The sequence below is a fragment of the Carex rostrata genome, chromosome 15, assembly GCF_964058835.1.
Source record: "Carex rostrata chromosome 15, lpCarRost1.2, whole genome shotgun sequence".
NCBI lineage: Eukaryota > Viridiplantae > Streptophyta > Magnoliopsida > Poales > Cyperaceae > Carex > Carex rostrata.
Window position 1 is genome coordinate 9487273 of NC_135932.1, and position 72089 is coordinate 9559361.

The window sequence follows — 72089 nt, forward strand, 5'->3', positions numbered from 1 at the left end:
ACAGATAATTAAAATTTAAAACCATATTCGTATTTGTATCCGTATTCGTACGGATATTCAAATATCGGATATCCATATTTAATTTTCGAATACAAATTCAAATATAATCGGATATTATTGGATCTGTTTGCACTCCTAGCTGTGATTCCATAGAATTACAGATCCTGCAATTCTAAATTCACTCATTCATTTCAAAATTCATTCATCTGTTTTGAGATTCGTGCATAAAACTATATGTTTTTGAAATTTGTGAAGAAGAGAAATGAATGGGTGGATTTAAAATTGCAAGACTCAATGATTCTTTGAAATCACATCAGATTTATTTCTGAATTTGTCTGTTTTAAATTTTTTCGCAATATTCGATATAGAAATTTTTATTACATAAAATTATAAACCGTGCTTGATAATTTGAATGAAGATACTGATGAAGTTATTTTGATTTTATGCTGCTCACAAAAATAGAGTCAAAATACTCATCCATTACGTGAAGTATAATAATGTTATTTATATTTTTATCCGATGATTTTATAAATCTGTATTGATAAAAAAAATGACTGTATAAAGTAGGGGTGAAGTAAAGAAAATTATTATAGGAAGACTGAAATTTGACAAAAAAAGAAAACATAAATTCAATCGAAAACATAGAGAAGAATATACTGAAAACAATGCTAATTTAGCAAAATATTTATTGGTTAATAATAAGCAAATATTTATTTAATAAGAGGATAATTATAGATTTTTTTTAAAAAATTAAAATGTACATGAAAAATGTAACTTGTTTTTGCATGATAACGTGGTTGATATAGTCATCTTGTAACGATGCATGCGATCACAAGTTCAGACAGTTTGTACGAACACTATACGAAATATTTTTTTTAGCATTTTTTTTATATAAAAGCAGTGTAAATAGATACAAAATTTTAATGTATTAATTAGGTAATCTCTAACCCTTAAAAAGAAAAACGTTGTTTAGTGCCTCAAAAATTCAGTTTAAGTTTTCGTTCGACGGTAGGCATTAAAAAACAACGATTTTCAAACCATCTTAATAAATAGTAAAAAAATTTAAAAAAATAAAAAAATTGGTCTCCAAGCACATTTTAATATAGATTAAACATCTAACGATTTGGATCGACTGTTTGGACTTTGAAACTAAAGATATGAGCGCAAATTAAAACGCCCCGTTTAATTTACGAAGTAGCGTAACCTTACTCTACATGTATATATATGTATATTATATATATAATATATAATATATGTATATATTTATAATATATAAATATATACGTATATTATAAAAAAAATGAGTTTATAAAAAAAATTGTATATATGTATATGTGTATATGTATATGTGTATATGTGTATGTGTATGTGGAGTTAGGCTGGGGTGCTATGAATAGCATAGTGGCCTCTATGCTACGGCTCAATATTTGAGTTTTCAAAATCCAAACGGTCGATCCGAACCGTTCATCTTATTCTCCATATTAATATCTGCTTGGAGACCAAATTTTACATTTTTCTGAATTTTTTTACTATTTATTAAGTATTTTACAAAATTGTTGATCCAACGGTGGCTGCACAAAACAGTAAAACCGTTGGATTAGCGATTTTCAAAGTGGCTTAATAAATAGTAAAAAAATTCAGAAAATTATAAAATTTGGTCTCCAAGCAGATATTAATATGGAGAATAAGATGAACGGTTCGGATCGACCGTTTGGATTTTGAAAACTCAAATATTGAGCCGTAGCATAGAGGCCACTATGCTATCCATAGCACCCCAGCCTAACTCGTGTATGTGTATATGTGTATATGTATGTATATATGTATCTATGTATATATGTATGTATGTATATATATATATGTATGTATATATATATGTATATGTATATATGTATATATTATACATATATTATAAAAACTGGAAAAAGAGAAGAAGATCAACAAGCTGTCAGAGCTTGGAAATTTTTGAATAAAGGCCAAATTCTTAATTAGTGTTATATTTAGACTTGTGATATCCAACTGACAAATAAAATCAAAGTTCACAAAAAAAAAATCAAAGTTATAAAGAGTTACGACATCACTTCATAAATATATCAAATGTCTTATTTTTTGGCATACACTCTAAACAAGAAAACTTTTTCTTCACAAAATTATTTAAATCAAAATACTAAGATCTCTAAAAAAAAAAAAAAAAAAAAAAAGAGGACCGCCTGTCCCACGGGCGGTCCGCTAGTGCTGTGATCTACCCGTGGGCCAGGAGGCCCGCTTGTGTTTTAGGCCCCCGTGGGCCAGGCGGTCGGGGCATTTATAAAAAAAATTAAATTGGAGGGTATTTTTAAATGTTTTCTTTTATTTAAGGGTATTAAAAAAATGGCCGCTAGTTAGGGGTGAAAACGGAGCCGGATTATTCGGCGAATATCCGCTCCGTATCCGAGAATTATCGGAAATCCATAGAAGATCCGAATTCGGATACAGAGTCCTAAACGGAGCGGATATCCGGATTATTTGGCTGGACCCATATAAAAGTTGATTAAAATTTGCTATAGGTGGGATTTGAACCCATGCCTACCCATCTCAAGATCTTTGGACTACGCTACAAACCACTAGATCACAACATCTTTTGTTACTATTTATTTATTTGATATATATATTATATGAATAGATTATCTTCCATCTCTTATAAGTTCATTAATATTTCTATTTAATGTTTTAATTAATATTTGTATCTTAGAAGTTCATATATCTTAATTATCCGACCATTATTCGTTTTATATCCGTATTCGAATCCGTATCCGTGGACTATCCGTTCCGTATCCGTATCCGTTTAAGGCGGATTTGGTTTTGAATTTTGATATCCGTTTACTATCCGTATTCGTATCCGCTCATTATCCGACGGATGCGGATATGGTATCAGCATATCCGCTCCGTATCCGCTCCGTTTTCACCCCTACCGCTAGTTCTAAGAACAAATGATTTAGTTTATCGATTTTTAAAGTTTAAATAGTCGATTCAAACCGTTAGATGTTCAATTTTATATATTTTTGGAATTTTTGTAGATGATTCGAAAATAGTTATTTCGATTATAACACTGTTTGAAACATATGGTTCGGAAATTTCTTAGAGTTAATGCAGAGGATACGAATTCGTGTATTTCCCGTACGACGAGGTCGAAGTTTCGTGTTAAAAGCGACTCCACAATAAATAGCCAACAGCGTCTTCACTTTCCTCTCCCACCACGACACCACCACCTCTCAACACTCAACAGTCACAGTATTCTCTTTCTCAATTTCTCTAACCATGGCGCAAGAACCTAAACCCCAACATCAGGTACCGAAAGTGCATTCGGATTCGGATTCGGATTCGGGCGACATTGAATCGGGTTGCGGAGGCGACCTCCTCTACCCGAAGATGACAGAGGATCCGGCGTTGCGCTGGGCGTTCATCAGGAAGGTGTACGCAATCCTGTCCATCCAATTCCTCTTCACCGCTGCAGTCGCTGCCGTTGGATCATTCCTCAAAGTCATACCCGAGTTCCTCCTCTCTAAATCCCCCGCTGCTTGGGCAGTTTATCTTCTTCTCATTCTCTTGCCCTTTATTGGTACGTTCATTTAAGGATCGATGTACTTGTTTTTGTGCAATTGGTAGGGTTTATTAAGTAATATTCTGTAAAAAATTGTGGGTTATTTTTTTCTGAAGGCCAAATTGTGGAACTTAGAACTTAGCGTTTCATTTTTCATCTGTACTAACTCTGTAATTTCTGGCCATGAAATTAATTCAATTTTTATGATGGCAGTGATGTGGCCAATGCTGGTGTATCGGCAGAAGCACCCTGTGAATATCATTCTTCTGGCACTTTTCACAATTTGCATCAGCTTGAGTGTTGGCGTATCGTGTGCTGTCGTAGGCGGTATGAATATATTCCTTTTTTTTTATTTATAAGAGGATGCATCAATCTTTTTCATATTGATAAATTTAAATTTATATGGTCATTCCAGAAAACGTGCCCCATGAGCTAGGCTCACCATTATATTATACATACATGTTGGAAATTTATTCCTCAAAGCAATTTTAATTGAAATAATTTCATTAGATTGTAAAATTAAATTGAATAGAATATAAAAATACCTGGAGCCCATCTCTTGGTCGTTCTGACAACACGAATGGGCTCAACCTTCACCCACAAGAACTAGCCTTTGGTCTAGCGGCAAAGGCACATGATCTCTCACATAGATCATGGGTTTGAAATCTGGATGGAGGAAATCCTTTGTTGTAATAAACAGGGGTATTAAATAGTTGGATGGCTCGAGTCCAATCTTTACTAAAAAAAAAAAAAAAAAAAAAAGTTCCTTCAGCTACACCATTTTTTAAAAGAAAAATAATAAAAACAAACTATATTTTTCTCACTTCCTCTTGTTTTTCATTATCCATCAGAATGTCTCTTTTATAATATTTAGCTGGTCGCATTACTAAGCATACGACTTAATAGCCAATAAGTTACAAAAATGAGTGGTTATGAACTTATGATTGATTCTATATGCATTTCTCCCATATATGGTTAATTCTCAAATCAATGTCCAATTGAAACATTAGATCAAGCATGAATTTGAATTACATGCAAGCAAGATTAATTCCTTAACTTCCGCTAGTTCATTGACAAGTAAATAACTCTCATTAATTGTATTTATTCCCGTCTCATAGGTGATATGGTATCCTTATTTAGTAACATTTTTTTAATAGTTTTTAAAACTTATTATATACATATTAAAAAATTTAAACTAATAGGTCTCATGAAACAAAAAATGGGGGGCGGGGGGGGGGGGGGGGGGGGGGGGGGGGGGGGTCCTGGGAAGCCGAAATGAACAACATTCACTTTTCAAAGGTTCTTATTGCAAACATAGCTTCTATTAAGAATTTAAAGAAACACTTTGAATGAGGAACATTGAGATGCAAAAGAGATGAATCATAGTCCATTTATATTGTAAACATCAAATATGTTTCTATGCAGGGTTAGGAACAAAATTAATTTTACAATAACAATGATCACCCATGATGTCTTTAAAAAGAAACTGAAACCAATTCAGATTTTAACCTCAATATTTCTCCAATAAGTCTAGTATTTGGCAGGGTGCATCAAATATTATCGGTTTTTTGTCTTGATATTCACTACTCTGTTTGTTTCTTATGTATTGTCTTGTCTGTTTCTGTAACAGGTAAGGTAGTGCTTCAGGCGGCAATACTGACAGCAGTAGTCGTGGTGGGTCTGACACTCTACACATTTTTCGCTGTTCGCCGGGGACATGATTTCACGTTCCTCTTTCCTTTCTTGTATTGTTGCCTCCTCGTGCTGCTTGTTTACTGCCTCATGCAGGTACATCATATATATTAGTACCACACTATAATCCTTACATTTTTCTATTTTTGTTTCCATGCATTATTTTTACATGAATTTTTCGTTTTTTTAATATAATGTATTGTTCAGTTTGCATTAGTTGGGTCAGGTTAAATTTGTTATTCATTTTGTATGAAGTTTTTATTTATAACAGCGAACCTATATTCAATAGAGACCACATTTGCCTGATCTTGATTTTAGTTTCTATGTTTATGGGTTTTAAAACAGTCTACTACCCAGTCTGGGTTGGCATTCCTAAGACTAGATATCTACTTGATACCTTCCATAGGAGAAAATATTAATTTGATCCACCTAGCTAGTTCAGGTCAAAGGTTTTAGCCTACTTAGGACACTTGCCAATTTGGATTTTAGAAATTGTATTTTGGTGAGACACAGCTCCTCCACCTCCACCTCCTTTTGTTTTTGTTTTTGTGAAGTTGTGAAAAATACTTGTATCCCTTAAATTGGAAACAAACAAGTTCCTTCAAGATATAGTAATACCCCATTTTCTTAAGGTATTTTAGTCCAGCAGGCCTATATTGCAAATATCTTTAGCTACAACGCCTTGGCTTATTACCTTTAAAACCCGCAAAACAGAGACAATTATATCAATAATATTTTTCCATATGGCCCAACATAAAACATTTGATGTGTCTGCTTAGCAATACAGCTATATGAACAGTATAATCGGTTGACGAGATGGAAATCCTTTTCATATTGGTGCCAGAAAAAAAAAAAATAGTCTGAATGATTATGTTGTTTTTGTTATGTTTCAGATATTGTTTCCACTGGGAAAACTGGCACACACCATATATGGTTGCCTGGGCACACTTGTCTTTTCTGGATTTATCATTTACGACACCAACCAGTTGATTAGGCGACACACCTACAATGAATATGTAATTGCTGCAATTTCTCTCTACATGGATGTGATCAATCTTTTCATGTCCACACTCACCTTCTCTTCTTCTTGCAACTGATCATAACCTATCTGTTGGTTAACATAAATTTAGAATACTATAGTCATGTGCTAATTTGACCATGAAGTTGTTTTCATTACTCCGTTGGGAACAGTTTAGTATATATGGTATATATACTATATAGTTTGAATGCAAAAAGTTTATATAACAGAGAATGTTAATTAAGATGGCTTCGGTGTTTTGTGATTTGTCTTCCAACGTTTGGATTTGTCTTGTATTAATCTATTACGAGTCCATCTTTTTTTTTATCTAATTACTGAAAAGGTTTATCCTGATTAACCATAGGCTACTAGATGGTGATGGATTGTTTTTTTTTTTTTTTTCCTTTTTCCTCACATATATATCATATTTTTCATTAAAGATTTTTTTTGTGAGAGAAATATTTTTCATTAAAGAATTACAACAAAGAAATCTATAGCTCTAATCAGCTATAGAATAATTTAAATTTTAAAGCCCTCAATATAAATTCTATCAACATAAAAGAGTGCAATTCTGTTAAAAAAAAGTCAAATAATGCTGTCAAAGCAAACGATACAAGTTTACATGATTACATCAGATTGTAACTTTTATTTGGAAAATTCCGTATTTATTGATGACTATATATAGTATAAACTTTTTGTATAGAATACTTGTGTTATATTGTTTCTTAAATAAGGGTTATCAATTTCTTTTAAGATACTCGTTGCTGAAATTGAACTTCACGTTTACGTGACGTTTCTTAACAATGTCAAAAATTGAAAGAGATGCTTCATGCAACTTCTGTCAAGAAAAATGGAAAAAAGAAAAATCGAAACGAGAATTGAATGAAACTATATATGGTTAGAACAATATTATTGGATGATATGCAGGCAAACTTATCATGAGGTGAAGTTAATTAAAGAAGAAAACTTTTGTGAAATACTTGCAATTTGAGTGTATTTGGTAAATGTGACTTGGCAATACTTTCTAAACAAAAATTGCAATGAAATATTGACTTGGCACAATAATTATCCGAATTCTTTCTCGAGGTCGAGAATTATCTGAGCCGAAATTTTTATTAATAGCATAATAAAAAAAAAAAAACCAAAACATCATCGTTTTAGAGAATTCCATCAATACTCAGACTGTACAGACAATCTGTGACCTCATTAATGAGTACCGCACAATCGATTCACGAATCCAGACTGGAGTCTAATCTGCGACGATCCACGGATCCAGACTGGAGTCTAATCTGCTACCTTAGTTGTACTTTTTCTTTTTCTTTTTTTAGTTGGAATTCCGTGCCAGGATTCAAATTTGAGCCATTTCATGGTCAAAAAATTCAGCGGTCTGAGATATCTCAAAGTTTGAACTTTGTTTTTTTATAATAAATATTTGTGATGACGAAGATTGAGTCTGGGGTTGCGGATCGCTGTGCAGACTCTATTAATTGAGTTTGCGGATTGACTCTGCAGTCTCGGTAATTCTCGAGTTCTGATCAAACGAGAGTATTTTGGTTTTTTTTTTTATGCTATTAATAAAAATTTCGGTTATGTGAGGGCTAGGGGAATCGTCACAAGCAAATCTTTAATTATGGACGAAAATAATATTGATTTTAACTTGGCCAACACGCTCAACGTAGGGGTGTCAACGGGTACGATACGGATTGGGTGGAGATATTTTCATACCTGTACCCGTTATGATAACGAAAAAAATATTTACCCTTATCCGTTTTTGTGAATACGATATAAATTGGGTAAACTGATAAAAAAAGTGCTATTAACATTTGATTTGTGCTTTCGATAAAATATTTTTCAAAATAAGAAAAAAATAATGAATACAACTAATTATTTGTATTATGAAAATTTAATAAAATACAAATTTTATTGTATCATGTATCTCATCTTCATACAAATATATATCTATATATATAATTTTATTTTTAAAAATTATCTTATACAAAAACGGATAAGATAACAGAAAAAAATCATTACCCTTACCCGTACCCGGTTAACTAACGGAAAAAAATCTTACCCTTACCCTTGTTTTCGGATACGATACGGATCAGGTAAACGGGTAAAAGGGTATCATTGACACCCCTAGCTCAACGCAAGGAGATAAGGGAAAGGGTCTTGAGCAGGCGGATTTTGAGACTAAATTTTGTTTAGAATACATTCGATATTTGGAATGACGATATAAATACTCATATTTTTTTTCAAGAGTTCTGGGATTTCCTTTTCACTAGTAGCTGTTGTTAATTATTATATGAAATTTTTTTTTATTTTTTTTAGCCTTACGTTTTGTGCAAACATGTTGCAAATTTTGTTACTTTTTATTACGCAAAATAGTGGTCCACTTGATAATTGTACTAAATTGTTGGAAGTAATTTGTTTTGAAGGCCAAATTGTGAAACTTTTTTTTTTTTGCAAAGTTTCATGCAGATTATGACGTTACACCAATAGTGGCTTTCCATTTCACATAATCAAGCCGTTACACCAATTACATATATATATATAGCTTAGTTTAGTTTTTCATACAGATTATGAACTGTTCAAAAATTAAAAGTTGGATATATAAGTATATCCAGTGAACCCTTTTTCTAATAATTAAGTAGTCAGCCATAACAAGTTGGCTTCGACTAATATATACGAACAAACATATATAGTCATTCTCTTGTAGTAAACCCCAGATATCATTTATCTCTTTGTATGCTCTCCAATCTGCATCTCTCTCTCTATATATATAGGTGGTTGCGGCGATCGATATGCATGCTTGTGCTAATGTTTGGCTATCAGTGAAAAATGTACATGATCGTAAACCCTTCTCTTTTACGAACAAAATAGCTTCTCTCTTAAAGCCAACGCTAGCTTCCGCATGTAGTGGACAGCACACTCGCTCGGCTAGATGCAGCTTAATTTATAACATACCAAATTATTATCTTCCTCCAGCACAAAACCGATGCCTCCCCTCCAAGGTGGTTTCCATGCATGAGCCATATATCAACCTTGCAGCTATAAAGAGTAGATGCGCGCGCAAGTCAATTGTGCACCAACATTTTCTGCCCGATCGCCCCATTCACCTTTCGCAGCAATTCTAGTCTCCATTCTTACTGAAGAGAGAATTTGAAGAAACCTATCAAAAGTCGGTACTTGGCCTTCGTAAACCTTCTCATTTCGACATCTCCAAATAGACCATGCATTATTTGCCATATCCTTCCAAGCCTCGTCAGATAAATGTTCACTACAGCAGAAGGGTATGGCGCCGGTCGCAGAAGGTGGGCGCCGGTCCCAGATGACCAAAATGGGTTGCAGATGATCCGGTCGCAGTTGCTCCGTCACTGATGACTGCCTTGCTGACGTCACCGGTCTCTGAAGGGTATGGAGCCGGTCGCAGATGACCCCTTCAGCGACCCACTAGATCCGTCACGGATGCGACACGCTGACGTGGCTAGAGACCTATCAGAGACCGACTAGACGGTCACAGAAGGGTTCCAAATCGGTCACAGAAGGGTTCCAAATCGGTCGCAGAAGATTATTTTTTTTGTTATTTTTTCTTTTTCCCAATTGATACGAAATGTACCAGACAAATATAATATTAAACTCATTATATTCATATATTTTTCTCCAGCCCTAATTGATACGAAACGTAATATTCACAAGCATTTAATATCAAATATCATACGATTCACAAGCAATTTAATTAATACGTACCAAACATTTAACATCAAATATCAAACAATTCACAAGCAATGTAATTGATATGTACCAAGAATTTAACATCAACTATCAAATAATTTACAAGCAATTTAATTGATACGTACCAAACAATTCACAAATAAAAATACAAGACTACAAGTACACAGTGCACAAACCAAAATCGATCAACAAAATGTTCAAAAATGTCAACAGATGGTATCGTTTTATTGAGATGCAACAAAAAAAAATTCTAAAGGAATGCTCTAGATTTGGTCTAAGCATTTGACCCAAACTTAAAACTCTGAAGCCAAGTCCCACGATACCTTGATATTAAGCAAAAGTGCAAACTGTTACAGGTGCCTCTTCGGTACTCTTTTTCACCGAACTGTATTTCTTGGTTATGAACCTGTATTAAATGAGTAATTTAAAACACAAAATAAACAAAGCAACTTGAGTTGCACACATGCACTACAGTATAGGACTTGCAAAATATAGCCAATTTTTTGTATGAAATTCAACGATGCAACATTTGTAGCAATGACTAGACTTAAATTGGTTGCCTGATAGAACTTGCATGGATTACCTATTAATTTTAAATTCATAGTAAGAAAGAAAACAATTTGATTTATCAGAATGTTTGAATACCTCAACTTAATATATCAAGGCAAAGATATGACCTTAGGCTTAAGGAATAATAAATAAAATAACATATATAATATAATGAAAAGCATGAAAAATGACATACACATATGTCATCAGGATTTCATTTTCAGTTCTTATACTTTCCCACCTACTAGTTACAAGTATGAATTCTATATGGCTTAATGGTTCCTGATTTGAACCAGTATAGCAATGTTGGTCAATAGCAATTCTGGTTAGGTTGTGTAGTACTGAAAATGAAGCATAATTTAAAACTGAAAAATTTAAACCATACCTTTGCCTTCCTGAAATTATAAAGTGCAAGAAACAAAAATGAACAAAACAAAATATGCGTTTAGAATCAGCAAGCTAGGGCACGACAATATGAAATAACTCAAGTTAAAGTACCTCTTTACTATGGATAGTTCCAAGAGCTTTCAACTGTGCACGCCTAAAGAGTGAAGAGTCATTATGGCCAAGCGCCCAGCCTATTATTGCATTGAGAGTAAATGGCAAAACTACAACTAAAAATTCACATCACACACATCTATATACATTCTGACAATTTTAGAGACATTGAGAAATCAGTAAAAGTCTGAATGAACAAAGTGAAACAAGTAAGACATTGAACATTTAATTTTGTTTTAATTAGCAGCAAGTCATTGTTCAATACGTTAATAGAGCAAATCTGATTCTCTCCGTGGTCACATATTTGAAACTCAAATTGAAAATTCATTGTAGATATTAAAAAAGATAGGAAACTGATAACAATCTATAGTAGTATGGATCACCATAGCCTTATTTAAAAGAGTACACTGAGAGGAACAGTTACCGGTAAAAAAATATGAAGGGAAAATTACAAGTACATCCTCCATATTTCTATTATTTAAGAATGGAACAGTTGTGTCAACTTAAAAATCTGTCATAGGAAAAGACTACCAAAACAAAACAAAAACTACGAACCATAATTATATGATTTTTAATAGAAGACACCTAATTAAAAAAATTGCTATTGAACACCCACATGTACCACTACTGATTACCTAAAAAATATATTGGAAATGAGTGCAATCGGTGTGATGCTAATAACAACTACTACAATTTTTGAATTTACTACTACTCATTATTATTTTTTGCAAAATCAGTACCAGATCCATTTGAACGGTTCTGTAAAAACCGAGAAATTTGTAAATTTTACCAATTTTAACTTCTAAAAAAAATTGAGATGTTTGCAAAATCAATGTTTGATCATCATTAATATAAAGAAAAACTGGAACTCTTTGGAACAAATGTATACTAAATCAAGCACCACAGAAGCATGACAGTTCAACTTATTACAAATTTGTACTAACAGAATACGTCAATACATGTGCCGTGCAGTAATGTCCATGGGAATGTACCGATGCAGACCAGAAAATACTCAAATTTGCAATACTGGTATGCAGCACCAGTATACCACTGGAGGGTATCGTACAAGCATCAACAGATAAATAAAAACCTAGCATATTACATGACCAAAAAAAAAAAGAAAGGCAGCTGAAACTTACTGAGTCAAAAGACGGAGACGCTGAGAGACGAGCAGGAGAGACGCTGAGGGGAGGAAGGCCCCTTCTCGATCTCGATCTCCAGATCCCCTTCTCGATTCTCCTAATTTCTCGATCGCCGATCATCGCCAGCAGGAGAGACCCGATCGCTCGCGTCGATTTCACGGCGGCGTGCGCCGATTTCTTTCTTTCATTTTTTTTTTCTAACAAAACGCGCCAATTTCAGGGGATTTTTGTGGCGTGTATTTCAGGTGATCCCTTCTGGGACCGGGCCAAATGGGTCCCAGAAGGCTGGGGCGCCGGTCCCAGAAGGCTATGGACCAAATCCGTCCCCACTGCGTTTTGTTTTTTGTTTTTTTGAGATCTTCTGCGACCGGCGATCGAACCCGTCCCAAAATCCGGTCCCAGATAAATAATTTTGCTGTAGTGGTTAAAGGAACCATGTCATGATTAAGGAAAAATTGTGAAACTTAATTAGAGTTTATTTTTTCACAGTTTTCTGATCTTCACATGTCGATTTTCATCTGTACTAATTCCATAATATCTGGGCATTAAATTAAGGAGAAATTTTATTTATAGACCTAATTAATCTTCAAATTACATATTTCTAATTCTAAAATTCATAATATCATATTTACCCTTTTAAATTAGAAAAACTCACAAAATTATTCAATTTTTTTTATTAAAACTCATTTTAAAAACTCATAAAATTATCATTTTATCATTTATTATAAAAAAAAAATATATATAGTATGTGTAAAAGATCTAATTGGCCAGTTACAAATGATTAATTTTTGTACTTCTGCAATGAAATTTTAGAATACGCTTCTTCGTGCATCATAAGTAGAGAATTGAACTGAGTTATCAAAAGTGATGTTAATTATTACATGTACTAGCTATATATGGTGAACAGTCAATGATAAAGTTTCCGGTGGAAATTAATAAAACTTTTTTTATGCCAATATTTTCTCATCTTTTTGCATTTTCTGAAAGCGTGTAGTGTGAGTCAATTTTTAGATTGATTAATTGGAAATCTCGATATTTTAGATTGATTAATTCACATAGCTCTATTTGAGATGGAGCATATAAGAAAATATAATAATATTATGTTTCAAAGAATTTGTTCTCCAATTTTAGATTAATTTAAAGCCAATTTGATGTGTCTACTTAAGTATCACAAAATAGCTATATTACTCCGATACTTCAAACTAGGCCCCCGTATCTGTATCGGGTGCGTATCGGATACGGATACGGGTACGATACGTACTGGATACGCCAGCTGGCGTATCGGATGATGTGGCGTATCTCTAACCATCTGATACAGCACCGATACGGAACTGAAACGGGCTGATACGACTTTGATACGGACTGATACCGCCCAAACTCCATCCTGCACCACACATGGACACGGTCTTGTGCACCGCGCAAGGCAAAATATTTTTTTTTGGCAGCAATCAAGAATTGAACCCAAGATCTACAGAATAAGTGACATGTGACTTTCCCGCTGCACCATTTACTTTTGATTTATTAATCTACTAGATTTTATATTTATATTTACTTGAGTTTATTTTTGATATTTAATTATATATACAAGTGTTATATCAATAAAATAATTAAAATAAAATATATTTAGTGGCCGTATTGTATCCATGATTTTTGAAAATTCACGTATCGCCGTATCCGTATCGTATCCGATACGATACCCATATCCGTATCCATGCAACATAGCAAAATAGTGTCATGTGGTCCATATATATATTCTCCAAATGTAATGGACAAATTAATCAGCACGTACTCATGATATATTGGAAGGGAACTAAAATTATATTATTTATGGCCTTCAAATTCTATGCATATTTTTTTAGGGGAACATAAATATTTCATTTTCTGTAAGGCCGCGTGATATATTTTCTTATTCATATTGGACAAGATGAATTACTGCCTTCAAATAATATAATTTAGGATTTATACAACATATGCCAATATTTAGGACTTATACAGCAAAGCAAGAATGCAAAATAATAATAAAATCAAAGTTTTTGGTAACTACTAGCAAAGCCAGAACGAAAATTAATAAAACTTTTTTTTTATGCCAATATTTTCTCATCATTTTGCATTTGCTGGAAGCGTGTGTGAGTCAATTAATTCACTGAGCTCTATTTGAGATGGAGCGTATAAATATATATATATATATATGAGGTGGGCTACGGTGAGTTGCGAAGTAAAACGCGTTTCTACTTCACGCTGTATTTTTATTTTGAAAGTCCAAACGACCGATCCGAACCGTTAGATGTTTAATCCATATTGAAATGTGCTTGGAGACCAAATTTTATATTTTTTGGAATTTTTTTACTATTTATTAAGCATTTTTGAAAATTGCTGTTTTGCTGTGAACAGTAAAAAACAGTAAAATTTTCTGGACCATCAGATCAGCGACTTTCAAAATTGCTTAATAAATAGTAAAAAAATTCCAAAAAATGTAAAATTTGGTCTCCAAGCACATTTCAATATGGAGAACAAGATGGATCGACGTTTTGAACTTAAAAATCGCAAAATATAAGCGTGAAGTAAAATAGTCGCTTTACTTCGCAACTCACCGTAGCCCACCTCTATATATATATATATATATATATATAATAATAATAATAATAATAATAATAGGTACTTTGTTTCAAGAATTTGTTCTCCAATTTTATATTTAAACTCAATTTGATGTGTCCCCTAAAGTATCACAAAGTAGTGTTATATGGTTCATACAAATTCTTCAAATGTATTGGACAAATGTCACAAATCAGTACTCATAATATATCAGAAGGGCACTAAAAACTATACTATTTATAGTCTTCAAATTCTACGAATTTTTTTTTTGGGGAACATAAATATTTCATTTTCTATAAGGCCGCGTAATATATTTTCTTATTAATATTGGACAAGATAATTAAATTACTATCTTCAAATAATATAATTTAGAACTTATATAGCATTTGTAAAATTAAAAAATAAAATAATAAAAGCAATGTTTTTGATAACTACTAGAAAAACAAGAACGGAAATTGCACAGTTTATTAAAACTAAAACACTTAAACATTGAGTTGAAATATTAAATTTATTAAGTTATAATTAGTTATAACTCTCTTAAGAGAAATTTATTAAATTATAATTAATTATAAATCTCTTAACCTAACTAAACTTTTCTATTTATTAAGCTAATAATTAATTATAAATTTTTCAACCTAATACAAATCTTTCTCTTTTTCCGAGAAATTAAATTTTATTTTGCTTGCTAAAAATTAATTTGTATATGAACCAAATGCGCCATCCTGACATTAGTCAATGGCGGGAGAGATTGACGGTATTGTTGACAAACAATGTTTTTATTTTGTATAAGATCATGTCTAAAATTTGAATCTTGTTGTGCCTCAGTATTGAACATTATTCTACAAGGGAGACAACACTTGTATAAAAAAAAAAAAAATTATCGCGATCCAAAAAATATGACCTAGTACCCTCACAATCAAAGTTTTCACTGGCTACAAGATTATTAAATTCCATTTTGTTTATATCAACTAAAATTAAAATATTTAATTATAAGTTTAAAATTTAACTAGCAAAAATGTTATGAAATATGAGAGAGCCGGGATGTTAAATTAATGAGTTAAACATACTACTTATCCTAATTTGATACTAAGTGATTAATCTAGCTGCTCCACATCAAACTACACGACATTTTTTGGTTGTCTCCAATATTTTATGGACATTTTCAAAAGTTCTCATATTTTAATTAAAAAAATATGATTTTTTTACATGACATGAAAGATCTTATGTAATGAGTATTATATGCATGAATCAACAATATTTTTAATATATTCAATTTATATAATGAGCATGAAGAATCTTATGTGCATTTTATGTATGAGCCAACATAAATTGTAATGAACATTTTATGTATGAGCCAACAATATTTTATACATGACATGAAATGTCTTATGTGCTTCATTTTTTGTATTACGAGTATCGAATTAATATATAATTAGTACCCGTACATGCAATATTAATTGTAATCATATAATATTTTATGGGTCCGAACTTTTGGAAATCTGTCTCCTTCTATTAATTATGTTTCATATAATATTTTTTTAAATATATTTATTAAAAGAATATCTCTGCGCAAATATGTATGAATAAGCGTCGCCAGTAATATACAATAAATTGATCATCAGATTTTAAAAAATATATAAATATTGTTAAACAAATTTTCAACAATCTTGCTTAACCAGCTTCCAATTTTATAGGGAAATTATTATGTACAACATTTAATTAAAATATTTTTTCACAGCATTTAATTAGTACATTTAATCTATAATTAATTAGTACTCGTACATGAAAGATTTTTTCACAGCATTTAATTGAATCATCTTTCTTTATAGAGAGATGCTTTATGCAATTTCTTTCAAGAGTAAATGGAAAACATAAATCGAAATGAGAATTGAATGAAATAATATATGGTTATCACAGTATTATTGGATGATATGTAAACAACTTTTGTGAAATATTTGGAATGACTAGCTGTATTAACGAAATAGATTATAACAATATTAATAAAGAATAGCAGGCCGATTATAGTCTATATATGGTGCAACCATGCATAGAAATTCCTCGATATGATTTCGCAATACTCTCCGTACGTATGTTTGTGCGGTTTTAGTTGTGTCATTTTTCTTCAGATCATTGTTTGCTAAATTGCATTTCAACATGGAAAGCTGCTTATGTTTATGAACCATCAAACCTTCTATACAACTATTATTAGCTTCCCATAATATTTGAGATTAATAGTCTTTCAATGTTATCCACTTTCAAAAATAATATAAAGCATGATTCTGCTTTTTTAGTTCAGGTATATATGGATGTACTTGTGTTTTGCCTAGAGTCAATGATGTGTTTAATAAACCTTGATACTGCTTCTTGATCACTCTTGAAGTTCAGTAGCTAGTTAAGGATGTGATGTCGGATATGCTGCTGAGACCTATACGGGCTTTGGGCTTCTCTTGGATAGTTTTCGTTTTTGCTGTATATATGTTACATTTGTGAAATTATTCCCAATTACATAGCACTTGAAAATGCGAAATATTTCATGGGTGATCGAAATGAATTTGCGGTGGTTTTGGATATGATTAAATAGTTCTAATTGATGAAAAAAATGGTTGAAAGCGACTATATGCATGTGACTGAAAAGTAATTAACTTTACTTAATTTCTTCTAATTAAAGTTACACAATTTCTTATGAAGAAGGTTCAAATGTCTTTATTTTTCGCGTCTCTTTCTAATAACAAAAATTTAAAAACGTATATATAAAAATCGGTATATATATGTATACAGAAAAGGAAGAGAAGTAGAGATTAAATTTGAACTTTATATTTTCATTGTCCCTTGAATTATTACATCTGAGCTACTTATATAGCCTTTCCTGATTTACATTTTAACTCTGATCTAACCCCGATTACAACCATCTAACTCTAGTGACTAACGCTCTGGTTAGCTGTTGCGTCTCCAGAGTTTGTTACAAGGCAGTGATCTTCATCTGTGGTTTGACTGGAATTGGAATTCTCCAGTTGTGGTTTAATACCCCCCCCCCCCCCCCCCACAAGCGAATGTAGGGACTTCGACATGAAGCTTGGTGCGTAAGAAGTTGAACCGAGTTGCTGGTAAAGGTTTAGTAAGCAAATCTGCCAACTGATCTTGAGAGCACAGGAACCGAACCAAGAGTTCTTTAGCAGCAACTTTCTCACGAACAAAATCGAAATCAATTTCCACATGTTTCGTTCTTGCATGAAACATTGGGTTGGCGACAAGGAAGGTGGCACCAATGTTGTCGCACCACAGTGTAGGGGGAGAATTTAAAGAAATGTGCAATTCGGCCAAAAGAAATTGAAGCCACCGAATTTCAGAATAAGTGAGAGCAAGGCTACGATATTCTGCTTCGGTACTTGAGCGTGATACAGTAGGCAGTTTTTTTGCGCTCCAAGAGACAAGGTTGTTTCCAAGAAAAATGCAATACCCAGAAGTTGAGCGGCGATCATGAATAGAGCCCGCCCAATCAGCGTCACTGTAGGCATCAATGTGCAAATGAGGAGTGGAGTGAAAGGTCAGACCATGAGAGAGAGACCCTTTGAGATACCGAAGAATGCGCTTTACTGCCGACCAATGATCAAGAGTGGGCTGATGCATAAACTGTGATACTTTGTTGACAGCAAACGAGATGTCGGGCCTTGTAATAGTTGCATATTGTAAGGCACCAACCGCGCTTCGGTAAAGATGTGGATCACCAAAAAGGGGGCTGTCAAGATGAGAAATAGTGGTTCCAGTTGCCATGGGTGTATTGCACGGTTTGCAAGTGGCCATATTGAGACGGGTTAAAAGATCCATCACATATTTAGACTGAGAGAGATGAAGTCCAGTTGGAAGCTGTTGAACTTCAACCCCCAAAAAATAGTGAAGTGTCCCCAAGTTTTTAATGGCAAAGTGGTTTTGTAAGTTGGTAATGCAAGAATGCAAAAACTGAGGGTTGCTGCCAGTAAGAAGGATATCATCGACATAGACCAGTAGTATAGTGGTGTGCCCTTGATGATGGTGAATAAAGAGGGACGGATCATAATTGGAAGCTTGAAACCCGAACCCAATAAGAGTTGTGCTTAGTTTGTGAAACCAAGCACGCGGGGACTGTTTAAGGCCATAAATCGATTTTGAAAGTAGGCACACATGATCAGGTCTATTGGCATCAACAAACCCGGGAGGTTGAGACATGTAAACAGTTTCGGTTAGGTCACCGTGCAAGAAAGCATTTTGCACGTCTAACTGGTGGATAGGCCATGAGTATGTAACTGCAAGCGAGAGAACCACACGAATAGTAGTGGGTTTGACAATAGGACTGAAAGTGTCGAGATAATCTATACCTTCCTGTTGATGATATCCCTTGGCGACCAAGCGCGCCTTGTATCTCTCTATGGAACCATCAGCTCTGCGTTTTAGCTTGAAGACCCATTTACACCCCACCACGTGTTGATCAGAAGGTGGAGCAACCAAGGTCCATGTGCAATTCCGAGCAAGAGCATCTAATTCGTCTGCCATGGCAAGTCTCCAGTTAGGATCGGAATTGGCCTGTGTGAAGGAAGTGGGCTCAGAGTCTAAGGAAGCGAGATGAGCAACAAAATCAGGAAAATGGCGAACTGGTCGGGTCTGATCTCGAGTCCGAGTCACCATCGGATGCAGAGAAGAGACAGGTGGGGAATGAGATGGAGAATTAGCAGCAGGTGTAAAAGGAGAGGGAATATTGGGTGGGGAAGGAGATTGGGAAGAAAATAAAGAGGGGAAATGTTGTTGGGCTGGAGAGAAAGATTGTAATTGGGCTGAGGAGTTATGGGTTGCAGAGGGACATGGGGATTGGTGGGCTGAGGAGTGTGAAGAAGGTTCGGCCTGTGCTAATGAAATAGGTGCAGCAGGGGAAGGTTCAGCCTGGGCTGGAATAGGAGAGTCCATGACATTTCGCAACAGCAATACTGGAGATTGTACCTGCAAGTTAGACTGAGAAAAGACCCCATTATCACAATCTGATTGCTGTTCTTGAAAAGGAAAAAGTCCCTCATCAAAGGTGACGCTTCGCGAGATGTAAACCTTTTTCGAAGGGATGTGTAAGCACCGATACCCCTTTTGAGAAAGGGCATATCCTAAAAAGACGCAAGGAAGAGCTCGGGGTTGCAATTTGTGGTCATTGTATGGTCTTGTGAGTGGAAAAAAAGGCACCCGAGTACACGAAGAAAAGAGTAGCCGGGGTCAGTTTTAAAGAGGCATGTATAAGGTATAGAAGAGTTGTGAGAAGGAAGTCGGTTGATGAGATAGACAATACTCGAAAATATGTCATCCCAAAAAGGAGTAGGGATAGAGGCATGAGTCATGGTAGCAATGGCAAGCTCAATGATGTATCGATGCTTGCGTTCCGAGACGCCATTTTGTTGAGGCGTATAGGGGCAAGTAGTTTGATGCACGATATGAAGGAAGTGAGTGTGAATGGGTTTAAATTCTGTGCCACCATCGGTTCGTAAAACCTTGATTTTGGTAGATAAATGGTTCTCTACTTGTACTTTGAAGTGAGTAAAAATAGAGAGAACGTCACTTTTATGAGTCATGAAGTAAATCCAAGTGAATTTCGAATAATCATCAACAAAAATTATGTAATAACGAAATCCACTAGACGAAGTTATCGGGGATGGACCCCAAACATCCGAATGTACAAGTTCTAAAGGAGAATGAGAAGAAGACATATAGGATGTAAATGGTAATTGGTGTGCCTTAGCCATACAACAAGAACGACATAGAGGCAATTTATTTGAACTACAAGGTAACTTGAGAGAATTTAAAAGTTGCAAAGTGAGAGCTTTATTAGGATGCCCGAAACGAGCATGCCACACTTGAGCAGAAGCACGGATACCAACATAGGCTTGGGGATAAGAGTGCGACCTAGCAAGGTAGAAGAGGCCTCTAGTGCAAGGTACTTGTAGAATGGTTGTCATGGTGCGGAGGTCCTTGAGAACACAAGAAGAAGAGGAAAATTCGATTAGTAAATGAGGGTTGTCATGAAGAAGTCTAGAGAGACTTAAAAGGTTTTTGGAGAAACCAGACACATGAAGTATATCATGTAAATGAAGTAAATGAGAAGATAGGGAAAAAGAAGTTGAACCAATGTGTTGAATTGGAAGACCCGCACCGTTGCCGACGTGAAGCATGTCAGAACCCTCATAGTTGTAGAAAGAAGACAGATTATTAATGTCACTTGTGACATGATTAGTGGCCCCGGAGTCAAGAACCCAATCCAAGGCAGAGGGACCAGCCATGTGGATTGGTTGAGCACTGTAAGCTTGAGGTGTAGGTTGAGGGTAAGAAGGATCATCATCCCAGCGATACCAAAAAATCTTGGCTATATGACCCACACAGTTGCAGATTTGACAAGTCGGTTTAGGTTCAGTCGGGGCATCAGGACGAGGGTTATAAGCAGGGGGCCGGTTACCAGAAGGCCGTGAAGAGTTAGGCCTAGGCTGGTATGAGCCGGGTTGGTAACTAGGAGCATTTGAGGGTCGGTTTGGTGTGGGAAGTATGGCACCAGGTCTGTATTGGGGACGGGGTGCTCGATTGTACCCGGATCGATGGTTACCGAGTCTAGGGTTAGCAGGTCTGGTATTATTGGATGCAGGAGAATAAGTGTAAAGAGAAGATGGATTAGCTAGAGAGGGAAAAGAGACCTGATTTGGTTGACTCACTAAGTTGAGCCGATTCTCATGAGTGAGAAGATGAGCATGGAGATCAGCCAGAGTAACAGGTTCGGATTTGGTGGTGATAGCGAGCACAAAGTTGTGGTAATCGGATCCAAGCACGTTTAGCACTGCCATGACTAGATCGTCAGTAGGAACTGGAGATCTGATGAACGAGAGCTCATCTGCAATACGCCTCATCTTCTGAATATAGTCTGAGCAAGTCAAAGAACCTTTAGTTGTGGTTTGCAGCTGCCTCTTGAGATCGGTTAACCGAGCACGAGATGTGGCAGAATAGGTTTGCTGTAGAGACTGCCACAAATCATATGTGGTGAGGCATGAAACGATTTGACCCAAGGCAGTTTCGGATAGAGAAGTTCGAAGCCAGCCCAATAAGAGCTGGTCTTGACGATTCCACAGAGGGTAGACTGGGTTGTCAACCTCTTCACCGGTAAGGGTCAGGACCTTGGGTTGCAGAGGAGCAGATGAGATGTATTTGCCTAAATCGTATCCAATAATAAGTGGTAGCACTTGAGACTTCCATGTGAGATAGTTGGAATCATTGAGCTTGACAGAAATTGAGATATTGAGGTGTATAATAGAGTCATTAGAAGAGGAAGAAGATGATAGAGTGTCCTGAGCACTAGAAGGTGCTTCAGGTGATATCTCGGCCATAGGAGGCTCTGATACCATATACAGAAAAGGAAGAGAAGTAGAGATTAAATTTGAACTTTATATTTTCATTGTCCCTTGAATTATTACATCTGAGCTACTTATATAGCCTTTCCTGATTTACATTTTAACTCTGATCTAACCCGGATTACAACCATCTAACTCTAGTGACTAACGCTCTGGTTAGCTGTTGCGTCTCCAGAGTTTGTTACAAGGCAGTGATCTTCATCTGTGGTTTGACTGGAACTGGAATTCTCCAATTGTGGTTTAATAATATGTGATTTACATATACATAAAAAATTACTACTTTTCTATTTTATTTTTATATGAATCATTGAAAAATTATCACTATGTATGGTAAATCTCACTACATTACTTCCATGCAGCATATGTGTCACACCCCCGATCTAGAGGTGCGACGATACAGCCGCGTCTATTTACCATTCAATTATATATAACACTAGGCATGGATCTTTTTTATGCATTGCCAATAGCATCCATTATTTTTTCACATCCCAATTTATTTACAATAATTATCTGACATTTTATAGTGGATGATGCTAGAGATATATTCTCTGCACCCTGTCAGATATAATAAACCCAAATCTCATACCTTTAGGTGGCCCTGCTGTCAATTACCCGGAAGCGCTCTTTATCTTCGTATAATAAACCTGTAACCCACAAGGGGAAACGAGTGAGAAATAACAAATTATTTCTCAGTGCTGATTGCTACTCAGATTATTGGATTCGAAGAAAATCCATATTCAGAATGAAATCACCGCACGAGAAACAACCAGTTCATTATATAATGACGAACGCAAATGCTCAATAACAATATCCAATTGAATAACAAATATTTCAGTAGTAAATCAGAACTCTAAGAATCTTATCGGCATAAATGGTTTGGGTCAAAATCTTTTAAACCATAAAGTCAGGTAATGTTTGGAACCTAATCTTTAGAACCATTAAGTCTGGTAACGTACGGTTTCTTAACTTTACAATATCTAGTTTGGTAGCACTGAAAGATATCATACATGTATCTGTCGTGTCATGGCTTATACCATTCTAAATATCCTGACACCTGATTAACGGAAACAATACGAAATCAATATCACAATACTATCACTATCGGAAAGAAAATCAATGATAAGATAGTTACCACAGTTCATTAGTCTTACAGTCACAATCCACATTTATTCAATATCCCTTATCCAACTGGTACTGGATTCAGTTGGGGCCATTCACCATATGCGCATAAGGGTCCTGGAGTAAAGTCTAGTAGCTAGCTAGACTTTACGTATAATAATCTTTTTTCTCCACTATATGGAGGTTCAAGGATTTCAGTATTCAATATTCATTCAATTCAATCACTGTAGTCTCAATCAATCATTTGCAATAAGAATCAACCAATCGATAAACAATATCAACATGACAGTCAACAGACTTACCTGTAATTCAGTTTCAGTTGCATTGGGCTATGCGTATGATGCAACAGTTCAATCAATGCAGTCAATCAAATATTCAAAATGCACAGCGAGTTACGATTTAATTCCTAGTTATGAATCTCAGACTAATCCAATAACCTCGCACCTGATATTGTAGGGCAACAAGTGAGGTCACCATCAGTATGTTTGTCCTGAACATTCTATCTCATCAGTCTCTTTCATAATTATACCTATATCATAAATATATATTATGATCAATATTATCATTTAAATCCTCCTCCATATATTTAAGTACCTTAATAATCATATTTATTATGATATCTTTTGATTAATTATTTAATCGCTTCCTTAATTCTTTTCATATAAATTTCATTTCGGTTAAGTCTAATGTGTAAGTATCCAACAATACAATAGCATAATAAATCAAGGTCCAATTCTAAGTCCATGCTCAAGTTCACAGTCAAGTTCAATTTACTTTTATATCCTGAGCAGATCCCAACAGAGCTTAATCCAATTTACTCTTTAATTTATGAATTAATCTTGAAAGTCCATAATTTAAATCACCTTTCACCCTTAATTTCTAACTGGAATTTAATGTTCTCTATTTTATAATCTAATCCCTTTAATAAGAGTATATTACATATACATGACAATTTTACAAATTACCTCACTCTTTATTTCTATTCTTATAAATCCATCCCTAAACCAAAACAGTGTTTAGGACCTGCTGGCACCGATCAGTACTAGAGTCAAAATTTCCAAATCATTGATCTCGTAAGAGTTTTATAATCAACATAATAAGTAACCAAGACATTAGTACAGTGCTATGTGGGGGCCGATATCAAACTTGAGTTTAACTCTATAAAGAAAACAAGAAAATAAGAAAAGGTATCACAAAATCTCTAATAACAGTCATGAACAAGCTTCCCAACTTAGTTCAACAGAAAATACAGGGGCGGAACTAGAAAATTTAAATAGGGGGGGCTAATCTATAAAATGTAACATGTGAAAAAAAAAATGTGGCTAGTGGAAATTGAACCCATGACCTCATACATAACAACTAGAACTCAAATCACTAGACTACCAACAAACATTTGTTATTTTTTGAGGGGTGCTAGCCTATATAAAAGTTTAAAAACTCAAAAGTTTAATTAAAGTTTAATATACATAATTAAGAATTTTAAAATCATAGGGTGGCTTAGCACCCCCTGACCTATACATAAATCCGCCCCTGAGAAAATAGCATTGAGAGCTCAATTTATCAAAAACTATATAAAGCAAATACTAATCAAGTGAAAGAAGAAATCACAACTAATAAGAGAAACACAGGAGGTTACCAATAACGGAGAAGAGTACCATGGCCAATAACTCTAGAAGAGAGAGCCATGTCAACGAGAGAGAGAGATTCCTCTCTGCTGTTTTCTGTTTTTTCTAGAGAGAGAGAGAGAAACCCTATGTTACTTGACCAAAGGAGAAATAGGAATAAACAAGAATGTTCCAGGAGTAAGAAGAAAAGGATACGTAGACGGTGAGAAATCAAAAGAGAAAACAAAGAATAAAATTAGATCCGTGGGTCCTATTTGCCAATTTATAATTTCAACCTTCAAACTTTCCGATTTTATAAAGCAGCCCAATTCATTAGATGACTAATCAAAGATGGAGTAGAACAAAATACGGGCCCTATATTTCATATTAAGATTTTGATCTATATTAACTAACTTGAAAATTCTTATACAATCTATTTATTTAAGACAATTTCTTAATAATTGATTCTTGATTTGCTACAAGTTATACAATTCTACATATTATAGAATATCAACTTAATTGTACATATTATAGAATTTCTCAGTTGATAGCATATGTGTATATATATATAACAAATTTTAAGTAATCAATTTTATAGTAATTCAATCTTAAGTAACTTAATTATCTCGCTAGTATGTATAGAACAATGATATTTCACTTTAATTATTATTTATTTCACTGAAAAACACGTATAGATATTTTCTATGTTATTTTGAATTATGAATTTTATAAGCATATTTGCATAGTGTTACAATATACATGATCTATCAACAGCAGCTATCCATTAATTTCTTCAAATCAGCAAAAACATAAATGCCTAACTAAATTTGTCTAAAGAAAAAAAAAAGAGCAAAAATGTAAACAGTGTTAGGAAAGCATGAAAGTTGCTGGTACAGCGCTACGACAGCAGGGGCAGTCGGGATGGGTAACCAGCCATGGAAGTACGCAGTCGGAATGATACTTATGAGAGCAAGGAAGCCGCATCACCTTCTTCTTCCCCCTCACCTTCTCCAGGCAAACAGCACACAGCTCGTCTACCCTTGATACTACTCTCTTCAAAAAGAGGCTGTCAGGAACTGCTGATTTTGCGGTTGCTTCGACCTGATTTAACCTCTGTGTCATTGCACTATTTATGCTTGTCATCGTGTTTTGCTGCCTTGATGTGTTTGCACCATCGCGCATAAACTGACTCCATCTGTAAAAGTTTGACATGTTAGAATTCAGCAATTTTAACGGAAAGACATTACAGCATGCAATTACAAGCACACCAGTTCAAGGAATGCTATGTGCAGTTAGTTATGTACATCTGCACACCCAGGTAAGAGGATATAAATCTGCTGTTATTCCAAAAGGATCACATAACCCTGTTATTCCTATCCCAACCGTTCAAAGTTTCTCATGTGCGAATCTCAAGAAAAAAAAATCGTACCCAAATCTCGACAAAGATCAAAGATCAAAGATCAACAGCTAGAATCGGAATAACAGGGTCCTGTGATCCCTTTGGAATAACAGTAGATTTATTTCCCAGGTAAGAAGATCACAAAAACAAACCTAAAAACCAACACGCAATATTTTCCACAAGTACATATTAGGTCCCATATATCAGTCCATTTGTAATTGTTTATTAAATAGAAAATTATATATATAGCCCCATCTCAAGTTTGACCACCTATATCAGGGTTACTTGAGCGAGAATCACAAAAAATTAAGTATCAAGTCAAAATATCATTTTGAAATTAAGCTTTCTGAAAGCAATGAATATTATTTTTCTTTCTTCAATTCAAATTATTTTTTCTTTTAATTGACGTGCTTACGCCACCACGAAGGAAAAACAATTTGGCTACAAAGATTAGCACCGCAATTTAGCAGCTGTTTTCTCTCTAAACAAGGAGAGGGGGTATGCAATTCGAATCATGCTCCTAAACATCACATCTTGTAAAAATTACACATCCATTAAAGGGGCGTGCTGGATAACTGACCTGGAACTTGAATTGGATGGCGAGGTTGAACCAGCACCGCGCAGTTTCTCCTCGAGCCTTATCCGAGCCGCCATAGCTGGCTCCCCCATGCTGGATTTAAGTGGGCCCTGCGACTGGGTAATGTGACCCTGTGGGACCCACGGCTGTATCTCGTGGTTGTGAAACCGCCGCTTCCTCGCTACTTCCACGCCAGGGAGCATCATCTTTAACCTAACCTCTCTCTCTCTCTCTCTCTCTCTCTCTCTCTCTCTCCTCGATCTCACTTTGTGAGCTCCTCCTCCTTGGCGCTAATTTGAGCAGGCCAGCGGGGTACGGTTGTTAACATGCGCTGTAACAGAGGGAGAGAAGGTTGCAACTTGCCAAGGGGTTGAAAAAAGTGACGACGCTCTATTTGACGAATGGATAAGCAGTCAACCGCTATAACATATAAATAAGTTTACTCGTACAAAACTAGCGCTATTTTTCAAATAAATTACAAGAGAACCATATGGGCTCTGCTAGTATTTGCAGGAGAGGATGGCAAAGTGGAAAAATTACGAGAAAACATAGCTGAAATGATGAGCAGGAAACATCGCAGAAGTCCCACCGAAAGAACTTTTGATCGGAAACTATACGCGCTGAGATTTCTTTGTATTTTCTTTTGTTTATTGGGAAGAAAGAAGTTTCGTGGGTGTTCCTCGCAGAAAAATATATTTTTGTATTCGTACATGCTTAAATTTAGTCTTATTCGTACTCTGTCATTATCAGTTAAAGTATTAATATTCATTCATAAGCACAGATGCAGAAATCAGTGGCGGAGCCACCTGTATTCAGAGGGAGGCAGCCACCTAGTTTTGAATTTTGAAATACGGTATCAAGTTCGGATATAGTTGGTTTGAATTTAGGTTTTGTCTATTTCTAGACTTGAATTTTATCTATTCCTGACTGAGTCAAAACTCTCGATTAGTGAAATTGACCGAGTTGTTACAATTTTGATAGTCTTTCATCAATCTATTTTGAAATATTCCGACAAGAAGAAAGTTAATAAGAATGGTATGATCGTGGGACCATAACAAATTTGTTACTTTTTGTGAAAGGAATAGACTAAAATGTTTTATAAAGTAATATACTTAAATTTAATGTAATGCATTAAAATATTTTTATTATGTTTAATTATTCAAAATGAGCTGAATTTTAATAAAAGAGTCTTGTGAACTATGCTTCAAAGTAAACTTTAAAAAAATCGAGTTTTCGATCTAATTCGGTGGATTTCTACCGATTTTCTCGATTTTAATTCATGGTTAATTACTAATTTCGCTTCCAATGAAAATTATTTAAATAAAATAATAATAATTATTAATATAATAATAATTTATTTTGCCTACCCTAATGAAAATCCTGGCTAAGTCACTGGCATTAATGCAGTATCATCGAGTCGGTATTAAAATTCATTTATAAACACAGATGCAGTATCATCAAGTCGAATCTAGGCCAAACCAACCATCTCTGCTGGTTTCTTATGAGATATCGGTTATGGATTTAATTAAAAAGCTCACGACTGAGTTAATAGAGATAGACTGAAATTTTTATTAATATCCAGAAAATTAAATAATTTTTAAATTCTATCCACTTTTGTGCAGGATTTCAAAAATTGCTCGAACTGGTCAAAATCTCACCGGTTTGAGATCTCCTTTCCGGTTATTTTCTAACCGGTTCCAAGCTATAAGACCGGTTAAAATCTCACCGGTTTTTTTTTGTTTATTTATTTATTTTACAAAATAGAAAATTTTATAATTTATTTATTTTTGTATTCAAATATTAGAAATGTTTAATATATTTCTTTGAAAATAGATGAAATAAATATAATTTGGTTTATTAGAAAAATTGCGACAAATAACCCGGATCAATATTTTTCAAACCGGATTTTTCGCGACTGTAAGAATAATTAATATATTTCTTTTGTGTTATTGAAAAAAAATAAAAATACTTTGATTCTGAGTTATTAATCCCAGTTCAAAAGTCACTTATAAGTAAATACATAAACTATTGTCATCCTTCTAGTACATTTAATTTCTAAAAAGTTGTATCTATTTTTGTAAAAAAAATGAAGTTATTTAATGATTGTTATTAAAAAAGAATTCTCAAGATAAATATAACTTTTTAGAAATTAAATTACTAGAACGATCATAATATTTTTTGTATTACCTAGAAGTGACTTTTAAACCGTAATCAATAACTCAAATTCAAATCATATTTTTTTTCCAATAACACATAAAAAAAATATTAATTTTTCTTACAGCCGCAAAAAATCCGGCCTGAAAAATGTTGATCCGAATTATCTATCATAGTCTTTCTAATAAATCAAATCATATTATATTCCATTTATTTTGATAGAAATACATAAAATATTTTTAATATTTCAATACAAAAAATAAATAAATTATAAATTTTTTTGTTTTGTAAGAAAAAAAACAAAAAACAAAAAACAAAAACAGGTTATAGGATTGATTGAACCGGTGAGTTTTTAACCTGAAATGAGATCTCAAACCGGTGAGATTTTGACCGGATTGGACAATTTTCGAAATCCTGCGCAAAAGTGGGTAGAATTTAAAATTTATTTATTTTTTGGATATTAATAAACATTTTGGGGAGATAGACATGGAGGTATCAATTGTTAGGTTTTAGGGTAACCAAAACCGGTTTAGGCTTAAGCTGCGGAAAGACCGTAAAACAAAATTTTTACTTCTAACTTAAGCCAAGGATTAAACGGGGTATGTCAGGAAACTTTCCAAGGCGGTCCACCTTCAGTATTCCTTTGACATCAAAACCCAATTTAATCATTTTACAGATCTACTCCTTAATTGATTTCTAAAACATTAAATCTATTTACCAATTAAATAGATTAATATAACATATTATACCTCGTTTCCAAATTTCAATTTGAATGCAGCCGACCAAGAAGAACGACTCTGCGGATTGACTTGCCTCAGAGTATCAGATGTCTGATACCTTTATCGGTTATCCACCAGGACTAACCAGAGAGCAGTTTATTTTTTTTGCCAGAAATACTGTAAACCGCAGGATTCTGCAAAAACACTATTCACCTAGAAAAGACGAAATAGTATTAGTCTCGAGCCGCTAGATGTCAAAGGTTATCACGTGAATGTGATTCTTAAACACGTGGGTTACCGAAAGAATACTATTCACCGATCCTGTGAACTCTAAACAACAACTGAAAACCGAGAGAGAAAATAGATTAATGAACTAATCAGACAGATTTGATAACACATGAATTAGTAAACTTCTCTCTACCCTCACCTCTCTTTTTATAGCCATTTGTGGCAGTTTTGGAAATGACCAAAATGCCCTTGGTTGTGGCAATTTTGAGAGGAAGAAGCAAAATTTGATTTTTGCACTTTTGCCCAAAAATCAATCTAATTCATTTGGGCTTTTCGGTTTGGCTTTGATTATTAATTAAGGCTTTAATTGTTAATGGGCTTTAAACCCATAATTCAAATCCATAATTAATAATTAAAATCCAAATCAAATATATATAATTTTCATGTACAATTATATTTCTCTCGGTTGTTGTTTCGGTAACTTTTATACAACGTACCGTGTACGCTTATAAATTAATCGTTGTTTCTGCTTGTCATCTTTTATGACATTTATAATTTAATTATATCACGTATAATTAATTATAACCATCTTATTATTAATCATAATCAATTTATAATTAATCAACAAGATTCTCCCATTAGCTCATATACGGTGTGACCCAATAGGATCTGTGTTATGTTGGTAAATAGAATTATAACTGTTTTAACTTCTATAATCATAGGAGGCATCTGACATATGCACTATGACCATCCAATTACATAGATGATGATGTATTGCACAATATCACAATCCAGTAAACTATTTCACTCGTGTTAATTCTTTGTCTCATAGCCATCAGATTAGTTTCAAGGTAGGTTTGTGTCATCCTTGCAATCTTAATCTTTTCTTGATCTTGAGCAGATTATCAAATATGATTACTCTTGTAATCATACCGCATGCAGATAATCTTACTCTATCAAGGGACCCAGTGATACTATAACTCGTACAGAAATACGAGGGACAATAGTACTTTTGGTAAACCATCACTTCCTCAGCTAAGCTATGCATACCGAAGAGCTACCGTTATAACTGCTTTTTACAGACAGCGTTAGATAACAATCACACATACACATATCTTAGTAGGAAAGATGAATACCTCATACTGTAGAACTTAATACTTAATGAAAACATTAATGACACGAACACAATTCCATTTAATGTTTCATTCGGGGTCTGTCAAATATCATGTTCCTAAAACATGTATCTATGTGATTAAAATAACATCTCTTGTCAGTGGTCTGTAAAACTTGACAATCTTTTATTCCACATACTAACCTTGTAGCGATAAATTAGTGTTCATGCTAATTACCTTGGTTAGAGACTTTTAAGAGTATATATCATCTGTATTATGAAGTTTCACAATTCCAGTCATGAACTCGGAATGATTCATAATGCAATAATACTCAAGACAACAAAATAATATATATAATTAAACATCCAATTCATGAACAAAGCTTTATATGATAAATTATCGTATTATTGACTTCTAGATTATTACAAACTAACATCAATTCTCAGTTTCGTAGAATTTAGTATAATTTAACAAAGATTGAACAGGAGTCTAAAACAGATTACCACATCATAAAAAAGAATTTGATAACGATAATGAGATTGGAAAAATAAGGGGAATACTCCAATCTGCACTAATTATGCGATGACCATTGGGAATGTTCCAAATTGCAATTTGAAATCTGATGCGAATATGTTTCAAGAGATGGAGAATATCATACATGATGATAAAATGATTATTGAGGTAGAGAAACACCAATCTGAGGTGTATCCAACATATTTCCCTACCAAAATTGTTGAGACTTTTGATGAAAGACTTGCTGGTAGTACGAATAAGGATTGTCAGATAGTCTCTTATGTGGTTGCAATACAAAATATGAAACTGACTTCTATACAAACACTAGCTCTATCGATCCCTGCTCAAACCCAACTTGATTCTGCCATTGTCTCTGCTCAGAGGGTTAATGGGGATGTCAGTAAAGATCTCGTGCCAGTAACACTAGTGGATCAGGGTTGTTAGATAAGTCAGATTGTTAGCACTAAAATCACAAAAGGCAAATCTTGTTCCAGAGAGTTGAACAAAAGTCAGGTTGCCATTAAAGCCAAATCTGACTCTAAAAAGATGAACAGAGTGACACTTAGTAGAGAGACAAGAAGTATCAATTTCAAACAAGCAACAACAAAGGGTAGAGAGAGAAGAGATGTGAGGTTGAAGCCTATGGAGATAGCGGCAATACAATTGGCTTTACTGTTAGCCATAGTTAGCAACAATACAAATTGTTTTACTGTTCGCCGTGGCAAGATGTGAATAGTACGAGAGATGTATTAGTTAGAAGTGTATTCATTTGTTTAGAAGAGTTAATTGGCAAAATTGGATAGTAATTTGTGTTTTTTAATATAGGAGTTCGATGACAAAGAGCTGCCTAATACTGAGAGATATTTTTTTCTTTTTCCTTTGCAATATGTTGTAAACATTTGTTTCAATCAATGAACGGATATTTTTGCCTTTTTTTTAAAAAAAAAAGTCTTCAAATGAGTAATAAATATAAGAAAATTAATAGATTATATAATCTAACTCAAATATATAACAAACAAATAAATATATTACTGTAAACATGAGCATCTCATGTTATAATATGATAAAATAAAAACGTTTGTGGTCCATTATTTAAATAACCGTATAAATTACAATTTAATAAAGTTATATAAAATATTATATAAAGCAATCTCGTTATAAATTACTAATTGAAGAATCATATAAAATAGTATAATAAATTAATAATCAATCTCATCATGACAATAAAAATTATGTAGTTATATACTGATAGAAAATTATCATACATAATTTGATTTCTATTCATCAATCTATAGGATTTAAGATAACAAATAGCTCTTATATATATCTTTACTCGATAAACTAACATTTTTTTTTCCGAACTCTTACGTGTTACGTTAATAAAAAAAATCTCATTCATATTCATCTTGTCAAATATAATAATATCCACATTCATCTGAATAAAAATAACATTATATGATAAACGGACAGTTTTTTTTTTTTTCTTTCTAATACTCATAGCATTGTAAACCCAAAAAAAGGAATTCGTATTCTCTGTATTAATGAAACGTGCGTTAATAGATCTGAATCGTCTAATTGAGATCCACACTAATATTAAATGAACCCGTACATTGACTCCAATTCTGATCAGACGGCTGAAATACATTAAACTCAAAAGAGTGTAGAAAACGCAGCCTCAAAAAAGCTGTTCAAGAACATGGCCAGAACCTAGAATCCGTATTCTTCTGTTCCTGTGCTGCTCTGCTACAGTTGCGGTGGTTGGGCCACTGTTAGAGATGCAAAGCCCATTATTGTGGTATTCTTTACCTCCTCAGCACTTCATCCTTACAGCTTTTTTTGAAATGCATTTCCTGGTTATAGTTCTCTGTTACTTTTCCTGTACCAGGTCACTGTAAATGGATATAAACTTCTTGAACCACCCGTTACAGAAAGTTATGTATGAAATTGACTTGGGGAACTCCTTACATTCTTATCCTTCGTGTCATATATGGTTATCCGCGCCTTCCTTTCTGTAGGAAATTTTGTACAAAATCACATCTTAAATCAGAAAGGAGAGCTTTGTAGTTTGTACACCTATTCATATTGACCCGCTTAAAGGAAGCGATATATGTGATCAGGCACAGAAAATGTGAACTAACTTTTGTTACCTATATAAGATCTTTTACGTGTAAACGACGGGATTAATTCCACACTATTCTATTCCGATTCATGTCGGGGCCTCTCTTTTGAATTTTCGAGCTTTTGATAGTGTCGATTGTGATTGGACAGAAGGAAGGGATTTGGCGAGGAAAATGAACGGCGATGGTTGCGGCTCGACGCAGCTGATCGACGGAGATGGGGAGTTCAACGTGGAGGGATTAGAGCAGTTCATCAAGGGGATCAGGCTAGCCGACTGCGGCCTCTCCTACGCCGTCGTCGCCATCATGGGCCCACAAAGCAGCGGTATGGTGCCATTAATTTTTGCATTTGGCTTCCTCATTTGTATTGAATTGTTGAATTGGAGTTGGAAAATGCAGAAATGGTTTTGATTTTTTACCCAATAGAAGGAATGGGTTATGAATTTAGTGGGGGAATAGGTGTTTTAACTCTGAGCTTTACTGTTACTTAGAAATTGCTTAATTTGTGTACTTATCAGTTCACATGTTAATTTGGTTTCTTTTTAATTGTTGATTGATAGGTAAAAGCACATTGCTTAATCATCTATTCAAGACTAATTTCAGAGAAATGGATACTTTTAGAGGAAGGTAATGCTCAGAATATTTCTCTTCTTTGAAATTCTTTGGAGTTCCTTTGTTACATTCTTGATTGAGCATGGTATTTGATATGTATAGCCAAACATGTCAGGTCTAATGCAGGTAGCATGCCAGATCCAAACCAAATTAACATCACTTTGATTGTGGTAAAATTATGCCATTTTCTTTGTTATACAGTTTACATGAGAGGTTGGGACTGAGCTGAACATCATATGTTTCAGCAGTAACCAGTGGGAAGCCATACATTGGCTGAATCTGCTTGATACTAGTACATATACCTAGTATGGAGATGTACTTTTTGACATGCTAACATGTGACCAGCACTTTATCTTGGCATTGAGCCAGACTACAAAAGGAGGGAACCATTTTCTTTAAGTCTGATTTTTTTTTTTTTCGGTTTATAGGAACCAGACTACAAAAGGCATATGGATAGCGAAAGGCATTGGTATTGAGCCTTGCACTATAGTCATGGACTTGGAGGGTACAGATGGGAGGGAAAGAGGAGAGGTTACACCTTGATATTCTGTTATTTCTGATACTTTTCTTTTTCATATTGAAACCTCTTGTTTCATTTTTTCTTTTCATGGTTTGATAAAACTTTTCATTCTTGTTTAGGTCCGCTTGATAATTAATTAAAGTTACACTCTTAATGCTTTAATTATTACCTCATTTTCTTTAGAAAGTATTCACCAAGTTTTCATGTCTTATTTGGCAAGAAATTCTCAGTCCCACGAATGGATAAAAACAAATTTCATTACATCCCATCAAAACTTGGCTGTGTAGCTGGCTCTACTCTTCAACTTTTTTGAACAAGATGGCCATGGGGGGCCTGCTTGGATTTTATTAACCAACAGTAGGAGGGAGTGTTCGAAAATCAAAATTTGATATGTTGACCTTTTCTGGTTTGTTTATTATTTTTATTTCAGGATGATACTACATTTGAAAAGCAAAGTGCCCTTTTTGCCCTTGCAGTCTCCGACATTGTTTTGATTAACATGTGCGCTTAATTATTATCTCTATAATCCTAAAAAAAATACTTGTCTTTTCCTTTCGTGATCTTGTATGCTTTCTTTCTAATCTGCTGTGGTCTGTACAGGTGGTGTCACGACATAGGTCGAGAACAAGCTGCTAACAAGCCTCTATTGAAGACCGTTTTTCAGGTTCTAAAATCTAACTCAAATTTATTTCAATTTTTAGGTTTTGAGAGGATCTGTTGTGCTATCTCAATGCATGGAAAATTACAAAACTCTTAAAAGACATTATATTGGTCCTGAAGATTCTGAATAGTATATTCCTTTATAAAAGTACTTGTTGTAAAAATATTTGGGATGTTTTGAGCAATTTATGCAACACTTAGGACTTGTTGTACCGGTGGTCTACATCGTTTTGTTTTACAAAAGAATACTATGTTCCTAGGATATACTTGTAAGTATTACAATTTGCTGTACATATTTTATTCTTATGAAGGTGATGATGCGCCTTTTCAGTCCACGCAAGACTACTTTGCTGTTTGTGATTCGAGACAAAACTAAGGTTTGTATTATATATAATTTTAAATATTTTTGCTCTTTTTGCTCCTCTTTTATTTTATTTTGAATTAACTTTTTTTTTTTGTTACTTTGCTTAGACTCCGATGGAGTATCTGGAGCCTGTGTTAAGGGAAGATATTCAGAAGGTATGAATTTTCTATGTAGTTTCTGTTTAATTCATTTTACGTAGGCCATTTATATATTTTATTATTTATTGCTATTATGAACTTCAATTTGCAAGATATGGGACTCTGTTTCTAAGCCACCAGCGCACAAGGATACACCACTAAGTGAATTTTTTCATGTAAGTTATTTTATTCATTTGGTTATTTAAACCATTCAAAGCGGCTTGTTATCTGATATGACTTCTTTTTTTCTTTTTGGAAATGAAGGTGGAAGTCACTGCTTTGCCAAGTTTTGAAGAGAAGGAAGAGCAATTCAAGGAGCAGGTTATATATCTCTTATAATATAGCTTACACATTATATTTTGTTTTTTGAATTTAGTTGTTGTCGAGATATCCATAGATACTTGGAGATGCATTTTTCTCCTTTGTTAACCAGTTCACTATTATTGTAGCCTCAAACTTGCATATCATGACTGTCATTCTTTTCTTATAGTTCTTGTGGTGGTTGAATTTTGCACCAAAAGCATACAGTTAGGTAATCATTATATTCTGTAAAGTTCTAAACTCATCCCACATAACCATCTTAGTAAGAAGATTGTTGAATTTAACATATTTTACAATTGGTACCTGTCTTACACAAACGTGAGATTGGATATCTTCCGATTGGATCCTTCATTTAATAGTTTCATTTATCAGTTATGACTGATATATATTTTGGATATACAAAATCGTCAAAGTCATTTAACTTTGTTTATTTATATCTTATTTTATTGGTGCAGGTTTCGCAATTAAGGCAACGGTTTTTCAATTCAATTGCACCTGGTGGTTTAGCAGGCGATAGAAGAGGAGTGATACCTGCATCAGGCTTTTCTTTCAGTGCACAGCAAATTTGGAAAGTTATTTGTGAAAATAAAGACCTTGATCTTCCTGCTCACAAGGTTTGTGCTGGATGCCTTAATTATATTTTTTTCCCTTACAAGCCCAATGTTTTTGAGTTGTAGAAAAGCTTTTCTCTTATAGGTCTATAAGTTGAAGGGTTCTGATATTTATTCTGAGGCCTCCTAGTTTTACTATAGAAGCTACTTAAAATTTTCTAGAATAATTTATTGTGGTTTTTGTTGATTTTCTGATCACTTAATCTAGTTTAATCCATAAGTAGGTGATGGTTGCTACTGTGCGTTGTGAGGAGATTGCAAATGAAAAACTTAGCCGACTGACTTGTGACGAGGTAAAGTTTTCAGACAACAAAAGTTACCTGACATTCCTTTGGAGTTTACTGATAATATCGTAACTTATCAACTAATGATGTTTTTCCTGTTTATCTTTCTTCATTCAGAATTGGTTGGAGCTGAATGCTGCTGTTCAAGCAGGTCCAGTACCAGGCTTCGGAAAGAAACTTAGTTCAATCCTTGATTTCTATTTATCAGAGTGAGACTGCAACTAACATCACTTTTTTCTAAGTGTTCTGTAATGTGTGCATTGGTACTGTCCTCGCTCAACAGAAATAATCTGTAGTATAGGAGTCATAATGAACTGACTGAAGGCCAAATTTTGAATTTTTTAAACATTTGTTTTGTAATGGTATTTGTCATGTCGTGTAGCATTGGTATTAGGTCATTTTTTTTTTTTGAATTGGACTGCATTTTAAGAACTAATTATGGTTTAAACATTTGTTTAGTGCCGTGTTTTATGTTAATATTTGGGTGGTGTGTGATTTATGTAGGCTAGACCACACTTTTGTTTATTTGTAGGTATGACTCTGAAGCATTCTATTTTGAGGAGGGCGTAAGGACTGCCAAGCGGCAACAGCTAGAAACCAGTGCTGTGAATGTGAGTATTATAACTGACTTTTCTTTTGTAGTATTACAGTAGATTTTTTAAAAATTCCCACATGCCCGTATTACAACTAAACAGGTTCCCAGCTGTGCTTGATCTAGTGACCTTTACTACATGCTGATTGTGGAACTAATTACGGTTTATATAACCTATCCTAGACATTTAAGTTTTTTCTCTTCCAGTGAAAAAAACTGAATGTTGGTACAGTATCCTACACTTGGACCAGTCATCGCTTTATGCTATCAAATTTTCAAGTTCATGCTTTGCAGTATCTTTGTTGCAGCACAGTTATAAATTTTTTTTTGCTTAACATCCCTTCTATCGTGTTGATATTTTCTTTCGGTTTTTCCTTTTTCGTGCAGTATGTGCATTCAGCATTTCAGACTTTGCTGGGACATTTTAGGTCTAGATCTCTTGATAAATTCAAGAACGATCTTGATAGGTCTGTCAAAGCTGAAAAGAAGGGATTCACGCCATCTGTTCGAAGCTGTACTGAGGCTGTGATGCTTGAATTTGATACCAATTTAAAAGGTATAGGCTTTTCTGACTAGGTTTTGCTACTAAATTCTGTAATATGTGAAACATGCAAAAGTTCCTTAGTTCTTAGAAAAACCTTTCTACATATTTGGTGCTTTTGTCATTGCACTTTTTTTTAATTATTTGGACATTTTTATCAATTACTTCCTGTTTAATGGGGTCAAATCTTGGTCTTGAATTACCCTGGCTGCATACTGCACCAGCCAGCCCTGTCAGTAGAAGTGCTTAACTATCTTCTTTCTTTTTTTCTTTTTTTTTCTGACTCTGTGCCTTTTGGCCAAGATTCCTACCTGCAATCGATGTGATAAATGAGGGTACAATATACAAATTTTGTCATCTGTATATATAATAGGCCACCTAATCAATCCTGCATGCTAATTTTGGTGATCAGTCCCTAATTTTCCGTGGTCAAAACATTTAGCAGTCAATCTTACAGAGATAATTTTTGTCGTTAACTATTTAATTTTATTGAAACCTTTTTCATTATGTGTTTTTTTCCTCTTATCAGATGCCGTAGTGAAGCATGCCAACTGGGACACAAAAAGAGTAAGAGACAAGCTCCAGCGTGACATTGAGGCATATGCTTTAGAAGTTCGCAGTGTCAGATTGGCTGAGCTCAAGAGATCCTTTGAGGTTTTCAGAACTTACTAATAGTTTACCTTTTTTTTGTGGAAATTTCCACAAATTAATTCTTTGTACTTCTTTGCAATCGCCTAGCCTTATATAGCACTCTTGACGCAATGTTATTGGTAATACGCCATCAAGTTTAAAATGAAATAGTCAACATGATTGTTTTGGAACTTCAGAATCTTATTCCTGTATGATACTGGTATTGCCAAAAATATGAGCATTTTATGGCAAATTTGTCAAAGTTAGACTTAACTGGGCTTGCCCAAACAAGTCATAATTATGCAAATTGGTCTTGGCCCGAATTACATGTTTTACCAATTGAGCTTCTGGTAGCCTGGTTTTGCATAGTTTACGCACAATTTTTAAATTATGTGTTAAGTAACACTCATCCCCATGTTTACTTGCATGCAATTTTCTCTACATGACCATATTTACTGCAATTAAAAGAGCAAATATGGAATCTTTAAACTTGCAACCCACATCAGAAATGGTACTGGAGATCATGTGAGGACCTAATCCTTATCAGGGTTACCAACCCTAATATACTTTCAGATTTTAAGGTTGCATTTGTGAGTCCCTGAAACTGAAGAATATTGAAAGAATACTTCAAGGCTGGTGCCAGTCTGAGGGGGTATAGAGCCAAAAAATGAAAAATGAAATTTTGTCTAAATAGAATGCCAATAAAGCATAGCCGCATTACAAGAATTCTGATGTTGGCTTAAATTGGTTATTTTTTTTAATGAAATTATCAGGATAGGCTAAAAGAAGCACTATCGGAACCAGTGGAGTCCATCCTAGAAGCAGGGAGTGACAACACTTGGCAATCTATTCGGCATCTACACAAAATCGAGACCGAAAGGGCAGTTTCGTCATTTTCTGATGAACTTTCTGGCTTTGAGCTTGATGATACAACTCGTGATGCCATGATCTTGAGTTTGAGAGAAGTGAGCAGAGACATAGTGCATAAGAAAGCAAGAGAAGAAGCAAGTAAAGTATTAATACATATGAAGGAGAGGTAGCTTATGGCTTGTCTAGTAAATTACAGATGTGCTCTTTTGACTTGCATGCAATCCTGTTTACACTGATACTGATGGTGAAATAATCTGCTTCTAGGTTTTCAACTGTTTTTAGCCATGATAAGGACTCAATGCCGAGGGTTTGGACTGGAAAGGAAAACATACGAGCTATCACCAAGGAAGCCCGTACTGCGGTAGCATTTTATTTTAGTTTTCTTTGTTCTCATTTTAGTTGTCACTTCTGTGCAATTCTTGTCCTTAAGATATTAGAATGTGTCCTTTGTTTTCTTCATCAAACTCAAAAGAACAACTAAAATTTTCTTGAACAGCTGATTTTGTAGCACCAATATACTTTAAGCACGATCCTGGCTGTATGATACTCCTTGAACTTGTATTTTCCAATTTTGTAGGCTCTAAAACTATTATCAGTGTTGGCTGCTGTACGGTTGGAAGATAAAACAGACAAGATTGAGCGCATTCTCCGCTCGAGTCTTTTAGATGTGGGCTCATCATCTATGACTAGGAATATTGAGGGCTCCACAGATCCACTCGCCTCAAGCACTTGGGATGAGGCAAGCATAATTTTTCTCACACAACCTTTCTACTAGCAAATTCATTGTTAATTTGGAGAGGAAAAATAATTGTTAAATTGGTAGGAAATGTTTTATTGATAGATTTCTCCAAAAGATACGTTGATCACACCGGTCCATTGTAAAGCATACTGGCGACAGTTTAATACCGAAACTGAGTATTCAGTTGCGCAGGCTATCACAGCACAGGTAAAATATCTTGTTTGGAACATTTTATTGAGTTAAATTTTGTCTGCTTAGCATGACAATTGTACCTGTCGATACAGCTTGACTTTTAGTGCACTGGATACAACCATAAAGTGAGAAACATCATGCATACCATTGTAATCTATGGATAATGTTGTCTGGACCCTTTCACTTCTTTTAAGGAGTCCTAAGCTACACTTTCCTGCCCATTTCTTGGTTCTATTATTTTAAAGAGATGATAGAAGGGTAGTTTGGGTATATATATTTTAGAAGTTAGAATAGTATGAGTGTATTGACAAGCATAAATTAAGATGCCTTTGTTTTAAAAAGGGTATACATGATTCTCTCAGTGGCAAATAATAAATTGTAATTCACAATCACTGTCTAACATGGTCTTGTTGTATGTGCAGGAAGCGCACAAGCGCAACAACAGCAAGCTGCCTCCTCTCTGGGCTGTTATTGTAATGTTTGCTCTTGGATTCAATGAAATTATGGCCACTATCACCTTTATTTTGAGGTCAAATTTCTGATAATATGAACTTTTGAGAACTAAGATGTGGAATTTTATTGTTTTTATTCTTTTGCTAATAATGTCTTGTTTGGCTTATGTGAACAGGAGTCCCTTTTACCTATTAGGCTTCTTCGTTGTTTTCTTCTTGTCTTATGCTGTTGCTTTGCAATATAACATTGCGGGATACTTTCATCATGGCTTGGTAAGACAACTGGTTCTTATTTAAATTTGTCAAGCAATCTGTATGCACATATAAATGAGTTGCTTTACATGCATTCAACATGTGCACTTAATATGTGCTTATTCATAGTTGAGTCATGTTCGTACTGTAGTGGCCATCTATAGTGTGTAACAATACAATAAAGTGCTATTAGTAAAGAAAACTATAACTGGAAAGCAAATAAACTTCTAATTAACATGGTACCCACTTACGGACATAAGAAATAAGCTGAAAGCCACAGAAACCAAGAGTAGGGAAGAGAGAAAAAGAAAATGCTCCGTGCTCCAATATACAATAATTTCCATTACTTATATTGCTACAGTTTCAGAACCTCACCAAATAGAAAGGTGACTGGAATTTCAGGTGCAATTTGAGTTCTTTTTTTTGCTAATGTTGAAACCTCGGTATGTAGATGCAGGGTGTCTCTATGTATCAGACAAATTCCTTGTGACACGACACCCCTTGCTGAAATGGATGAAATTATAACACAATTTATTAAATTACCAAAATGTCCAAATTTCTCAACCTGCAAAAGCTGAATGTCTTGTCTGTACAAAATGCTGCAGTCGCAGTATCAATGGTGATTCATGACCTCTTGTATAAGGATTAAGGACCTCTGCTCTCATACCAGTTGTCCATGATTAAGCATTTTGTATCAGTATGGTTCATTTAAACTAGAACTTCTACCATACCAAATAAATAAAATTAGAGAGTAAGAACTAGAAGAATTATATCATTTGCAGTTTTCTGGGATTCTTACACTATCGGCGAGATTCCTTCCGATGGTTTTGAATATACTTCAGAGGGTAGCTAACCAGGGGCAACAGCAATACCAGAATAACCAACAATATCCGCAACCGAACTTACCGCCTATCGGCACTGCACAAAGCTTTAGACATCGTAATGAGTCTCAAAGGCACACTGCAGCAAGCTCAGTTGTGCTTGAACCAGCTTCTTCGACTTCATCGGTGTCATCTAACAGTGCCATTGATGATGCGAGCCCAAGCAGTAGGGACCGGACTGGTGAAGAGCTTACCAGCTGATATATTTGAAATTTAGATTCTGAAACTTGCATATGGGGATGTGAGACATACAAAACGGATTTGAGATTGATCTTGTACTTGTTAATAGTTACCTTAAGTTCTTGGTGACATATAGTGTTCTCGAAGTGTTTTGTTCATGCATATGAAATAGAAAAGTTAATTAGTTAATGATTTTGCAATTGTCTAAGTGAGCAACAAAATTTTTGTTAGACATCTATCTTTTTGAAGTCGTGTTTAGCCAAATTTTTTGAATCGAGGGAGCATAGCTTATAACTTCTTAATCATATAGCATAGTTGTAATCTCACTTGCAAGAAAATGATTTTTAGATTCTAGGGAGAAAACTTGATAATCTCACTTGCAAGAAATGTTATTTTAGATTCTAGGGAAAACTTGGGGGATTATATTAGCCTTTCAGCCCCTCCTATAATGTTCTAACATGGTTTAGTTGATTTTCAAGTAGGCGAAGGATTCTAACAAATTTAATTAAACTTTCTTTCATTTTTTTTTTATTATTGAAAGCCCGTGGGAAATAATTAAAAGGAAGGTCAAAACATAAAACATAAAAGAACAGTCAAAACATCTCAGTTAATATAATTTTTACTAGTAATCATGCCCGTGCACAGCAACGGGATATTATAAAAAAACAAAAAACATATTTTGTATTAAAAAAACATTTTAATAAAAAAAGTGTTATAATTGATTTAGATGGATGTAGAATTTCTTACAACACAAATGAAAATTATATACTAAATTCGAAGTTGAATAGGAACTTATAATTGTTTAATTTCTTCATTCATGATGGAAAAAAAATATTCTTATTTATTTAATTGATGATGTCTTGGGAATATAATTTTCCTTACCATTTACAACAAGAAAACAAATACAAAATCGTTTGAGATCTACAACAACATATCAAATACTAGTAATCATGCCTGTGCACAGCAACGGGATATTATAAAAAAACAAAAAACATATTTTGTATTAAAAAAACATTTTAATAAAAAAAGTGTTATAATTGATTTAGATGGATGTAGAATTTCTTACAACACAAATGAAAATTATATACTAAATTCGAAGTTGAATAGGAACTTATAATTGTTTAATTTCTTCATTCATGATGGAAAAAAAATATTCTTATTTATTTAATTGATGATGTCTTGGGAATATAATTTTCCTTACCATTTACAACAAGAAAACAAATACAAAATCGTTTGAGATCTACAACAACATATCAAATATAACATGAAAAAAAAAATGGAAGTATTTTCAGGACAGATTGACGATCAGGGCCTTTTGACGATCGAAGACAAGGCGCCGTATGTGTTCGAGAAGAAAGAGCATGGCTTGGAGCACATGTATTCACACAAACCTCTTTCACGTGTATGCATACATGTGTTGCTCCACCTGCATGAAAAACAAATAAGAAATTTAATTAAGATTAGAAATGTGCCAGTATTTGGTTGGAATTGTTCCAGTGTCTTCAAACCATAACAAAATCTAAACCATAAGGGTTCTTGAATTATTCTTAAAAATCAAGTGCATGAGCACTCGGTACCACTGTACCAGAAATAAATTGATTAAAATAAAACGAAAAATACATGACACATGGTTCTTTCCAAAATTTGAAAAAGAAGCAAAGTATAAAATGAAGCTGTAGTTTGCCTTTGCTGCATAGGAGGGATGTCTTCCTTCTCCTCAACACGCTCCGTCTCTTCACCCTGCTCCGTCTCTTCACCAAACCGCCGTCGCCGTCTATTAGTTTTTTTCAAAAATGCGCGCCCTCCTCTTGCCTCCTCTCACTTCCACACCAGATGCAATGGAGAGGCTTCATCATGGAAAGGAAAATCAATCACCACTTAACAATGGCCAAAAAAATTCAGATGCAACAGAATCGACAACATCAGGTATTTCGATAGCAATAACTCAATCTACACGATTTCATGTTTTGAACTGCACACATGCTTTTAATTTGTTTTGAGAAAAGCTCGATATCATATTTCAGTTGCAGGGTTGTTATTTGTTTTTGAAAAGCTAGATATCGTTTGTTTAATTTTGTTCTCTGTCTCTGAAATTATAGAGCTCGTATCATGGGAGAGATTTCTATCTATGTTGGGATTGAGCAAAACCTGGATTAAGCCTCTTAATTTTATTTTAATTGGGACTTCACTGCTGTTCCCAAATTTTTAGGTCCGGTTTTTAATTTAATCCGTCAAACTGCACATTTTAGCAATTTGATTCTTAATTCATGTACCAGCATTGAAATATTAAGTACAATACTGGTTTGACCCAGAATAACCACGATTTTACAACTCTACTTTCAAGTTTGACTGGGATTTGAAATAAACAGTTTAGAAGAGTATATAAATTGGTTGTTATTTGTTAATCAGTATATTATACAATGACACATGGTTCTTTCCAAAATTTGAAAAAGAAACAAAGTATAAAATGAAGCTGTAGTTTACCTTTGCTGCATAGGAGGGATGTCTTCCTTCTCCTCAACACGCACCTTGATGAGGTCAATGGTGTCAATGGGTTCAATGTCGATCTAAATTTTTTTAACAAATGAGAGTTTTGACCTTGATCATGGTACCGCCTCTGAGACAGAGCACCAACGATCCTTCTTCCCCTTCTCTCTCCATCTCTCTCTCTCTATATCTAGAGTCGCAGTGCAGACGGTGATGGAAGGCAGAGTCGCAGTCCTTCTTTCCTTTCTCTCTCTATTTCTAGGGTTTTTTTTCTTTTTTGGAAGAAGCGATCGGGAAGGGAGGGGTGGGATCGGGGAGGGAGGCACACCCAGCGAAAGTTTTTTACATATCTTAGAATCGAAATGGTGCGAAGTAAGTATGGCATTACGTGTAGCGGATAAATATTTAACTAAATATAGATTTCTACACATAAAAAATAAAAAATTAATAAAAAAAGATAAGTTATCTGATTGAAGGGCTGATATTCAATCCGAAAATTCAACTTTTAATCACAACCCTTGCAGAATCTAGACATTAAGCTCCTTAATAAGGTAGGGAGATAAATGAAATATTAGTAGGCCAGTTGTCTACTACCCCAGAAAATGTTTGATCCATTGCGATATTCAAAATCTACAGTGTTGAATTTGATTTCTCTATCCATATTCCATATAGGTGATCGATCGAGTCCTGAATCAATAAATCGGAAAAGGACAAGCAGCCTAGAATAGACTGAATCGCAGTCTTAAGTAATAAGTCTTTTAAAAAAGTAAGCGGTCAATTAAATCGTACGAGCCATCGGAGCCATTCAGTTTCTTCTCAATCAGATCAGTTCGACGTTGACTTGTGCTCACTGGGAATTTGATTTCACATTGGGTCCATTATTAATTTAACCGGCTTAGAGCAATATCAAGCTCACAAGCTTGAAATCAAAATTAATTTCTTCTTGATCAGCTCATAATTTATAGGGTATTTTACTCTATTATTTTCAGATTACGATCAATTTGTTACATTTAATCATGTATAACAAAAAAATTAAGTCAATTTACTATCTAGATGTGATGATTGAATGGAGACATTTTTGTATCCATGTCCGTTTAAAATGAGTCTTATCTGTATTATATATTTACTCTCTCTGTTCTTATCTATTAACATTAACGGCCAGTGAATAAACAATGTGATAATTATCGAATATTTTGATAGCTTATATAATTTAATTCAAAAATATAACAAACAAATAAACAAATAAATAAATATAAACGTACACCTCATATAGATACTGGTCCGCCAATGAATCAATTTTCAGCTAGAGCTCCAACTCTGACCATTAGCTCTAGCTGCCTCGAACGTTGACAACGAATCACAACTTTTACACTGGCCCGCATTGACGGATAGTGATACTTACTTAGGGCCGGCCTTGGTGTTGAGCAGCCAGGGGACCACCCGGGTCCCAAGATTTATGGAGCCCTCAAAAGAAATAAAAATATTTTGCATATATTTAAAAAAATTAATTTGTATATATTAAAAATAAATAAAATATTAGAGCTCAAACTTGAAATATTCAAAGGGTTCAAACTTTTCTATAAATAGGTATGATCTATTTACATATCAATAAAAAAATTGTGTATATCAGTATTGTAAATAACGGTATGCGCTTGTCGAACGAACGGGATACTGTCAAGCAATTAATCGGTATGCTGCCGATTAATCAGAATTATGCGGACAATATTGTATTTTCATTAAAATTATGTGTATATATTCATAATTATTAAAAAAAAAATTATTTAACTCATCAAATTTATCAAATAAACTTAATTTAACTTAGTTCTATTATTATAACATGAAACTACGCTTAACAATACACACGCACTTTACATGTGTAAGTAACACATTTATTTAATTAAAAAATAAATTCGAGAATTAAGCATTTTCAAACACTAACAATATATTATTTAAAAGACATGAAATATTCCAACATAAAATCACTAAAGTTAGTTTGTAATAACAACTTAATTTAATATATGAACATGATGTACTAATTGAAAAAATTACATCAGTAAGTAAGAAAAATATATGGTATATATATAATAGAGGAATTAATCAATTAATTCAAAATAAGTAAGAAGAAAAAACATATATAAAAAAATTGAATGTATAGCTAAGCACAAATAAAATTGCAATACATGTTTATGAAACTTATTATCACACAGTTACAGAAAAAAAATGTAAAAATAAATAATCACTGGAATAAACGAAAATAAATGAGAATAAACGGAAAAAAAAAAACAGACGATCAAACGAGAATAAACGAAATAATTGGGAATAATTAAGAATAATCGGCCAATTAATCGGAAAAATTCACTAATAGACATTTAATAAGTGTATTCATAACTATTTGACAGCCATTAACAATTAAATAGACATATAATAGGCTGTTAAGCCCATTTTTTACAACACGGGTATATATAAAGGGTTCAAAAAAAATTTCCGCCCTGGACCTCAAAATCTTCAGGACCGGCCATGTATTTACTGTTATATCAAGTGACCGAAAACATAAATACAGAAATAACGGCCAATGAATTAATCAGTCTTACACTTTTCTCTGTTCTTATCTATTAACGTTAACGGCCAATGAATAAACAATGTGATAGTTATCGAATATATTGATAGCTTATATAATTTAATTCAAAAATATAACAAACAAACATATAAATAAATATAAACACTTCATATATGTAATATCATTAAATATAAAATAATTATTAATCTCATTATTCAAAAAATAAAGTTTTAATTAAATAAAAAATAAAAAATTCAAAAGTTGACATTCGTTGTCAACGTTCGAGGCAGCTAGAGCTAATGGTCAGAGTTGGAGTGTCGCGTATTACAAGTGACCGAAAACATAATTAAATACAGAAATAAATAAGGGCCTTTAATTTGTCTCCATATAATGATATATATCTATAAATACGCAAAGAGAACTAAAGAGAAGTCATCACAACAAAATATTTGAAACAAAGAACAACATATATACATTTGGTTACTGCCACTTAATTTCAGAAATCATGTCGCTTGGGCTTGCGGTTTTACCTGACATTCCGGTTCACAGAACCCCTACAAGATCTAGAGCGCTTTCAGCTTATAGATCTCCGGTTTGTGTGCACGTGCAAAGTCCTTCCCACCCAGTGGAGAGTACTAGACGCTCTGCGAACTTTCAACCGACCATATGGCACGATACCTTCATACAGTCATTACAAAATGGAGACCAGCACGTAAGTCGATCGCTCGCAGATAATTAACTAGCTTTAGACTCACATTTTCGATCGGTTTGTACGTGCAACAAAACAAGCTAGCTAGCTGCATGTTTGGAAATTAAGGCATGAAAGGATATATATATATGAGTAGAACTAGGGTGTTCTTAAGCTCACCAAAGTGTTTGGTGAGCTTGACTCCAAAACCCGTCAAATCGGTTTCAAATGATGAATCTGAACTGTTAGAACCCGTCTATTTTACGTGTGATGCGTTTACATGTGAAATTTTTAAACTTTTGAATTAGTTTAGTATAAAGTCAATTGTAGGGGTGTCAATGGGTACGGTACGGGTCGGGTGGAGACATTTTCATACCCATACCCATTAAAATTGACCTTACCCATACCCTACCCATACCCATTAAAAATTGATCTTACCCTACCCTACCCTTACCCGTTAATATTATCGGGTACCGAAACGGTAACGGGTGAATAACAGATAATACTAGTATAATAATTAATTTTATTATATTTTATAAATTAAACATCAAAAACTCATTCATTTTAACACATATATAATTGCATTTCTAATAAAAAATAAAATAAATGTGCAATCAATTCCAACTAAATTATTTTTTATAAAGAATAAAAATTCAAAAACACGAATATACATTTAAGTGGGTTGAAAATTGAATTGAGTATATATTTAAGTGGGTTGAAAATTGAATTGAATATATATTTGGATTTTATAATTACCCTATAGGGTAACGGGTACGAAATAGTCATTACCCATACCCTTACCCATTTATTTAACGAAAAAAAATTCTTACCCATACCCATACCCATACCCATACCCAATAAACTAACGAAAAAAAAACCTTACCCATACCCGCCTTATTGAATACGATACGGGTCGGGTAAACGGCTAAAAAGGTACCATTGACACCCCTAGTCAATTGGTCAAAATTAAAAGGTTAATAAATTAATTTTAGTGCATTCATTTTTTGAACATGTTTTGACCGCTTGACTTTATGCTAAACTAATTCGAAAGTTTAAAAATTTCACATGTAGACGCATCACACGTAAAATAGACAGGTTCCAACGGTTCGGATTCATCATTTGAAACCGATTTGACGGGTTTTGGAGTCAAGCTCACCAAACACTTTGGTGAGCTTAAGAACACCCTAGTTCTACTCTATATATATATATATATATATGCCACTTTAGTATATAAAAGGAAAATGCAAAACTTCACATTTAGATTCATTTTCATTTATAAGCAATTTAATTTCCAAATTATGTAATAATAAATATATACTTGTATAAAGCTAGCATTTACCATTTCCTTCTAATATGTTATATAATGAAGGAGGGGAGAAACATGGAAAAGGTGAACAAGCTGAAACAAGAGGTGAGGCAAATGATACACAAGGAAGAGTTGCTCAGAGATAAGTTAGAGCTTATTGATGCATTGCAGCAACTTGGAGTAACATATCACTTTAAAGATGATGTAAAATCAGTACTTACTTGCATCCATGAGTCTATGGATCAAATGTTGTTGTCCACCTCTGCTGAACTCCATGTCATGGCACTTCTCTTCAGACTGCTCAGGATGCATGGATTTAGTGTATCAGAAGGTATTTATCTATTACCTTAATGTTAGTCAACATAGAAAAGTTCATTTTAGGATAGTATATGTGCTTTTGGCTGAGAAAAAATTTAACTAATGATCACAACACAACTCCAAGCAGATATATTCAATAGCTACATCGACACCAAAGGGGACTTCATAATCGAGTTATCATCGGACATCAAAGGAATGTTAAGTTTGTATGAAACTTCTTATCTTGCAAAAGAAGGGGAAGAGACGATGGAAAAGGCAAGAGAATTCACAACAAAACATCTAAAAAGTTATGTAGAGAGCTCGAACTGTAATGATTCTAGACTGAAAGAACATGTTGTCCATGCACTGGAGCTGCCTCTACATTGGCGAATGGAAAGATTGCACACCCGCTGGTTCATAGACGAATACAAGGTGGACAAGCAAATGAGGCCTGCTCTATTGGAACTAGCTGTGTTGGATTTCAATATAATCCAAACCTCATTCAAGAAAGAGCTAAAGGATTTATCGAGGTAATTAATGATCAAAGATAAAAAAAAGTACCCTAATCCTACTAATTGATTTAATTCATACTTTCATCAAATATTGTTTGAAATGGAGATTAATTGAATGAGCATCTGTAACTCATAATGAAAATAACAATGGGTTTTATATCTATACAAATGATGAAAGAGCAACTCGATCAGCAGACTAATGGTTCCAATAAAGATTATTTTTGGGCATTTTCTAATTTTTGAAGACATTTTTTTTTTTTTTTTGAATTTACTTTCCAGTTGGTGGACTGACTTGAGACTTTACGATAAACTACCTTTCATTCGAGACCGACTTGTGGAGAACCACCTTTGGAGTGTAGCCTTTACCTTTGAGCCAAAGCATGCTAGTCTTAGAAAAGTACAAACAAAAGCAATCTGCCTAATTGCAATGTTTGATGATATCTATGATGTTTATGGATCATTAGATGAGCTCGAGGCCTTTACCAATGCCGTGGGGCAGTAAGTGTCGACAAATCTTTATATGTAATTTTTGATGCATTTCATATATGCTTAACTGTATATATATATATCCTTAATGTTTGAAGGTGGGATCTAACTGCTATGGAGAAACTCCCTGAATACATGCAGATGTGCTTCTTAGCTCTAATTAATACTCTCAATAACAGCGCTTATGAAGTCCTGAAAGAGAAAGGCCTTAATATCATTCCATACTTAAGGAGAGCGGTAATAATTAGTTAGTTCTTAATTTTTCTTACTTGTAATTAATCTTCCAAAATCATTCCATCATCATCTGGTATCGATCGCTTTTGTTTTTTCCCCCATAAATCTGTAGTGGACCGACTTATGCAATGCATGGCTAACGGAAGCAAGGTGGTACCACAATGGACAATCACCAAAATTCGAGGAGTATCTTGAGAATGCGTGGGTCTCTATTGCGTCAACAATTGTTCTTTCCAATGCCTACTGTATAAATGACGATGTTACTGCTAAAGATTTGGAGCAGTTCTTGCTGTGTGGTTATCCTGACATCGTGCGCTTTTCATCTATGATTTTTCGGCTTTACGATGACTTAGGAACATCCAAAGTAAGATATATATAATTATATATATTAAAAATCCCAAATAAATTTCTTTCTTTCTTGCATGTAGCTTGGTTTTAAATCTTAATTAGTTCTGAATTATTTTAACTTTGCCTTGAATATATATGTAGGCTGAGATAGAGCGGGGGGATGTTGATAAATCTATTCAATGCTATATGCGCGACAAACAAGTCACAGAGTCCATTGCTCGCCAAGAAATAAAGGACATGATATTGAAATATTGGAAATTAATGAACAATGCAAATGTTGATAATTCTGATTTTCAAGAGTACTTCCGATATGTTGCTCTGAATCTCTCACGCATGGCACAATGCATTTACCAACATGGCGATGGATATGCAGAGCCCGGTAAGGAGACCAAGGCTAGAGTTATCTCGGTATTGCTTGAGCCAATTGAAATATAAGGAGCTATTTTGCTTGATTTATGGTGGTTAAGATGAATACATGACAGTAATTATTGATACTTTTAGTCTATATTTTGACTTTCTTTTTCAAGGATGGAATTTCCTGTCGAACTACACACTTGTCATACAGAAATTTATGTTTCCCTCTAACTACAGAAATTTATGTTAGATTTGATGTATGTCAGTTAGGGTTTCTTGTATGAATATTGCATTAACGATGGAGAAAACATTCAGGTTTAAAAATAATTAAGTAATAATTTGAAGTCTGCTTCTAGTTAGAATATGTTTACTTCAATTAATTAATCTGGTATTGTAAGTAGAAAATATGGAGATTAACTAGCAATTTAAACAATAATGTGGAGGACATTGCGGCCGAAACGAGACTTCAAATTAGTTAAGGATTCTAAAATTGTTAGAACCATATATTTTCTTGCTAGCTACATGCACATGTAAAGAATCAAATAAGCTAACTGAGTGCTACTCGGAAATGAGCAAAATTTTCTTATGGTTTGAGAACTCTCTGTTTTTCAATGACGAACAAATAGTAGTGTCTCCAATTTGCAAGAGAAGACGGTGGTTGCAACATCAATACTACACTCTAATTAAAGGTCTTTCCAGTACTATAGTAGTGTCTCTATATGATAAGAGAATATAGTAGTTGCAACCCTAATACAACACTCCAATTGAAGGTCTTTGTAGAACTCTAGTAGTGTCTTCAAATGGCAATGACAAGAGAAAATGGTAGTTGCAACTCTAAAACAACACTCTAATTGAAAGTCTTTGTAGCACTCTAATACTGTCTCCATATGGCAAGATAAGAGAGTAGTTGCAAAGGATTCATGGAGAGGCCTGTACAGGCAGTTAATGGGGAATGAAACATGATGATGAAACTCTACGTAAAGAGTATTCCGATTGAGTCAAGAGTTGGGAGTTATGGCCAATCTTAGATTGCGTCAAATTATGAACTAAAACCAGAACCATGCACTCAAACTACTCCCTGTTTCGTACCTGACCCAGAACCATACACTCAATTAACTCCACCAGCACCTCGAAACGTAGAGGCCAGAAACGTAGCCAATGAAAGAGAAAAAGAGCGAGTTATCGCAAAGAGAACTGGGTCACAAGGAACACGGAGAAGCACTGGTACAAGCCGTTTAGATGCATCTGTTATATATGCAGAGGCAATTGCCATGCCAGGAGAGGCGATTAGGGTGCAAGGAGAGGTATTTAGTAACCAAGCAAGGAGGCATCTGGTAATCAAACAAGGGCATCTGGTAGGCCATCTTCTGCAACTGGTCAGTTTCTCGAAATTATTCAGACGTAATTGATTTAAACTAAGTTATATGCGTGTTGTGAACTTATTTAGATGCAACTTTGTGAACTATTTTATTTGCAATTTGTGTGAACTTTGTTTGTATGATTTGAACTACTTGATTTTGATTAAGTTACAAATAAGTTTAAAGTCAATTTTTATAACTTTATTTTATTTTAGCATATTAAAAAAATTAATTATGGGATTTTTAATAAATAAAAAATTTGGTTCTTTTAATGGAAATGTAGAGAAACATCAAATCTACATGCATGTTAATTTCAGTGATTTATTGGAAATGTAGAGGTAAATTGCCATTATGAAAAGATGAACTTCAAAAATGCATTAAAATTTAATTACAATATTACATCCAACCTACAACACAAACACTAAATCAATGAAATTAAAACTCCAATGCAAAATGATAAAACTGAAATTCATCAAACTTAAAACTCTAAAATTATAAGCACTAGTAATATATACTACTTAGTAGGCAACTCTGGATTAACCGTTTTCTTTTCAAACCATAGCAATAAGGATATTTCACAAAGTTATCATTTGAAATTTCGTACAAATAGGTCACCTAAGAAATTTCTTTATAAAGCAGACTTGGCCGGTTTTTTTTCCTCCTTTCTACCTTGATCACTTATTGACCCTCATATCGCTACGTCACAATTGGACGATCTATTTCGGTTGTTATTGATCGTCTTTTTTCTTCTCTTTCTTTTCCTTTTTTTTATCTTATGTTAGATTGGTGTGAGTTGTGAGTAGGAGGGAGAAACAGAATTTATATAGCTTGTTTAAAGAAAAAAAAAAATACCTCGGTCGCTGAAAAACTCAATGGTCCATTCTTTTTTCGGCCGCTGAATTTGAAACGGCCTGAGCATTTTTATACTTTATCAAAAAAATACGAACATTTCTATTAATTTTTATTTAATGTTGGATATTAAAAAAAATGCACCTTAAAGCTTAATTTATATTATTTTTTTCCCTTTCTTTCTTTCTTTTTTTTAAAAACGCAGCTAAAGCTTTAAGTAAAAACAACTGAAGAAAAAAACAAATCTCACCTAATCAGCCAGATTCAAACAAAAGTACATGAATGACTGCTGCACTCTTTTCACTTAGTAATTATCGCCTGACATGCAACACGGCCACGAGTCTCCACCCCGCAACCGCCTAATCTCGCCTTTATATCCCAATTAATTCTCCATTTTATTAACTCCATCTCTGCATATCTCAATCAATTTCTCTCCTCTCCACCTTTTAAATCAACGTAGCTATCATGAGGAACAAAACCTTACCCCTTCTCCTCCTTGTTCTCTCGGTTCTTGTTCTGTCAGTTGCTGCGTATGATCCGGTGCGCAAGATGGAGCAGTGCAGAGAGGAGTGCTACGAGACACATTGGGGCGAGAAGCGCAGACAGTGTGAGAGTCGGTGCCAGGAGCAGTATGGCGAGGAATATGAACGGCAGGAGAAGGAACGCAGTACAGCTGTCCTTGATGCCATGATCAACAGGCATCCTCAGCCTCAGGTATAAATATTTTGGTTCAATTGAATTTACTACTGGATCAAAGTAAATGTATGTGATTTGTTTTATTTTGTTCATTGCTTCATGAACTGAGGACATATGCATTAGCAATCTAGCTACCAAGTATATGTGAATTTCTTTCTTCAGAATTCAGATTTTGTGCTAAAACAGTATATATTGACAGGAGGAACTGAGCAAATGCCGCAAAGAGTGCGATGAAGAGCAACTCGATCCTCAGGGCAAGAAACAGTGTATGCAAAGGTGCTTGCAGAGTTACGAGCAAGGGAAGGAAATGTATGAAGGGGTGAGTACAGGTGAATCGATCAATCCTGACCGGGAGCGTGAATACTCGGAGTGCCGTCAGAAGTGCCAGGATTATTACCAGCACGACCGTTACCAGAAACAGCAGTGCCAAAGTCAATGTGATGAGAGGTATAAGCAAGAGGAATACAGTTATGGACGCAGTGAGAGAGATGAATTAGAAGATAACAGAGACCCAGAGAAGGAATTATCACAATGCCGCAAGCAGTGCCAGGAGCGCCACCAACACGACTACCAGGGCCAGAAACAGTGCCAGAGGCAGTGTGAGGAGAGGTACAAGGAAGAACAAGGCCACGGTAGTGAAAGGGGTGATGAACTAGCAAATCAGGACCCAGAGCAAGAGTTCTCACAGTGCCATAAGCAGTGCCAGAAGCAGCACAAGGATGACCCCAGCCGTCAGCAGAAGTGCCAAACGCAATGTGCGAAACGCTATCCAGAGGAAACGGAGAGGGAGAGGACAAGAGGAGAAAGGGAGAAAGATGACAACGGGGACGTCTACGAAGAGTGTCGAGAGCAGTGCAGGATGTACCACAAGCATGACAGACGCTCACGTGAGGCGTGCGAGAGTCGTTGCAAGAAGTATGGCGAGCCAGGTGGCCGCACTGAGGAAAGGAACGAGGCCGGTAAAGACCCAGAGGAGGAGTTGCAGAAATGCAAGAAGATGTGCAAACAGAGAGGGCCCGGCGAGCAGCAACAGCAGTGTCAGAGGCAGTGTGAGGAGCTTTACCAGCAGGAGAAGCAGAGAGGAGGAGACATGGTCATAGAGATGGTAGCCTGAGGCTGAGCTTGTGTCGCGGGTAGTTTTATGTATGTAAATTAAAGGAATAAAGAGCGGTTCTCTTTCGGGCCAGAGAACTCTGGTGGTTGAGTGAGGATCAACTGCAGTGGCTTGTTAGTGAAGTAATAAAAGAAACTGAGCATTTTGAAAAATTAAGTTTTGTAACTATATCGTTGCTGCTATTGTTCTGGTTTTGGTGAATTTAATTTTGGCAAAAATGTGTTTGCAAACTTACAGGTTAATTTTAGAAGTACCAAATCAAATGACAAGAGACCTGGTGAGACAGATCAAATTTGACACCAGCAGCACACCTGTATACTAATTTGGTTGGAGTTTGTGGGCCTAATGGGTTTTGGCGGATAAATTTTATCCGAAACCGGATTCAAACCGGATAAATTGTACAAATAATTTAAAACTTTCGTGCGTATTCTAACATTGATTTAAAAGTATAGGTCCTACTCCTACTTGCTTGCTTTGACAAAAACTTCAAAACCTTTCTCCGCATTTATGGAAAATATTGCTAATTCTTCCTAATATTCTGTGAAGAAGACAATACAACTTAACGTGTAATGGATGCAACGATCAGAACAGACGGGTCGATATGCCAGGTATACGTGAAAAGACGCTGAGAATCGTCCCTGAAGAATGCAGCTTTCAAGGAACCGGAGGTGGCGTGTGTGCAACACGAATTCGTATCCTCTGCATTAACTCACAAAAAAGAATCTTTTGAGTTAAAGTTAATGTATATGGACCGTCATACTAGTTTTGAGATTCGTGCAGATTAAATCTGTACTAATATTAAATAACCCTTACATTATAGATAGGGCCGGATGGGCTCCGTTTACAATCAGACGGTTCAGATACATTAATTGTACTAATATTAAAGAACCCTACATTATAAATGGGGCCAGATGAGCTCTGTTTACAATCAGACGGTCCAGATATATTAACTCAAAAGATGCTCTTTTGAGTTAATGCAGACGATGCGGACACAGGGTCTACATCGGACCCATGCGATTTATTCGGCCCAATTACAGCGCAACACGAATAAAAAATAAATAAATAAATTTAGATATATACCCATCGTAACTTCATCATTTTGATATTTTTCCATTGATGATTTAAAATTAGTTATTTCTCCTTCAAACTTACCTATTTTATTAGAATAATTATTTCAATCCCCACACTCTAGTACCCGCATTATACCCCCATCTCTTAAACATATTTTAACTTCCCATAAACTAACTTAACTAGTTAATTTAATTAAATTTATTCAAACACTAGTATAAATACTTGGAAGATAATAAATTAATGCTTTCAAATTAAGATATTAATACTTGCATGTATAACTATATGGAGAGACCACTCAAACTACATGGGGAGAAGAATCATACATGCTTTTAGAGGTGGGTTTTTTTTTTCTTTTTTTCAATATCTTCCACATTTCTCACGTTCTATGAGAAATTTTGCGAATCTAAAACCACAAATGTATTCTACGCAATTTTATCTTTCAAATGAGATCCATGATGACGTACTTTCGGATTCATCGTCACACAAGTATTTATACCTCATTGTGCAAGTATTTATACCGCATCGTACAAGTATTTATACCTATACTTGTAAGTATTTATCCCCAATCGTGGACCCCGCATCTCCGCATCACATTTCCCTAATCATCCATGCGTCAACCTTTCTCTAACAAAAATAGTTGACCACATAGGTAGTGTCATATGTGAAAAATACTATGTATAAATACTTAAATGACGAAGTATAAATACTTATGTGATGACGAGCTCAAAAGTATGTCATCATGGATCTCATTTGAAAGATAAAATTGTGTAGAAAACGTTCGTGATTTTATATTCGCAAAATTGCTTATAGATCATGAGAAATATGGACGAGATTGAACAAATAAAATTGGAGGTATAATGGGGGGATGAAAGTGCGGGTACTCATATCATCTCCCATTTTATTAATATTCTCATTTTTTAATTTAATCACTCAAAAATATATTAAAAATTAAAAGGACAATTTTGCTCTTGCTCACTGAAGTTTTGGAGCTCCCTAATTGCAACGCTATTGGAACAATTTCATTTTTCTCCTGAACAGAATCGATGCACAACTTTCATTATTATTATTTTCTTCTGCACAGTTTTCATTAATCTTTCTCTTCTTCAATATTCCCCTGATTCTAAATCAATAACAAAGCATAATGATTAAATTATAATTAAAAGCCTTATGGATCCTAATCAGCACCAGCCAGCAGCTTCAAACTGTTTTTTGCATCGCTCTGCACAGTATACTCAACAGCTCCTACACATTCTTCTACTTGAAAGGAATGAATGCTTATTTCTTATTACTTTCTTATTTGTAGTAGATTCACCAAATAAACAAAGAATAATTATAACAAACCCCCCACTCTCATCCCCCCATTTTCCCCGCACTCTCTCTCTTCCTTAACTGTCATATATCCCCCCACTAATTTCCCTAAAAGTTTCCTTTTATTCCCCCACTAATTATAAGAAACCCCCACTCCCATCCCCGCATTAATTATGTCTTCCTCTAATATCAATTCCTGCATTAATTATTCCTTTAAAAACAATCTCTGCATTAATTATATTGTTATCTAAAAACGATTTCCGTTAATAATGCTTATCTGTTAATTGATGTTCAAAAAAGTATTTATCATTATTTCTGAGAAGTATTTATCCTTGTAACATAGAGTATTTATTCATGTAACATAGAGTATTTATCATTATGTCTGAGAGTATTTATCATTGATGTTTTACTGTAAGTTGCAATTATGTCTGAGAAGTATTCATCTATGCAATACAAAGTATTTATCTATGTAACATAAAGTATTTATCATTATGCATGAGAGTATTTATCATTGATGTTTTACTGAAAGTTGCAAGCATAAGAAATATTTATCCATATAATGTAAAGTATTTACCCATGTAACATAAAATATTTATCATTATGTCTCAGAGTATTTATCATTGGGTGAGGGGATTGTTTATTTAATGGTCTCCAGTTGTGCGGGGACAATTCAAAAAAAAAAGAAATTTTGTGCGGGGACAATTAATGAATTGATTTATTCTTTCATAAATAGAGATCATTGCATAGGGTTTAATACCTGACAAATTCAAGTTAAATACTTCGATGCTTCAAGTTAAATACTAACAGTTTTTTAAACGCTCATTAATGATTGAGTAGTCCCCCCATGTTTAATGGTCCCCAGTTGTGCGGGGATGATTCAAAAAAAAAAAAAAATTTGTGCGGGGACAATTAATGAATTGATTTATTCTTTCATAAATAGAGATCAATGCATAGGGATTAATACTTTGAAAATTGAGGATAAATACTTTGATGCTTCAAGTTAAATACTAACAGTTTCTGCGGAGTATTAATTATTAAGCGGTCCCCCCATGATATTTTTGGCAATTTGTGCGGGGTTTTTTGCGGGGATAGACCTGCGGGGATTGTTATCAGGGTCCATAAACAAAAGACGTTGGTCTGCAACCATAGAAATATTGATCAGAATTTTTGGCACCAATATGTTAACATTTTTAGGTGATTATAGAAGGTATTCTGTCCAGTGTCCACATTGGTTGTTATCTGAAATTGGTAACTCCGAGACTTTCTTTTCCTTCCTTAACAACCTATTTCTACCTCGCCGAGATATTCAATAATCCAATTGAACAGCCTAATCTTCCCGAAACTATCAGTGGCTTGTTGCAAATCGAGCTGCAGAGGAGGCGAAGCTATGGTTGCAATTTTGTGGGAAGGGTAATAGAAATGTATGGCGGGTTGTATAACAAATACAATTGCTGTTCATATTTAGCCTTGATGTAATAATTAGGAATTGATGTTATAAGCAAATCTATTCATATATTCTTGGTAGTCACTACCAAGTTTTCAAAAAAAAAAAAAAAAAACTAGCAAGGTGCCAAGTTCAGAAAATGTACTTTCGAGTGCAGCAGCACACCCAAAAAATTCATGGAATATGGTCAAAGACAAATTTCCTCATAGTGAGATGCTGGAACTGGAAGCAACTAAGATTGATGATGGGAATCTTGCAAACCTTGTGGAGGTAAATTTGATGTGCATCAAACATCAACCCCACCTATTACCCTATACGAGAGCATGTATTGATTTTTTTTTTTTTTCTATTTATAAGTTTGTGTTTCACTGCTTTACAGTTATATTAAATAGCCACCCAAATCGTTGGATCTACAGAAGGAAATAAATTCAGCTCCTCTACAATTGAACAGAATTCATTAGTTTTCCAGGGACAGGCGTATGTAATCGATTCAAAAGCGACACCTCAAATTGATTTTTACCGAATAATTGCCCGTTTTGTCTGATATGGCGCTTAGGGATCACACGTGATTTGGATCATCTAAATCCAAGTATGCATGAGACCATCCAATGAACCCCTATACTCCATATTACATAGGAGCCAGCACCATCCCCATCCCCTTCTCAGACAACAAAGCACCACATTTCATATGTTCCATTTTTTTTTTTTGTTTAAATTTTTGGGGCTTTTTTTTCTTACCTACTCCTTATTTATTTATTTACTTATTTCTACAATCAATCTACAAGATCATTATCACTACTCCTATGAGAAAACAATATGCATCTAAGCAAGTCTGAGTGAACTTACAGACAAGAGGTCCTCGGGGGAATGACCAGCACCAAGCCCAAAGTTCGTTGCAGGATATCTGGATTATTGAGTTTCATGTGGCAAACATATATGTTTTATTTGAATAATTAGTACATAAATTATTATACAATGTAGAGGTGCAGCTTTTATATTTTTCAAGTTGTTACCATGGTTCAGAATGCAATTGATATTACAAAGCCCGGCTAGCCAATATCACTATGAGTCTACTCTGGGTCAGTACCATACCAGCAAAATAACAGTCTTGGATTTGTAACTCTAGGTTTCAGTGAAAACTTCATATTATTTAAAATTAGTATAAATGAAAATGTATAATCTCTCTTACCAGTATAAGCACACTTCTATGTAGCTGTACGATGCAAAACTGATTATCAATAAGTAACAATTGTATTTCTGCAGAATATGATCTAACAACCACATCAATGGCCAAAGTCATGGCAATGGCCTTGGCATAAACAAGCCAATTGGATATAAGCTCTTCATTCTTCCTTTAATTTATGCATTTACTGTCATTTTTTTATAATAATTTTTAGTGTTCTTTACTCAATTAAGCTGTAAAATATTTAATACTAGGATTCTAGATTAATCTATAATTAAACCACAATCCTCCTTGCTTCTTACACAAAATCAAGTATAATAATCTTCTTTGATAACCAAAAATAATTGGAAAACTTGTTTGTTTATACGAACACCTTGCTGTTTTGTAGCATAACCTCTTACAAGGTTTTATTTTAACAGAAAATGAACTGTCCTATAGAGTGTGTTAGTGTGTAGCATAATAATCTGCATAAAGCTATATTCATGTTAAAAATAGGTAACACAATGTTAAATTAGAAAAAAAAATAAAAATTCACATGCTTTTGTCAGACACAACATAAACAACCTTTCTTGCATGTATAACAGTCAATAATTTGTGCACAGTAAGCCCCATAAGTGGACAACAAAAGAAAAACTGTAATTTTTCTGCGAACTGTTGATATATTTTTCCAAAATGGGGCACAGGGATTTTGGTTATAATTGGAGGCAAGCAACAGGTAAGGTTTCATTCAAAACTGCAAGCTTTTACTGGTTACTGAAGAAATGAAATATAATAAATTCGACTAATGGCCCGCTAATGGAATATTGCCTACTCACCAAAAATCACCACAAGAACAAATCCCATCTCGAAAATGATGAAAACGTGTCCTATCTCTTAACACAACCTCTCTGCGATAAACTTTTGACACCAACTTTACAAACAAGTGGCAATCCTCACAAATCCTGATATTTTTTGATATCCGCACACAATCACCTCTTTTTGAGTGAATAAGCCCAAAAGTTAGAGCCAGTTTCTCGCTATGAAAAAGTACAGCCTCTCTCTTCTCTTCTTCATTCGAATCAATCAATGTGCAGCCAGCATCTGGTAAATACCCAATTGTCTCCACATCTGCAACAACATCCCTCAATTTCTCGTAAATTTCAGTTCTACGTGGGTGTGAATTATCTCCTGTTAAGAAGGCATGCACTGTCCCATTCAACTCCAGCCAACTGTATCCCTTTTCCTTTGACAACCCTCTAAATTTCATTTTCTCCCTTACTTTTCTGACATCATCTGACCGGCCAGCTTTCGCATAGATATTTGATAGAAGTACATAGGCTCCATCATGATCAGGGTCGAGCTCCAACACCCGTTTTGCGGCCAATTCACCAAGTTTGACTTCGCCATGTATCCTACAAGCCCCCAATAAGGACCCCCAAACAACTACATTAGGTCGAAAAGGCATGGTTTCAATAAGTTTTACTGCTTCTTTAAACATTTTGGATCGGCCATATAAGTCAACCATGCACCCGTAATGCTCATGTCTTGGTTCAATATTATAATCCCTGGCCATGCTTTCAAACAGAGACTGACCTTCTTTGACCAATCCCGCATGACTACAAGCATAAAGTAGACTAACAAAAGTTATGTCATTTGGCTTGATCCCATTTTCATTCTCCATGCGATCAAATAAAGCTAGAGCCGACTTCCCATCACCATGCATGGCAAAACCTGTGATCATGCTTGTCCATGTAATAATATTCTTAACAGGCATTTGTTCAAACACATTACATGCATCAGCTATGCTCCCACACTTTGCAAACATGTCAATTAAAGCATTGCCTATTGATAAAACTTTGTCAAGCCCATGATTTTTGACATAGATATGGACCCATTTGGCTGTGTCAAGTGCACCTTGCTTTGTACAAGCCGAAATGAGAGCAAGCATTGTGACCACATCAGGCCAGACCCCACACAAATTCATCTCTTTAAAAATATCCAAGGCCTTATCAGGTCGGTCACTCTCCGCATAACCTGATATCAAAGCACTCCAGGAGACCAAATCCTTCTCAGGCATGTCATTGAATATACGATGTGCAGTCTCAATCTGTCCCAATTTGGCATAGCCAGAGATCATGGAGGTTGCTGCTACCAGATTCTTCGGTGACATCGAGTTATTGTATATAGCCTCGGCTTTCTTCATTTGGCCACAACTCGAGTACATGGTGATGAGAGAGTTCTGAAGATGCACGTCGTGAGACAGATCAGACTCGATTATGTAAGAATGCAATGCCTCTCCCAGTGAGAGATTTCCCGAGCGTGTACATGCTGAGAGAACAATAGAGAGATTAAATCGATCTGGTGGCAACCCAGAAATCTTCATTTCTTCAAACAGGTGAATTGTCTCATTGTAATTACCAGTCCGACAATAGCTGCCAGTGAGAACTTACATAACATTAGAAATAAATACAAGATATAGGAAAATAGGGTCTAATGCTTTATAGAGCAAAAAAAAAATAATAATAATAATAATAATAATAATTTGGTGATTAACTTATTGCTGAACCATCTTTTATATAGTTGATACTAAGAGGAGTTCTTTTGAGTACCAAATTGATTATTTATCATGCAATACTATTAAGCAAAAAATTACCTATCCATCATCACAGTCCAAGCAACTAGGTCTCTGTTCAGCATTCTATCGAACACTTTGCGTGCATCACTCACTCTCTTCACTGCCGCATAGGACCCGATCATAGCTGTCTGGACAAATGGGTCCAAATCAAACCCCATCTTGATCCCAAATCCATGTGCCTCACTAACCAAGTTGAAATTACCAATGCCAGTCTTATCCTTCCCTATGGCTTGCAAAACCACTGAAAGGCAGAATTGGTCTAGTTCCAGACAGGAGCACCTAAACTTAGAGTATGCAAGGAGAGTAATTTGTGGTTTGGCCAAGCGGAGGGCAGAGGTGAGAAGGCGGCTGGGTTCAGGTGAGGATATGAAGAAGGAGAGGCAGTAATGGAGAGAGGAAGTGGAAAGGGACAGGGAGAGAAGACTGGAGACGAAAGGAGGGGAGGTGAGGTGGTGATTTAGGTAAGACTGTTTGATGAGCTGAGCGTGGAGTTGCTTTAGGTGATCAATGGAGGTGATGGTTCGGATAAGGTGAGGAAAGTTGGGAGGACGTCGACGAGCAGCGAGCCGAGGGGTTATGGTTGGCTCTAAGGTTTTCTCCATTTGTGAGCGGAAGAAATGACAGAGGTAGAAGTGTAGAACTCAAACAAGATGATAAGGTTTTTAGAGGGAACATATTTGTATTTACCCCCAATAATGTCTCCAATTATCATATTAGCATTTTCTTTTTCTTTTTCTTTTTTATATAAGAGCTAGGGGTGTAAACGGATACGGATAATCCGCTCCGTATTTGTTTCGTATTCAGAGATTATCTTCAGATTAAACAGATACAGATAATTGCAGATATGGATACGGATAATTTTTGTATATGGTGAAAAATTGGCGGATACGAATATGGATAATTTTATGAAGGTGATTATCTATATCCGTATTTGAAATTATCTAAATCCGAAATTATTCCCAGCCAGTTTTGACTTTATTGCTCTGGATAGAAGTTGTTATATATTATCCCATATTCATTTCAATTTTGGTTGTTGTATAAATGATAATACGATATGGTTTTCAATTTAATATATTTTTCGCCGGTGATGGTGCTACAATAACGCAATTTTCTTTCCTTTTTACCTCCATTTCTTCACTCTCCATTCTTTTCCATTCAAGACTTTAGCCCGTGAATGTAGTATATTTTTAGTCTTTGTTAAATTTGTTTTAGCCACTGTTTCAGGACAACAACAAGTCACTCTTTTTATATCTTAAAGTGCATAACTCAATTATTCGACAATTATTTATTTTGTATCCGTATTTGAATCTGTATCCGTTTAAAGCGGATATAATTTTAAATTTTTATATCTGTTTACTATTCGTTCATTGAAAGACAGATATGCATTATCCGCTTCGAATACGCTCCGTTGACACCCCTAATAAGAGCTCATGTTAACTTTAATATTTATTTTTGGAGCAAATTTCATTTGAGGTTACTAAATTTTGTCTTGTCATAAATTTTTTATTTAAATTTAAATTTTTTTAGTGATTAAACTTTTTTTTGTCCCAATCAAAATATAAAGTGATATGAGAATGAATTGAAATATTTTGTTAGTATTTTGAACATAATAAATAATAATGTGATTCGATTGATAAAGTGATATGGAGAATGAATTGACATATTTTGTTAGTATTTTGGACGGAATAAATAATAATATAATTTGATTAAAACTAATAAAAAGTTCAATAGTTACAGAGAGATAAGACAACATTAAGTAACTGATTCGTAACAGAAAACAAAATATAGTGACCTCTGGTAAAAAAAAATTATTAAATGTCTCTTATAAAAATTAAACATGTATCTATAAACGAATAAATCTATAATATATATTAAAGTTAAATGTAAAAAAGTTTATATTGGATTCTTCGATTATGTTTCACAAAATATACACAGAGAGGAGTTGATGACATGATAAATAAAAGAAAAAACGGAACTAATTAAATTAATTTATTTTTCTAAAACTCAATCCATAAAATTATTTAATACTTTCATGTTCTCTCTCAAAAAAAAAAAAAGTTAAGTCTAACTTTCGACCTGCGGTTAGCAACCAGATGACGAATCCACTGGACCACATCACTCAAGATGAATAGTGGAATACATGATATATATTTATCAAAGATTTAAATAGTATTTATTGTATTACAGTAGAACGATTAAAAAAATAATTTATATTCATATAGTACTGCTATAGTGTGTTATAGTGCTAATAACATCATAACTTTTATGGTTCATTACAAGGAGGATTTCAATACCTCATGTCTCTCTCTTATTTATATCTTTGTATTTAAAGTTCAAATTGTTAATCTAGACCGCTCAATATAATATTCATATTAAAATATGTTTGGAGTTGAAATTTATAATTTTTGAAAATATTTTACTATTTTTTAAGATATGTATAAAATTGTTGTTTCTGGACCGTTCAAAAACAGTGATTTTGCACCTATCTAAAAAAAATAAAAATCTCCAAAAATTATAAAATTTAGTTTACATGTATATTTTAATATAAATATTATGTTGAACAGTTTAGAATTTAGATCGATAGTTTGAACTTTAAAAATAAAATATAAAATGTGAGATATAATGAAGAGTAGAACTAGGGTGTTCTTAAGCTCGTCAAGGTGTTTGGTGAGCTTAGCTCCAAAACCTATTAGATTAGCTTCAAACAATAAATCCAAATCGTTGAAACCAATTTACTTCACGAGTGATGAATTTATATGTAAAGTTTTTAGAATTTTGAATTAATTTTATATAAAGTCAAGTAGTCAAAAAGTGCTAAAAAAATGAATGCACTAAAATTAATTTATAAACCTTCTAATTTTGATTGCTTGACTTTATACTAAAATAATTTTAACACTTAAAATCTTTGCATGTAAATTCATCACTTGTAAAGTAGATGGATTTCAACGGTTTAAATTTGTCGTTTGAAACCTATATAATAGGTTTTGGAGTTAAGCTCACTAAACACTTTGGTGAGCTTAAAAACACCCTAGTTTTACTCTATAATGAGTTATGAAAACATAAAGTATTAGATAGCTTCTCATTTTTCATATAAAATACATAAAACTGAACTAAAGTTGGAAAATTAAACCACATATGTGTTACGCAACCTATAATAAGTTCGATCTTTTTACACCTGCGGGTTTCAAATTAAAAAAAAAAAAAAGTTCGATTTCCACGTCCAAATCAAAAGGGGGTATTTTTTTGTGAGACTGGTAGGCAAAAGACTATCAACGATTTTATTAAGAAAATAATAAAACAGGAGATAGCACGGAGAAGAAAGAATTATAAGTTTATAACAAAGCACGTGTGTAGAAGAGTAAAGGGCATAATAAAGCAAGAAAAATAAAAAAATAAAAAACAAATTTTAACTTGGCATAAATTTCAAGACGAGTCCTCTATAATTTAATAGGCACTGAAATTATTTTTAGCCACAAAATGATAAGCTGAAATGTTGAATCTTCTGATATCTTTATAAGAATACAATTTAATTGATATCAATAATCTAAAATGTCTTTATTTTGTGTGTCTTTATTATATCTTTACTTTTTTTTAATAATATTTTTTTTGAAAACTTATATATTAAAATAAAACTGTTAGATGTAAATTTGTTAACACTTTTCAGTTTTGTTTTTATAAATCAATAAGTTAAAAATGATATAAATCATAAAATACTAGTATTGTACCTGTGCATTACAACGGAAACATATTATAAAATTAAGAAGATCAAGAGTTTTATTTACAATTTGAATTTCAAATTTTGATACAAGTAAAGAGATTTGATAAAAAAAAAAAAACAGAGAGAGACAAATGACTTGTAGAAATATATATATCTCATAGACTAAAAGGATAAAAAATATTTAGTGAAAGTGAGTTCGTATTAATAAATTAGTTGCTTCATTTGGTGACACTAATTATAGTAAATATTACTAAAATCCATCCTCAATATATGTTCTCCATATAATTAACAACTAAAACTAAGAACGAACCTTAACATTCTAATAAAAAAATAATATTTTATCTTATGAAAATTGAAGAAGTAAAAGTGTAAAAAAAATTACTATAGCTTAAATTGGGTAATGCATTCAATTTGGAGATATCAAATAATTTGATAAGATATTAAAATTTGATAATCAAACTTTTAAAACTTATTGGATATAATTTGATAATCAAATGCTGATAAAATATTTTTAAAAGATATCAGCATTTGATATTTTTAAAAATAAATTGATCATCTATCATGATTCTTAAAATCTTAAAGAAAGAATGAGAGATAGCTGAAAAGAAGAATTAGGAAATGAATAAATTGATTTCTCTCCAATTTTGTTCTCTATTTAATTTTAATTGTAATATATCGTATGGCAGTATGTGTGGCAAGTATGTTTTTAACTAAATTTAGACTTATACACGTAAAACATATGTATTTAATCAAAAGAAGACAAATTATTTAATTGGAGGGCTGATATTAAATCTGAAATTTCATATTTCAATCATAGCCCTTGGCGAATCAGAACATCTACGTGCATAATATAAGAATAGAGATAACCCCAAAAATTAAAGATTTAAATTACCTTTATTTGTACAATAGCATTACTCTTTTAAGTATTAATCTTGCTCGAAGTTAATAGATAACAAACGAATAATGATATTTTTCGACTAAATTGACAGCTTGTAAAATGAAACCCCCAAACAAATTAACATACAAGTAAATATATTAAATACACGTTATATCATGAAATATAAAAAAAAAACTATAATTATTAATCTCATTATTTTTTAAATAAAAAATATTAAAGATGAATAAAACAATATAAAATATTGTATGTATCAATTTTGTCATAAATTACTTAAAAGAAAATATGATGCTGGATAAATCAACTGTATCATAAAAAGTAGATAAAAAAATATAAAATATGTTGTATAGATCATAATAATGAAAATTATATAGTTATACGTCTGAACAAAAAATATTATATTATTTTATACTTAACATTTATTAATTATTCTATATAATACAAGTGTGAAATAACTCTTATTCATATTCTTCTTGATAAGTTAACATTTTTTATTATATATTCTTATTTATTAAGTTAACGAAAAAAAATTCTTATTCATTCTTTGACTTATGAATACAATATGGATAGAATAAAAGAGAAAAGAATTTTATCGACACCCCTAGTTAAGTTTCAAATTTTCTCACCTATGCCACATCATCAACACTTTGATCCATCTGATTTTATTATTTTTCCTAATTAATCATGATCGGATGATTAATATTTTCTCATGCTCTTTAGAAACTTTTACACATTTAATTGTATTGTTTTTATTATTTATATTTTTAGAGTTTTAAAAAAACATTTGTATCAAAATTTATGAAATTTTTTATTATCAACTTTCATTATTTATATTATTTTTTAATGTTCTCTATTTTAACGAAGAACCAATAATAATTTTAATATAGTGAATGGAGGAATTGTGACGGAGGGATCAGACTTGAGTGTGCTATAATTATTCTTTCCTTTGACGAGTTTTAACAAACACAGTGACAAATAAATTATTCGAATTCAGTGAGGTGAGATCAAAAATTTGTGATTTGGGAATAATTCAGGTATAATTCGGGAATGATTTGGAATTATCTGGATCTGAGATCTCAGTCCTGTAAGAGTGCAAAAAAAAAACTAAAAAAAAATGTTCTAGAAAAAATTCGCAAATAATTTGTAAAATTCGTGAATTATTCGGATTTAATTCGGTCAAAGTTTGGTCTACCGAATAATTTGACATTCGGTTCGGTATTATTAAAAAAAATAAAATTATTCGAATTTAATTCGCGGATCTCGTGACTATGTAAAATGTTTATTTTGTTATTTTTTTGTTTACACAAATTATATTTTTAGGCGCAATCTGCACAATATTGTACTTGTTCCTGTTTGGCCAATTGAATGAAGTATGAATTCAAGAAAGAACGCTCCTATTCATTGTAATAATAAAATAAACATAAAACGAAAAAAAAATGAAAAAAAATATAAATGTAAATATAAAATGCATCAAGGAATCAAACCTCTTCCTTGGACTTCCGAACGGAGAAGGAAACCAGCAATGGAGCTCTCTCTCGAGCTCACAAATTAGATCTGATCTATCCCTTCTCTAGATCTGAGCTCTCGATTGCCAATTCCTCACCTTCCTTCAAATCTCAGATCTAACTTCTCTAACACTAAAAGATCCCCTCTTTGCAATGCCTTCTTCCCTATTTTAACCCAATTACCTGGTCACTATATACCGACATGGGCGGCCTTAACCAATCACCGGCCGCCACGTGTCCCGTTCGTATATCCATGGCGTGCGTGGTCAGCGCCGAGGTCTCCACCGTGCTGGCCGTGATGCGGCGCAACGTGCGCTGGGGCGGCCCAATTGGCGTCCGTTATGGCTCCGATGAACATGGCGACGACCACTCGGACCACCCCCTCATTCAATCCCTCAAGGTGGTGCGAAGCCTGGCCTTCACATGGAACCCACACGACTTCTTCTCAGTCGACCCCACCATCTACCTTCGCCCATTCCTCGACTTAATCCGGTCTGACGAGACTGGAGCACCAATCACTGGCGCAGCTCTCAATTCTCTATATAAGTTCTTTGCACTTGATGTGTTTGATGTGAGCACGGCCAACATAACGGGTGCATTGGATGCAGTGGTGGATGCAGTTACCGGGTGCAGGTTCGAAGTAACAGACCCGGCATCAGAGGAAGCTGTACTGATGAAAATATTGCAGGTGTTGCTGGGATGTGTTAGATCCCGTGCGGCGCCTACACTTACTAACCGCCACGTGTGCGCCATTGTCAACACATGCTTCAGAGTGGTGCAGCAGGCTGGAACCAAAGGGGAGCTGTTGCAAAGGGTGTCCAGACAGACAATGCAAGAGGTTGTGCGGTGTGTTTTCTCACGGCTTCCAGATTTGTCTCCAGAGGAGGTAATAGATCTCGACTTTGTTTGTTTTATGTTTTGAACAGTATCACACACACTGATAAAGTGATAACACTAGAAGGTATTGGTATGTACCGAGAATTGCATCTTTCAGTAGTAGTGGTCTTTGGGCTATGAATTCCTTTCCATCTTTAGTGCAAACACATGCTAAACTGGTCAGTACAGATTAGTAATTAGTATGGAGCATATGCTACCTATTATTTAGTGAAGCAACTTGTGAACCAAAAGCACAGTAAGTGGCCTTTACATAACTGACAAAATTAAAAGCAAACAAAGTGAATAATTAAATAAGGACAGGAACACAAACTTTGCCGCTTCCATTACAATACTGGGCTACGGATATGATGCCAAACCATGCATTGGTATTCTTTAAATTCTACTTCTGGTATCTTACATATTTGGAAGTCAATCAGGATTAATGAGGAAATTACTTCTACAGGTCAAGCCCAGCACTGACCAAACAGCTGAGACCAAAATTCTCCAAAATGGGTCTGTAGACCCAACAGTGCTGAACCAGGAACCTGTCCCTGACCCGGCTCTTAATGAGCCATTCGGCATCCCATGTATGGTTGAGATATTCGAGTTTCTCTGTTCCTTACTAAACATTGCTGAGGATATAGAAATCAATGGACGGGTCAACCCGATTGACTTTGATGAAGATGTACCACTGTTTGCGCTGGGGTTACTACAGAGTGCCATAGAGCTATCAGGGTCATCACTCCACAAACACCGGCAACTTCTCACTTTTGTGAAAGATGAGTTATTCAGAAATTTGATGCAATTTGGGCTGTCAATGAGCCCACTAATTCTCTCAACGGTTTGTAGTATAGTGCTCAATCTGTTCTATCACTTGAGAGGAGAGCTGAAGCTCCAACTGGAGGCATTCTTCTCAGGTGTTATACTTAGACTAGCACAGAGTAGGTATGGGGCCACGTATCAGCAGGAGGAGGTAGCTCTGGAGGCATTAGTTGATTTTTGTAGACAAAAGGAGTTCATGTCCGAGATGTATACTAATATGGATTGTGAAATCATGTGTACCAATGTATTTGAAGACCTCGTTAGCCTTTTGTCAAAAAGTGCTTTTCCTGTAAATGCCCCTCTGTCTTCTCTGAACGTGCTCGCACTAGAGGGGCTTGTTGCAGTTGTTCGGTCCTTTGCTGAAAGAGTAGGATCAAGGCATCACGTGTCAGACCTGGCTGTTTCTGAGGAAATTGATAAATACTACCCCTTTTGGTTGGTGAAGTGCGAGGACATCACCGATCCTGAAAAATGGGTGCAATTCATGCGACAACGAAAGTTCATTAAAAAGAAATTAGTTGGTGGTGTGGATCAATTTAACCGGGACCCGAAAAAGGGACTCGAATTCCTACAAAATGCAAAACTCCTTCCTGAAAATCTCGATCCAGAAAGTGTAGCCTTGCTTTTTAGGTACACTCCAGGTCTTGATAAGAACCTACTGGGTGACTATCTAGGCGATCATGATGACTTCTGCATCCTCGTCCTTTACGAATTTGCAAGGACCTTTGATTTTTCTGGCATGAGCCTCGACACTGCTTTAAGGTTATTTTTGGAAACATTTCGTTTA

General features: G+C 34.3%; 7 protein-coding genes across 7 annotated transcripts in view; 5 read left to right on the top strand and 2 right to left on the bottom strand.

Moving 5' to 3' along the window:
- The first annotated feature begins 3166 nt into the window (after nucleotides 1-3166).
- On the top strand, nucleotides 3167-6525 carry LOC144566913 (protein LIFEGUARD 1-like). The gene is made up of 4 exons (XM_078316955.1): nucleotides 3167-3595; nucleotides 3791-3904; nucleotides 5208-5365; nucleotides 6163-6525. The coding sequence occupies exons 1-4, from the start codon at nucleotides 3295-3297 to the stop codon at nucleotides 6364-6366; spliced, it is 777 nt and encodes a 258-aa protein (XP_078173081.1). The 5' UTR covers nucleotides 3167-3294; the 3' UTR covers nucleotides 6367-6525.
- Nucleotides 6526-25701: 19176 nt separating this feature from the next.
- Nucleotides 25702-27241, bottom strand: LOC144566338 (uncharacterized). The gene is made up of 2 exons (XM_078316351.1): nucleotides 26903-27241; nucleotides 25702-26118 (listed from the first exon to the last, which is right to left on the bottom strand). Exons 1-2 carry the CDS (start codon nucleotides 27103-27105, stop codon nucleotides 25791-25793), a joined length of 531 nt encoding a protein of 176 aa, XP_078172477.1. The 5' UTR covers nucleotides 27106-27241; the 3' UTR covers nucleotides 25702-25790.
- A 6566-nt stretch (nucleotides 27242-33807) lies between these two features.
- On the top strand, nucleotides 33808-42853 carry LOC144566158 (protein ROOT HAIR DEFECTIVE 3 homolog 2-like). The gene is made up of 22 exons (XM_078316067.1): nucleotides 33808-34067; nucleotides 34303-34369; nucleotides 34783-34885; nucleotides 35305-35375; nucleotides 35475-35538; nucleotides 35846-35911; nucleotides 36006-36053; nucleotides 36149-36211; nucleotides 36300-36356; nucleotides 36812-36970; nucleotides 37192-37260; nucleotides 37369-37460; nucleotides 37784-37862; nucleotides 38231-38399; nucleotides 38914-39038; nucleotides 39788-40050; nucleotides 40149-40245; nucleotides 40462-40623; nucleotides 40726-40830; nucleotides 41238-41344; nucleotides 41444-41540; nucleotides 42302-42853. Exons 1-22 carry the CDS (start codon nucleotides 33917-33919, stop codon nucleotides 42599-42601), a joined length of 2514 nt encoding a protein of 837 aa, XP_078172193.1. The 5' UTR covers nucleotides 33808-33916; the 3' UTR covers nucleotides 42602-42853.
- A 5276-nt stretch (nucleotides 42854-48129) lies between these two features.
- LOC144566007 (monoterpene synthase 7, chloroplastic-like) lies at nucleotides 48130-52225 on the top strand. Its single transcript, XM_078315866.1, has 7 exons — nucleotides 48130-48336; nucleotides 49682-49949; nucleotides 50064-50445; nucleotides 50707-50925; nucleotides 51012-51150; nucleotides 51260-51511; nucleotides 51637-52225. Exons 1-7 carry the CDS (start codon nucleotides 48130-48132, stop codon nucleotides 51928-51930), a joined length of 1761 nt encoding a protein of 586 aa, XP_078171992.1. The 3' UTR covers nucleotides 51931-52225.
- Nucleotides 52226-54521: 2296 nt separating this feature from the next.
- On the top strand, nucleotides 54522-56012 carry LOC144566008 (uncharacterized). The gene is made up of 2 exons (XM_078315868.1): nucleotides 54522-54770; nucleotides 54952-56012. The coding sequence occupies exons 1-2, from the start codon at nucleotides 54522-54524 to the stop codon at nucleotides 55864-55866; spliced, it is 1164 nt and encodes a 387-aa protein (XP_078171994.1). The 3' UTR covers nucleotides 55867-56012.
- A 5594-nt stretch (nucleotides 56013-61606) lies between these two features.
- On the bottom strand, nucleotides 61607-64143 carry LOC144566932 (Pentatricopeptide repeat (PPR) superfamily protein). Its single transcript, XM_078316980.1, has 2 exons — nucleotides 63505-64143; nucleotides 61607-63283 (listed from the first exon to the last, which is right to left on the bottom strand). The coding sequence occupies exons 1-2, from the start codon at nucleotides 64086-64088 to the stop codon at nucleotides 61684-61686; spliced, it is 2184 nt and encodes a 727-aa protein (XP_078173106.1). The 5' UTR covers nucleotides 64089-64143; the 3' UTR covers nucleotides 61607-61683.
- Nucleotides 64144-69552: 5409 nt separating this feature from the next.
- LOC144566931 (ARF guanine-nucleotide exchange factor GNOM-like) overlaps nucleotides 69553-72089 on the top strand; it is a 5242-nt gene continuing 2705 nt past the window's right edge. The window contains exons 1-2 of the mRNA XM_078316979.1: nucleotides 69553-70490; nucleotides 70944-72089. The exon at nucleotides 70944-72089 is cut by the window's right edge and continues 2705 nt beyond it. Of these exons, the coding sequence (XP_078173105.1) occupies nucleotides 69807-70490; nucleotides 70944-72089 (1830 nt within the window). The 5' untranslated portion in view covers nucleotides 69553-69806. The remainder of the gene's footprint in view (nucleotides 70491-70943) is intronic.

Coding starts and splice junctions, on each gene's coding strand:
- LOC144566007 (XM_078315866.1), top strand. CDS start 48,130: ATGTCGCTTGGGCTTGCGGTTTTACCTGACATTCCGGTTCACAGAACC. Junction 50,926..51,011: donor TTTACCAATGCCGTGGGGCA/GTAAGTGTCGAC, acceptor TAATGTTTGAAG/GTGGGATCTAACTGCTATGG. Junction 51,512..51,636: donor ATGACTTAGGAACATCCAAA/GTAAGATATATA, acceptor ATATATATGTAG/GCTGAGATAGAGCGGGGGGA.
- LOC144566913 (XM_078316955.1), top strand. CDS start 3,295: ATGGCGCAAGAACCTAAACCCCAACATCAGGTACCGAAAGTGCATTCG. Junction 3,905..5,207: donor ATCGTGTGCTGTCGTAGGCG/GTATGAATATAT, acceptor TTTCTGTAACAG/GTAAGGTAGTGCTTCAGGCG. Junction 5,366..6,162: donor TTGTTTACTGCCTCATGCAG/GTACATCATATA, acceptor GTTATGTTTCAG/ATATTGTTTCCACTGGGAAA.
- LOC144566158 (XM_078316067.1), top strand. CDS start 33,917: ATGAACGGCGATGGTTGCGGCTCGACGCAGCTGATCGACGGAGATGGG. Junction 34,370..34,782: donor ATGGATACTTTTAGAGGAAG/GTAATGCTCAGA, acceptor TTCGGTTTATAG/GAACCAGACTACAAAAGGCA. Junction 37,863..38,230: donor TAGAAACCAGTGCTGTGAAT/GTGAGTATTATA, acceptor TTTTTCGTGCAG/TATGTGCATTCAGCATTTCA.
- LOC144566932 (XM_078316980.1), bottom strand. CDS start 64,088: ATGGAGAAAACCTTAGAGCCAACCATAACCCCTCGGCTCGCTGCTCGT. Junction 63,284..63,504: donor TGGACTGTGATGATGGATAG/GTAATTTTTTGC, acceptor TCTCACTGGCAG/CTATTGTCGGACTGGTAATT.
- LOC144566008 (XM_078315868.1), top strand. CDS start 54,522: ATGAGGAACAAAACCTTACCCCTTCTCCTCCTTGTTCTCTCGGTTCTT. Junction 54,771..54,951: donor ACAGGCATCCTCAGCCTCAG/GTATAAATATTT, acceptor ATATATTGACAG/GAGGAACTGAGCAAATGCCG.
- LOC144566338 (XM_078316351.1), bottom strand. CDS start 27,105: ATGATGCTCCCTGGCGTGGAAGTAGCGAGGAAGCGGCGGTTTCACAAC. Junction 26,119..26,902: donor CCATCCAATTCAAGTTCCAG/GTCAGTTATCCA, acceptor AAACTTTTACAG/ATGGAGTCAGTTTATGCGCG.